Here is a 72,089-nt window from a genome sequence, read left to right as displayed (position 1 = left end):
AAAATAGAAAGAACCTATGTTGAAATATTGGGGTTGGGTTCCCCCAATACATGCTCAGCTAATTTTTTGTATTTTTGGTAGACACAGGGTTTCACCATGTTGGCCAGGCTGGTCTCGAATTCCTGACCTCAGGTGATCCACCCACCTCAGCCTCCCAAAATGCTGGGATTACAGGCATTAGCCACGGTGCCTGGCCATCTCAAGATGGTTTTAATGGTTAGAAGTATCAGCCAATTGAATTTTCAGAGACACATGCCACCTAATTTTGTATTCAATACTTAAGTCATTAAACTCCATTGGTCTGTATACCTGTTTGGCCTCTAAGACAGTTTGGCCTCTAAGTCTGATAGAACTTTCTGTGATGATAGAAATGTTCTACATTTATGCAATTTAATGTGGTGGCCACTATTCACATGTGGCTACTGAGCACTTGAAACATGGCTAGTGCACTAAGGAACTCAATTAGAAATTTAATTTTAATTTTAATTAATTTAAATGGCCACAGGTAGCCAGCTAGTGCTACCATATTAGACAGCACAGCTCTGAGGCATCTTGTTCTCTTAAGGACCCACATAATTCAATGAAGAGACCCAAGTTTAGTGCAGATGTGGGATATACAGTCTTCAGAATTCAAACATGCCAATTAGTTTCTGTTCCTCTTTTTCAAGTAGGGGGTTTCAAGCACAAAGGCTTTTGCCTGGTCTTGGGCAGAATTTTTCTCCCCAAAATTTTACTGAAATTTGTGCTCTTTTATAGTCTGTTCCTTTTAACTCATAAAATTAATAATGGAAGACAGAGGTTTTTGGATGCAGTTGCTTTAAAAAAAAAGTCAGGTTCAGGCCAGGCACAGTGGCTCACACTTGTAATCCCAGCACTTTGGGAGACTGAGGCGGGCGGATCTTCTGAGGTCACGAGTTCGAGACCAACCTGGCCAGCATGGTGAAACCCTGTCTCTACTAAAAATACAAAAATTAGCCGGGCATGGTGGTGCACACCTGTAATCCCAGCTACTAGGGACTGAGGCAGGAAAATCGCTTGAACCTGGGAGGTGGAGGTTGCGGTGAGCTAAGATTGAGCCACTGCACTCCAGCCTGGGTGACAGAGTAAGACTCCATCTCAAAAATAAATAAATAAATAAAATAACACAAAATCAGGTTTACTGAGATATAATTTAAATACGGTGAAACTGTAGCTGTACAGTTGTTTATGAGTTTTGAAAAAATATTCATTGTGTAACAACTATTACAATCAAGATAATATTTTTATTACCCCAAGAAGTTTCCTCATGGACACAGTTTTTTTTCAAGTCACTCCTGGTTAATGTGTCATTAGGGTAATAAAACAATGTTAATTCTTGAATTGGATTTAGGCTGTTTAAATTTTGCTCAATGGATTGTACCTCGGGGGTGGGAGAATTTACTGACAACTTAGTAAAGGTTGGTGCTGCCAAGTGAAAGCAGACTGTTGGTGAATATAATTTATTGGGGTTGAAAAGGATACATCAGCCAGATTGATGCATGAATGCTAACCAAGGGTTGGTTTAGCAAGATCTTCTACTAAGGAAATAATATGTACAGTGCTAATCACATTTTATTTTCCATAATTGAGTTAAATATTTAAAGTGATTAGAATAGTCACTGCCACTTAATACGGCTTCAGAATTAGCTGCTTTTCTTCATATTGGTATAATTCACAATTCACTTCCAAGCTCCACCTACCTTTTGGCTGGTCAGAATGAGTTGTTAAAGAGTCCTACTGGTGGGATTATGTCAGATTTCTCCAACAATGTTATCATGATTGTTATTTTACATATTCTCCTAGGGATTTGTCACTATTTCATATTATGCTGTTTTGTGGGGAAGTGGCATTCCAGAGGTTCTTAAGAGCTTTTCCAGCTCCCAGAGTTGGAATCATAAGTTCGGATAACATGCCCAGGGGCAGGAGAAATCACCATAGAAACTTTTTTGGTTCTCTGTATCTCCCATTAATGTTTCATAACCTTCCACCTTGATACTTTCCTCTCCACATACCCTGGTGTTCAAAATAGCCCTTCTTATTAGATTGGGTTTTCCTAATTAAAAGTTGCCACTGATGTTATATCCCAAAGTTTCTGGAATTCCTAAACATTGTCCTTTGTCTAAACTGTTTTAACTTGAGTGCAGAGTGCCTCCAGACACAGGTTGGAATAGATCTGGAGGGAAGAACATTGGGGCTGTTTGTCCTGTCGTATGAGAGGATCTGGTTTTAGAGCAAAGCTCTTTAAGCTTGGAGAATGAATCAAAGGTGTGGAAGTGCCCTGTTTCTGTATGTTCTAAGAGAAATGTGTTCTTAACGTTTATAAGCTTTTTGTCTTGGCATTCCCCTTTGGCTCTGTTCCTAGCACTGTTAAATTGCATGAGTTGAGGGTTTGCCAAAACTATTGCTAAATTTGTAGCTTCTGTATCTGCTAAAATTGGACTATTTTTGATGTTTCCTTTAACCTGTTTTGTAATCTTATTAATTTTCTAGTGAGCCCATTGTGCTGTTGGAATTCTGATATCCCCAAATCTAATGAGCCATGACCATACACTTTAGCTCCATTCCCACTGGCTTCTCAAATTCTTTTTCATTTTTCCAATTCTCTAGCACCTTCTCTTATAGGTGGTTCTGCCTCAATTTAAAATTAAATGAAAACTTCAGCCCCTTGGTCTCACCAGCTGCTAGCATTTTAAGTGCTCAAGAGCTACCTGTGGCTAGTGGGGCCTCGGTTGGACAGCTGGATATAGAACATTTCCCCAACAGCAGAACGTTGTATGGGACAGCACTGCTCAGTGTATTGCTCTCTGATGATCACACCCACTTTACAGATACTAGGATGGTCTAACTATGTACACTTTCTTCCAAATATGATGTCGAAGGCTTTCTCCCAGTTTGTATCTTTTAACAAATATTTTAGAGTCTTTATAGATCAATCTCTCATACATCTCTGCAACAAAAATATATGTATTCATGTAATTCTTTTTTTAATTGACAAAAATTGAATCTATGGTATACAATATGATGTTTTGATTTCTATATATATACGTACATTGTTTAACGGCTAAATGAAGCTAATTAATATATGCATTACCTTACATATTTTTTGTGTTTGGTGAGATCACTTAAAATTATTCACTTAGCAATATTCAAGTACACAGTACATTGTTATTAGCTAGAGTCACCATGCTGTCCAGTACATATCTTGAATTTATTCCTCCTGTCTAACTGAAATTTTGTATGCATTGATGTTTGTTTTTACATTCAACTCATTAAGAACATAATTATGTCACAGAGGTAGGAGGTTTTGAAAAAAACAAAAAACCAAACAAAAAAATATAATTAGGTTTGTTTGGCAATCTAGCAATGCTTAGTGTGCAATGTTTTTCACAGCTGCTGCTAAAAGCATAGCAAAACCACAGAAACCTATGTGCTGCCAAAACCTATGTATTTGGTCATATTTATTTTGATATGTGTTTTTTTGTGTGCCTAACCTTTTTCTCTAACTTTTTTTTGTAAAGAATGCTGGAGTATTCCCAAATTGTCGACAAATTCCCTTGTTTCCTGTTCTGTCTAGATTTCAGTGTTGGCCACTAGGTGGGGATAGGATCCTGTTTCTCTAGCCTTAACATGATTTTTGAATTTCGATGCTTTGCAATGGATAATCTGGCTTTTTCCTCAAAAGTTTTAAAACATTTCTTTTGTGAATTCAAAACAACAGTTTTAATTCTGTGTAGTTACCCAATAAAAAGGAATAAGAAACAAGTGCTAAATTACTTACTTACAGTGTTTCTGTATGGAAATCCTTACCCCCAAGAGGGCAGACTTCACAGCTTGACTCAGTGGTGAGAAATCTGAGTTGACTCACAGCTTTCTGACTGTAATCTGATGGTACCATGTTAGGATAAATTCTTGGCCAAACAGAAAATCAGGGGAGACTTCCTTCTCCTTGTCAAACTCTAAATTAATCCACTCACTCTTTTCATAAAGCAAAAGGTGAAATGTTGAGGACTCTGAGTCAGTTATCAATCGAAATGACTTTTAAATTAAGTCCCTTTTAATTATGACTCAAGACAATATTAAATTAATCACTGGGTATTATAAACACTGGTTTCTCAGTCCTCTGCAGATGAGGTTTGCTTGTTTGTGTATTTCTTTCTTAAAATCCCAAATAGTGAAGTCTCCCTTAAGCAATGGAGGCTCATTCACAGTCAAACTCCTTGCATGTAAAATTCTTTGGGTACAAAGTAGATTGCCTTCCTCTTGTTTTTCTTTTTCTGGAGACAGGGTCTCACTCTGTTGCCTAGGCTGGAGTGCAGTGGCATTATCATGGCTCACTGAAGCCTTTACCTCCCAGGCTCAAGTGATCCTCTTGCCTCAGCTTCCTGAGTACCTGCGATTATATTTATTTTTTATTTTTTTATTCTTTTGTAGAGACAGGGTTTTGCCATGTTACCCATGCTGGTCAAGCTATCTGCCTTCCTTGGCCTCCCAAAGTGCTGGGATTATAGGCATGAGCCACCAGGCCCAGCCTGCTTTCCTCTGTTTACCAAGATGTTTGACAGTGGATATGTAAAAGGACAACTTTCCTTTCTCCTGTGGGGCACTGAGAGAGGGGCAGCCTCTATTTCCTACAAGAAATATAGAATAGAAAATGTGTAATTTCTCATGGTGTTCTGCAAAAATTAAAAATTTCACAGAACACTCATCTGCATCCCCGGTTTGTAATTTTAGCTTTCCAAAACCTGCCTATATGCTAATATGATTCACAAAACATTTGTAATAATTTCAGAACGAGAATTTTAAAATGAATTTAGTCCTATATTTTCTATAATAACCAATATTTCCAGGAAAGTAGGATTTAAGAATATCTTCTGTAGCAATATATGCCTTTCTTTTTCTTTTCTTTTTTTTTTCGAGACAGAGTCTCACTCTGTTGCCCAGGCTGGAGTGCAGTGATGTGATTTTGACTCACTGCACCATTCAATCGGATGAAGGCCTAGCTGGAACCAAAAGGGAGAAAAAAGGCGAATTCACTCTCTCTCTGTTTTGGAATAGGGAGTCCTATATTCTCCTCCCCTTGGACATCAGATCTCCAGGTTCTCTGGCCTTCGCACTCAGGGACTTGCACCAGTAGCCCCCCAGGTTTTTGGTCTTGGACTCAGAGTTACTCCACCAGCTCCCCCGGTTCTCAGCCCTTCAGACTTGGACTGAGCCGTGCTACTGGCTCCCTTGTCTCAGCAGCTTGCAGATGGCCTAACGTGGGACTCCTCAGCCTCCACAGTTGAGGGAGTGAATCCCCAGCATAAATCCCCTCTCATCTGTCTACCTATATATATCCAATAAATTCTGTTTCTCTGAAGAAGTCTGACTAATAAAAGCCCCCAAAGACCCTAGTGCTGGTCTGTTACGAGCTTCCTGGTAGACAATATTTTACACATGGCATCCCAGCTCCTTGTGGGAAGAATTAAGTGTGTCCTGTGTGGCTCCAGGGGAAGAGGATCCTTGGAAGCCTGTGCCTGGTTTCTCCTGGGCTTTGCCCCACGTGCCTTTCCCTGTGCTGAGTTTGCTTTGCATCCTTTTACTATAGTAAATCAGAGCCCTGAGTAGGACTGCATGATGAGCCCTGTGAGTCCTCTGAGGGCATCATCTCACCTGGGGTGGCTTTGAAGGCCCCCAGCATAGCTCTTCCTTTAGCATTGGTATCTGATAATATGTAAAAATCCCCCAAAACCAACTTGTCATCATAATTTATGAACATATTTCATCAAAATTTCCTGTAGTCACATCCAAGAAGGTCAGTTAAGAAAGAAAAACTCTGTAAGTTTGGTTAAGGCTCTGCCATTTTTGAAAATTCATATTAATCTAATATTGTAGCAACTACAAGTTTTCCTGATTGCTATTTTTTTTTTGCTGGGAGGATGGAGTTTCGCTCTTGTTGCCCAGGCCAGAGTGCAATGGCACAGTTTCAGCTCGCTGCAATCTCCACCTCCTGGGTTCAAGCGATTCTCCTGCCTCAGCCTCCCAAGCAGCTGGGATTACAGGCACCCGCCACCACACCCAGTTAATTTTTGTATTTTTGGTAGAGACAGGATTTCACCATGTTGGTCAGGCTGGTCTTGAACTCCCTACCTCAGGTGATCTGCCCGCCTCAGCCTCCCAAAGTGCTGGGATTACAGGCATGAGTCACCGTGCCCGGCCTCCTGATTACCATTACATAAAATTTGGACTTACTGGCATATCATACCATGAAATGACTGGAGAAAACATGACTTCTCTCTTGGTATTAAACATCAATTAAGATGAGTTACAAAAGTCATAGTAAACTGTATTCTAAAAGCAAGCCTATGCCTGAAAAATCTGGTATACACATAGTTTTTGAAACTAAGGATGTATTTTCACTGTATAACCTGCAAGAGAAGGAGTTGGGGGGATCTGGTGAACACAGAGTTATGGAATAAGTGTGTATCTATAACTTAGTACAAATAATATACAAAGAGAACGATAATGTATTATGCAGCTGCGCACGGTGGCTCACTTCTGCAATCCCAGCATTTTGGGAGGCCGAGGTGGGTGGATTACTTGAGCTCAGGAGTCCAAGACCAGCCTGGCCAAGATGGTAAAACCTCATGTCTACCAAAAACACAAAAAAAATAGCTCTCAGCTACTCTAGAGACTGAGATGTGAGGATCGCTTGAATCCTGGAGGCAGAGGTTGCAGTGAGCTGAGATCATGCCACTGCATTTCAGCCTGGGTGATAGAGTGAGACTCCATCTCTAAATAAATAAAATAAAATAATATAATATATTATGCTATTATACCTGTTATTTAACATTGGGATCTTATGTTGATTTCTACATTTGGGAAGCATATTCCTAATAACTGACCTGCATTATCAGTCCTGTATTGTGTTCAGTGGCAAAGCCAGGCTTGGTGTCTGTTCCATCTGGGAACGCCAGGAGTAATGGTCCCACTCCTTGTTGCTGAAGGTACAGCATGAATTTGGGCAGCACCATGAAATAAAGCAAATGTGAGGAGATCCTCTATCAGTTGCACTCCTATTTAATAAGGAGACTCGATCATCATCAAGAAGTTAATTTCTCCATGCCTGGGTGAAACCATACTGACTCATCCTGGGGCTCTTCACTGGACCCAGTGATCACCAAATCCTTCAAGCATAAAATGGCCATGTGACTATCTCCTTCCTCTCAGGATGAAAGGGGCAGACAATAACATTGATTTATGTTCCTCAGGAAAGGACACGCTATAAACTAGAGAACATGGGAAAGAGGAAGTGCATGAGTTAAAATTCAGGCACACGGTGGCATGTGCCTGTGGTGCCAGCTACTGGGGAGGCTGAGTGGGAGCATTGTTTGAGCCCAGGAGGTGGAGGCTACAGTGAGCTGAGATGGTACCACTGCACTCCAGCCTGGTTAACAGAGTGAGACCCTGTCTCCCACCCCCACCTCTCTCTCTCTCTCTCACACACACACACACATACACACACAGAGAAAATAAAGGAGAAAAATAAATTTTTCTTAAACATAAAATTTAAAGTGGGGTTCTTTGTATCAATACATTCTTTTTTTTTTTTTTTTTTGAGACGGTGTTTCGCTCTTGTTGCCCAGGCTGGACTGCAATGGTGAGATCTTGGCTCACTGCAACCTCTGCCTCCCGGGTTCAAGTGATTCTCCTCCCTCAGCCCCCCGAGTATCTGGGATTACAGGCACGTGCCACCATGCCCAGCTAATTTTTGTATTTTTAGTAGAGACGGGGTTTCACCATGTTGGCTAGGCTGGTCTCGAACTCCTGACCTCAGGTGATCCACCCGCCTCAGCCTCTCAAAGTGCTGGGATTACAGGCATGAGCCACCGCGCCCAGCTGACTCTTAAATTTCATTCAGCTGTGCACCCAGCCTCACCACATTTTTATAAGAAGAAATAAAATAATAATTACTAATTAAATAATTAAATATTATTTCCTTCTCCTTATATGTTTGAAAACATCAAAGATTTTCTCCAAAATTATCAAAGCTATAAAAGGGTCAATATAATATCACCTGGTAACAAATGAATTCCTCTATGATGCAAAGAATCAATGTAAAATTATGAAGAAATATCATCCATTCACAAAAGTAACTACAAATAAAAAATCCCAACTTCCGTAAAGTATTTCCTCGTTAAGAGGAAGGTGATTATGACTTCCTAATTTTCATTTTCTTCACTTACCCCCACACTCTGCAGTAGGCAGGGGCTTTAGGGTCTTACTGGTGCCTGATAATTCTCCCACTTCTTCCCGGCAGTTCTAGCATCTTACTTCCCCAGCCACAGAGGCATCCCTTCTGATGTCTTCTGGTTGGTTGAGCCCCATCAGCCTGTTTCATCTCCAGCCTTTCTCCCTGGACAGGGGTAGGGAAAGGAGTGCTGGATTCAGAACTTCTCCCTCCCTGCACCGCCTCATTTTCTCCTCCGGGTCTGGTGCACAGTGGTCATTGCTGATGCACCCTGAAGACTGAAGGAGCCAGGACAGAGCCAGGATCCTGCGAGCCATGGCCCTGGCTGCCCTGCTGAGCCTCCTGGAACCCAGGTCATCAGGGGTGGGTGCTCAGGTGGGCGAGGGAGAGTGGGGGCTCTGGGCGCTTCTGGAGCCCACAGATGCTGTTTTCTTTCCTGTTTCTTTTCTCTCTTCTTTTTTTTTTTTTTTTTTTTGAGACGGAGTCTCGCTCTGTCGCCCGGGCTGGAGTACAGTGGCCGGATCTCAGCTCACTGCAAGCTCCGCCTCCCGGGTTTACGCCATTCTCCTGCCTCAGCCTCCGGAGTAGCTGGGACTACAGGCGCCCGCCACCTCGCCCGGCTAGTTTTTTGTATTTTTTAGTAGAGACGGGGTTTCACCGTGTTAGCCAGGATGGTCTCGATCTCCTGACCTCGTGATCCGCCCGTCTCGGCCTCCCAAAGTGCTGGGATTACAGGCTTGAGCCACCGCGCCCGGCCCTTTTCTCTCTTCTTTACTGTTTTGCGTGAGGCTCCCTTTTGCTTTCTCTCATTCTAACAACAGTATAACCACCGTTTACTGAACGCCTCCTGAGTGCCAAACCTCATGTCCTTCCTCACAACACCATTTTCAGAAAGGCTTTCATTAATGCAATTTTAGAAATGAAAAGACTGAGACTCAAAGAGAGTCATAAATGTCTCCTTTCCCCCATGTCCTTGTGCTGAAGAGAGAAGAGCCGAGGCTTGGCAACCTCCTCTGGAGATTCTCTTGTAAATTGTAGAGGTCAGCTTCCTCAAATAGGAGTCTGCGATGTGGGTTCTTTTTTTTTCTTCCTTCCTTCTTCTTCTCTTCTTCTTCTTCTTCCTTCTTCCCTCCTCCTCCTTCTTCTTCTCTTCTTCTTCTTCTCTTCTTCTTCTTCTTCCTTCTTCCCTCCTCCTCCTCCTCCTCCTCCTCTTCTTCTCCTTCTTCCCTCCTCCTCCTTCTCCTCCTCCTCCTTCTTCTTCTTCCTTCTTCTTCTTCTTCTTCTTCTTCTTCTTCTTCTTCTTCTTTCTCTCTCTCTCTCTCTCCTCTCTCTCTCTCTCTCTCTCTCTCTCTCTCTCGACAGGGTCCTGCTCTGTTGCCCAGGCTGGAATGCAATAACGTGATCACAGTTCACTGCAACCTTGAACTCCCAGGCTCAAGGGATCCTTGCACCTCAGCCTCCTGGGTAAATGGGTCTACAGGTGTCTGTCACCACACCTGGATAATTTACAAAAAAAAAAAAAAATACATATATATATATTTTCTTAGATATGGAGTCTTACTGTGTTTCCTAGGCTGGTCTCAAACTCTTGGCCTCAAGTGATCCTCCTGTCTCAGCCTCTCACAGCACTGAGGTTACAGGTGTGTGGCACCACACCCAGCCCGTTAGTGATTCTCTCCCATTTCATTCAGTCCTCAACCCACTGCATTCGCCCTTTTTCTTCCCCACATCTCTGATGCTGCTCTCAGGGTGACCTTTATACAACACAAACCAGTGGTCACTTCTCTGTCTCTATCTCTTGTGTGTCGTTAGTGTGTTTGTGATGCGTCCGCTCCTCTTTCCTGAACTTTTTCTCCTGTCTGTTGTCTTTTATGAACCCACTTCCTCTTTGTTTTCCTCCTACTTTCTAATCTTCTCCTTTTCAGCCTCTTTTTTCTTGTCTGTGTTTGTCTGGATGCAGGAGCATACACTCAGACCCTTGCTATTCTGACTTTGTGTACTTTTCTTGAGTGACACAATCCAAATGTAGAGCTTCACTTATAATGAGTCTCCTTCCAGTCTATGTCACTAAGCTAGTGTAGCCTGGGACCCAGCCATTTAGTTCACTATCCTCAGATTAACTCCATTTGTTCCCACAGAAATTCAAACCAAGCATGTTCCAAACAGAGCATCTAACCATCTCTCAGTTATTTCATTTTTCATCACCCCTGCAGTCACTGATGCCACAGTTCTCCACACTGTCTGGGTATTCTGGACTCCTTCATATCCCTACTTCTGGCACAAGATTTAGTGATTCCTGTGGCCTCTCATGTCATTACTGCCATTCAAACCCATCTGCTGTCTTCCTCACCCCGTGTTCCTGCCCCTGCCTACAATCTCATGACTTCCCACCTGATGGCTAAAGAGTTGTACTGGTCTTGCTTTCAAACGAGCCTCCTCCAACCCATCCTCCTTACCGCTGCCCCCTCCACACACAAATCTCATCATGCTACTGTCCTGCTTAAGATGCTTCACAACCTCCCATGTCCAGTGGGATAAAATGCAAACACCTGCCATCAGCACACAAGGCAGGTTACAGTGCAGCACGGCCTATATCCCACCTGGCTTCAGTCATGCTGAAGAACTGCAGGTCTCCTTGCAACTTCATGCCTCTCTGCTCCTGAGCCTGCTCTTCCTGCTGGAAAGCCATTTCCCCTTTCTCTGTTTTGCTAACCTCAGGTAAACTCCATCCCTAGGAACCTTTCCTAAATCTCATTTTTTCAAAGTGCCCTCTTTATGCTCCTGAGTGGCTCCAGTGTATATCTTCTGGTACTCAGTGGTGATCAAAACAACCTATGGAAATAAAAAATTTTAAAAACACGAAATAAAATACACATGTAGCAATCTTCTTTTCTTTGTCTCTTTGGATTTTGGATTTCAAGCAGCTTGAGGACAAGGCCCATGTCTTCTGAGTTACATCCTTAGTGCCTAGAGAGTGAAAATTCACAATGAGTGTTTATTTAATGGAATGAAAATTAACATTTAAAGGTGGAATTTGCTTTAAAATGCACAGACCTTTAGTTTTAGACTGTGTGAATATAATAAAAACAAAGTAACCTAAGGTAAACAAACTACACCTCTGTAGCACAGCTTGTATGTCACGTTTTTCATTTGGTTTTTCTTTGGACTTCGTTTCTGTGGGTGAATAATTCTCTAGCCCATAAACTCAGTGGAGGATCCTCAGCATCCGTGTGTGACACTGAACTTGCTGTCACTTGATGCATCCAAAGAGAGGAGTGGTTTTCCCCGTGTTGGGCTTGGAGGGCAAATCCTCGCTTAGGGAACAACAACCATGCAGTGTCATTTCTCTTTGCGTCCTCTTCCAGCTGAACCCCGTGCTCTCTCATCTTTATGCTTTTACTGTAATAGTAATAGACTTTTTTGTTGTCAACCTTTTGCTGCTTCTTATACATCAGGTAAAGCTAAGATACTATCCCACAGGTGTTTCAAATGCAACAACTTTTATTTCCAGGTAAAACTACACTTGAAAATATACATGCAACAAGAACATTTTGTGAATGTTATGTGAATGACAACACTTTTAAATTTACTATGCTTTAAAATGAAAGTGTTTTGATAAAATTATACCATTTTTATTCTAAAAGTAAGAACATAACTTGAAGTCTATAAATAGCACTAAGACTCTGGAGGTCTTTTCACGTCCTTCATTATTTTTTCCCCCGAAAGATTTTGATTTCATCTCCCCACTTCCCTGCCTTGCTCTGTGGCTATATCAGTATTCTTTATGTCTGGTCCTGTAGGGGTTCTGAGACCCTATGGGAATGGGGTAGGGGGACTATGCAATTTTGTTTTTACCAGGAATTGTGTGACTTGGGCAAGTTACTTTATTTCTGTGGTCAGTTTCCCAATATGTAAAATAATTTCTTCTGTTAAATCAAGTTTAGCCTAAAGCTGCCTCCTTACATATTTTAAGTTTGGCCTAAAGGTTTCTCTGTACATCATGAACTATAACAAGTGGAGGTGTAAACAGACCGTAGCCCACAGTTGTGTCAATCACCAAGTTTTGGCCAATCATATGTAGCCAACTATTTGAACCGTGTTCAAGTTAGGCAAACATTGAGCTGTAACCAATCTGGCCGTTTCTGTACCTCATTTCTGTTTTCTGTATGTTACTTTTCTTTTTCTGTCCATAAACTTTCTTCCACCACACGGCTGTGCTGGAGGCTTTGAGCATACTCTGGCTTGGGGGCTGCCCGATTTGTGAATTGTTTATTGCCCAATTAACCTCATTTAAAATTTATTCGGCTGAAGTTCTTCTTTTATTAGGTGGTGTCAGAAGTGGGGTTGGGAGTAGAGCTTCTAATGACCCCCAGGAGTGCTGAGTGACCTAGCGAGGTACACTCTGGGCTCATTGTGTCTCTTTCTCTCTCGGAGCAGCTGGGAATCGTGGTAAATTCTCTCTCAGATTCTGAAGCTCCACAGATTTGTGTGGACAAAAAAAAAAAAAAAAAAAAAGAAAATGAGGGCTCCCAAATTAGTGTCATGTACAGTCATGTACAGTCTCATGTAGCGATGCCTATTGATACGCAGAAACTTCTAAAAAATTTCAATATTTGCATTTAAAGACTTTACAAAAAATAAATAAAAATTTTAAGCAACTAATTGTTTTAAAAAATTAAATGTGCCTTGCACTTTTTGCTGATGGCTGTGGGTGACAGGATGAGGCATGTACGGGATCATGGGACATGGGGAACTTTTTTCTCCCCAAAGCGGAAACTTGAGAGCTGATGAGACGACTGGAAAATATCCCTTCATGACTGACAAGCAGCTCCCTGAAGTTTTTTTTTTTGAAACGGAGTCTCGCTCTGTCGCCCAGGCTGGTGTGCAGTGGCACAATCTCAGCTCACTGCAACTTCCGCCTCCCGGGTTCAAGCGATTCTTCTGCCTCAGCCTCTCGAGTAGCTGGGATTACAGGCGCCCACCACCATGCCCGGCTAATTTTTTGTATTTAGTAGAGACGGGGTTTCACCATGTTGGTCAGGCCGTTCTCAGACTGCTGACCTCAGGTGATCTGCCCACCTTGGCCTCCCAAAGTGCTGTGATTATAGGCATGAGCCACCGCGCCCGGCCCTGAACTTTTAATTTAGTGTCATTGCAATAGATGGGTCCTTCTCTGGCCTCCCTGAACTCTTTGCCTTCTCCACCCTGCTGCAATCAATGCTTTTCTTTTTCTCTTTCTCTTCTTTCCTTTTTCTATCTTTCTATTACATCTTGCCTAGAGACCACATGTTGAAACTCCTGGCTGGAGGTCATTCCACCCCACTTTGAATGGATTAAAGATTGCAGAGCCCAATCAGGGGCAAGTTTAAGCCTTACCAGTTCAATATTGGGCACGAAACAGAGTGGCTAATGTCTAAGTTTTGTCACATGTATTTTGCTGTAGCTGGACGGGAAAATATTAATTCAGCTCCCCTGTGCAATCTCTTGGGCAGCACCTTACAAAATTGAGAGGCTTTTGCCTATGGTTCCATGAAATCAAACAAGATGATTTTCCTTTGCATTGTGACTTGGCCCCCAGGCTATGGTGCCGCTAACAGGGTCGCTAGGGCCACTCAGAAAGAGGGAACGCAGAAGCCTGGCCTGCTAGCAAAAGGGTAAGAATTTCTTCGCAGTCGGACTTCTGGCCTCTCTCTGTGTGGAAATGGTTGTAGGTATGGTAAAAATCATGGTCTCCTCTGCAAAGTTTTAATTAATGATAAAAAGGATTTGTGAGCTAATCTTAAGCTGTAGCAAATCTGGTGTACTTTGTGCTATGAATTGGTCTTTCTGTGTCATTTGGTCATAAAAAGGGGTTAAATAGGATAAAATGTGTGCCTAGAACTCCCAGAAGCCTGCTGTTCAAGCCAGCCTGGCAAACTGGTCAGTTACAAACTGCAGGTCCCTGAAACCAAAAAACACTGGATAAGGATTCCCTCTCATCTTATTTTATGCCTTGGGAGCTTGACCTTATAACCACATGATGGTACTTGCTTTTGGTCTCCACCATCTGGAGGACAGGAATTTTGGAGTTCATGTCATAGTTAGCTCTAAAAATTGTTTTGAGCAGTTAAAAGCCTTTGCAAGCAGAAAATTGGCTGCTCTAGGCTCCTCCTTCTGGGAAGCGCAATGAAAACTACCAGTGGTGTAGCTTAGTGGTTAAGGCTTTGCCATCTTATGATGGTGGCCAGGGTTCAATCCCAGCTCAGGGAGTGAGACCTGTTTGGCTTGAGATCTTTGCTATTTGCTGATTCTCTTCCCCTCATGAACAACTTCTGACTCCTCGTCTTGAGTTTTCCTTTCTCTGAGCTATGTTTGGAAATTCTAGAGTTTGTAAAAATTGCTTGCTACCCTTTTGAAAATACCTCGTCCACTTGTGGTTAAGTCATAACCTTAGTTAAGGCTTATTGGTTTCACCTGGGAGATTACCTTTGGTAAAGTTCAAAAGCCAGACATATTGGCTGTTTAGCCTGGCTAAAGTCGAGTAATAAGATATTTAAAATGATTTTTTTAGGCTGGGCACGGTAGTTCGTGCCTGTAATCCCAGCGCTTTGGGAGGCCAAGGAGGGTGGATCACCTGAGGTCAGGAGTTTGAGACCAGCCTGACCAACATGGAGAAACCCTGTCTCTACTAAAAGTATAAAAATTAGCTGAATGTGGTGGCTTGCACTGGTAATCCCACCTATTCAGGATGCTGAGGCAGGATAATTGCTTTAACCTGGGAGGTGGAGGTTGCAGTGAGCTCACACCACTGCACTCCAGCCTAGGCAACAGAGCAAGATTCCATCTCAAAAACCAAACAAAAGGTTTTTTGTTTTTTTTTTTTTTTTTTTTTTTTTAGAAAGAGTGCTATAGTTAAAAGTCAGCTTAATTAAAAGTGGATATCCAAGCTGTAGGTATATTTAAAAGGCCTTTTGGTTTTTTCTCTTCTTGGATCTTGTTTTTTTCTTTTTTTTAAGTTTTTTTTTTTCTTTCTTTTTAGCCAACTGAATTGTTTTTCTCCGTTTTGTCTTCTTGTCACTTTTGTTGCACACATGAGAGGACTTAAGGTAACTTCTAACAGCCTGGGACTCCTTGGGAAAAACAGAGGAGGCACTACAGATCCTGTTTTGGGATAAACCTCTGTTTTCCTCATGAAACACCAGGAATCAAAAGCAGATAGATACCTCTGAAAATCTAAGGCTAAATATCCATTTATTTAGCCTTATGGGGATGGCCAACACAGCAAAACCCAGTCTCTACTAAAAATACAAAAATTAGCCTGGATAAGTGGTGCACACCTGTAGTTCCAGCTACTGGAAAGTCTGAGGCGTGAGAGTTGCTTGAGCCTGGAAGGCGGAGTTGCAGTGAGTCGAGATTGCACCACTGCATTCCAACATGGGCAACAGAGTGATACTCTGTCTCAAAATAAGGAAAGAAAGAAAGAAAGAAGGGAAGAAAGAAAGAAAGAGAGAGAAAGGAAGGAAGGAAGAAGGAAGGAAGGAAGGAAGGTCATTTCCACAGTTAACTGCTTAATGCTGAGGCAGTTTCTGAAAACTTCACATGTAGGCACAATTCTAGAATATGGTGTCTTTTAGGAGGTTCCTGAAAGGATGGAAAGGACCCCAAAAAGTACTCTTGATTACAGGTTTCTGATAACTTTAGAATCATATCATTTTTACTGGGTAAGAAAATTCCTGGAGCTTTTTTTTTTTTTTTGAGACGGAGTCTCACTCTGTCACCCAGGCTGGAGTGCAGTGGCGTGATCTCGGCTCACTGCTGGCTCCGCCTCCCGGGTTCACGCCATTCTCCTGCCTCAGCCTCCGGAATAGCTGGGACTACAGGCGCCCGCTGTAGTATAAATGCTGGGAGTACAGTGGCTGAACACTGTACCCGGCCAGGATTTCTTAGACTTGATTTATTTTATTTTATTTTTGAGACGGAGTCTCGCTCTGACGCCCAGGCTGGAGTGCAGTGGCGCGATCTTGGCTCACTGCAAGCTCCGCCTCCCGGGTTCCCGCCTCCGGAGTAGCTGGGACAACAGGCGCCCGCCACCACGACTGGCTAATTTTTTTGTGTTTTTAGTAGAGATGGGGTTTTACCATGTTAGCCAGGATGGTCTTGATCTCCTGACCTTGTGATCCACCTGCCTCGGCCTCCCAAAGTGCTGGGATTACAGGCATGAGCCACCGCGTCCGGCCCAATTTGACTCTTTTGAATTGAATTCAGCTGAAGTTTTTCTTGTTCTCTTTTCTTTTTTTTGGAGATGGAGTCTCACTCTGTCACCCAGTGTGGAGTGTAGTGGCACAATCTCAGCCCATTGCAACCTCCCCCTCCCGGTTCAAGCAATTCTCCTGACTCAGCCTCCCACGTAGCTGGGACTATAGACATCATGCCTGGCTAATTTTTGTATCTTTAGTAGAGACAAAGGGGTTTCACCATGTTGGCCAGGCTGATCTTGAATTCCTGACCTCAAGTGAACCACCCACCTTGGCCTCCCAAAGTGCTGGGATTACAGGCGTGAGCCACCGTGTCTGGCCAGATGTTTTTCTTTTAACACTTCGACATGGAAGTGTGAGGATTCAATGAGTAAGTTGAGCACATGGTACATGTTCAGTGAATATTTTCTGATTGTGTTCAGTGTTATCATTATTGGAATGGTATGAGGGATGTGTAAGTCCTCAGAGACCAGGGAAACAACTGAAATCTTCTATGAGTCATTTCTGTCATTGTTTATCCCCATTTCTTTTCTTTTCATTCATTTTGCATTTCTCATTTTCTGTGTTATTCCCTTGCATTCCTAAAAACCTTCCCGTTACCTGCTTGCTTCCTGTATTCTGTGTAGTTTCCTACACGTTCACCATTCTGCAGTCTTCTTCCCCTTCATGCAGCAGACCCTGTGTCAAAGTATGCAGAGTTTGTGCAGACACACAGACCCTCTGGGGAGTATATGTTTGAATTTGATGAAGACGAGCAGTTCTTTGTGCACCTGGACAAGAAGGAGATAGTCTGGCATCTGTCAGAGTTTATTCACGCTGTGAGAGGCAGAAAATGAAGGGACCAGGGATGGAAAGGGAGGGGGGACACAACACTAAGCTGGCAGTCCTAACCCCACTGTGTTTGCTCTACTCCAGGTGTCAAACTTTCTCAGTCAGAAGTTGACATAAGGAAGTGACCAGCTTCAGGTCTCCTTTGAAGCTCCCAGCCTAGCTTTCTTTTGAATCTCTGCTCTTCAACCACAATGACTTATGTACCCCAAGACCCCTCCACCTCCTGGCTGCCTGTGATCTTCCTGCACCTAGCACTCAGCAAAGGGTCTGATATTTAGATAGCACTCAATCAATATGAAGAATTTAAAGTATAGTGACAAGGTGGTGCCCACACTGGATGGTCTGTATGCTGTGGTCTCATCAGGGACCTTTCTCTGCACTGCATTTTTCCTGAGAAATCCCAGAGTTCAATAAATACCTGTGTATGTCAGAGCTAGACACATCTGATGCCTTTCTGTGACTGCTTATGTTCTCAGTTCCCTAGGGATGCAAATCCTGGACCTGTAATTGTAGGATACAGGTGCATTATGGGTGCAGATACCTCAGTTTTGCATCCTGCAAGAGTGAGTCTGGAGATTGTTCACTCCACTCTGGGTACCGCTGACACCTACAGCATGTTTCCAGGGGACAAAAATGGAAGGGGACGACTCTGATTGGATAGTGAGAGGAACACGGGTAGCTCTGGGAAACTGACCAGGGCTAGGTGCCCAGAGGCACACAAGACCCAGAAGCTGCTTGTGAGAAGTCAGGGAGAAGGAAGCCAACAACTGGATGTATCAGAGAGCCACTGAGTGCTCATTATGTGTATCAGCAGTTAAGAATCCATCCTCTACATGAAAAGAAAAGCTTAGACCAAACATGTCTTCTACCTTAATTTACAGTAACTTAATATGAAATGCAAAACACATAACAATTTTGGACTGTTAAAAAAAAGATCAGTGTTTGAAAGAGTGCTGCACATATTGCTTTGCACTTTCAACAACGGGGAGGCGTTTCTGTATGAATTATTAGCTCAGGAGGTCTAGGCTGGTGAATGAATGCAGACTTACAGGATAAATGTCTACTGGATGCATTCAAAAGGCCAAGCAACATTTGGTTAAGGAGTATTTGTGACGGCATTCAGAGAAAATGTTGAAAGTGTGTTAGATTGTATTTATCATTTTAAATTCTGATGCTCATTTAATTTCTTAACAGTAATGCTAATCCATGCTCTTAGTAAGTTATGTCGAATCAGTGCTATGTCAATATGGGTCCTACAACACAGATTTGCAGTCTGCTCACCACTGAATAGCTAAGAATAGTGACTTCAGACCTGAACGGATGAAGACACCAAACACGATGATGGGGCAGCTCACTGAAATACAGTAAATCCAGGAGAGGTCCATGTCCAACGGGCCACCTTATACAATAGCTTGGATATCCCCATTTTCATGGTTGTCTTCTTTCCTACATGTAAACCACAATGAACTTCTTTATTAACTCTCACTGTTTGCCAAAACTCTCAAGAAAAAAAGTGATGAGACATGACTTGGTATATATTCTTAACAGAAAACAATCATGTTGGGTTTTGATTATTGATGGCACTAAGGAGAAAGGAACTTGGCTGGAGGCCCCATGAGAGAAACCATGCATTGAATCCAGGAACAGAATGATAGATCAGGGCAACTGCTCAGCAGCAGCATCCTCTTGGGAGGCTGGGGGGTCTGTCCTTCAAGCAGATACTGGGACTAAAGAAACAGAACATGCTTGTTCCAAGGCACATTAGTCTTTTAGGCAAGGTCAGGAACCCAGTGAAGGTAAAAAACAAAGTTATCCCAGGTTGCTGGCCCCCTTCCTTTAAGTCCCAGGAGACAAAAATAATGGTGAGAGACTGAATCTCATGCTGATAAAGAATAGAATTGATCTGAGCTTCCTTTAGCAATGGAGCCAGGCAATGCTCTTTCCCCACTCATCCCAGGGCTGAGGTTGAAACAGGGGTTCAGGCCTCAGACTCTTTTCCTAGAGAAGCCTCAGTGTCACAATGCACAGAAAGGACTTATGTCCTCCTGTAACTCCCCCAATAAGGAAATCAAAGCAGGAATATTGCCTGTTTATGCAGATCCTTGTTGAACTGAAATGACAGGAGGAAAGAGAACGTATTCAGCTATTGAAACCACCTCAGACAATTAGAGAAACGTTTCCGTCACACTTCCATTGCCCATCGCTCAATGGACGCCCTGCAGGAGCCTGAGTAACTGGGACTTCATGCATCTGGCTGCATCAAGATGCCAGGCTGGGATTCCTCTCTCCTTAGAAGCTGTCCTTGTTCCCTGACTATGTGATTTCAGTAAGCTCTCTGGCAGTGCTTTTTTGTCTCAGCCCCTCATCATGGAAGAAGGGTGAGCAAGTCAGGAGGAAGGCAGGTATCGGTCACCTCACAGGATTTCTCACCTTTCTTGCTCCTTCTGTGTATGAAGATGCCCACTCCACAGATGATGAGCCCCAGCACGAAGCCCGCGGCTCCTGTCAGCATCTTGGTCTGGGTAGAATCAGACTGTGTCTCTGTGAAGAACAGGCTCATGTTGAGTGTCACCTCCAGCAGCTGCACCCCTGCTCACGTCCTGTCTGAGATCCTGGAGCCTGATGCAGAATATCGGCATGAGGACAGTGAGGGGGATACACCTCGCATAATAGGAAATTGAGAAACAGTCACTCTTTCAATTCTGGAACAGAGGGTGTGACCTCAACAACAGACAAATGCAGATTCAATTAGTTGCCTTTCAAAATAACTAGAATAAGCTAAAAGGCTGAAGGAAGACAATAGTTCCCATGTGTAAGGTCAGTTCAGGAAGGTGTCTGCGTCCCTAGATTCTTGGACAAGGAGAGGAACTATGAATCCTTAGGACCTCCTAGGCTGGGACAGGCAAGTCTCCATTGCCCCCAGATTAAAACTACACTCAGGGTCTTGTATGGAAGAAAAATGGGGTCGGACATGGCCCCAGGGTATAGACGCAGAAGACAAGACGAGTGAACCCCAGAGCCAGAGAGTGCCCTGCTCTTCAGAGGTGGAGTCTAGAGGGTCATTAGACCCTCACTCCACTCCACGGTGACAGGACTGTCCAGGCTAGGGTGCTCCACTTGGCAGGTGTAGACGTCTCCCTGCTGGGGGGTCATTTCCAGCAACACCAGGATCTGGAAGGTCCAGTCTCCATTACGGATGAGGCTGGTGGACACGACCCCAGTTGTTTCCTCCTGTCCATTCAGGAACCATCGGACTTGAATGCTGCCTGGGTGGAAATCTGTCACATGGCAGACGAGCAGGTTGTGGTGCTGCAGGGGCCCCTTTTTGGAGGGGGTGACGTTCAGCCTCGGCTGGACTAGGAGTGGGGAAGTGGAAAAGTGGAATAGCATTTGAGATTATTATTTTTTAGACATGCTCATTATGGAACTGATTTCTAGATGTTGAAAATAGGAATGATGGTCGGGCACAGTGGCTCATGCCTGTAATCCCAGCACTTTGGGAGGCTGAGGCAAGTGGATCACCTGAGGCTGGGAGTTCGAGACCAGCCTGACCAACATGGAGAAACCCTGTCTCTACTAAAAATACAAAGTTAGCTGGGTGTGGTGGTGCATGCCTGTAATCCCAGCTACTCAGGAGGCTGAGGCAGGACAATTGCTTGAACCCGGGAGGCGGAGGTTACGGTGAGCTGAGATCATACCATTGCACTCCAGCCTGGACAACAAGAGTGAAACTGTGTCTCAAAAAAAAAAAAAAAGAAAGGAATGATGTGATTAGGCCAGTGGATATGGGGAGTACTGAGAAATAGAAATAGTATTGAGAAGAATAGGAGGCACATAAACTTACCAGTTTGTAGCACATTTAAAAGAAATCTTGTCTATCAGCCACTGATTAACAGCCTTTGGACAAAGAATATTTAATCAGCAGTGACACTACCTTATCTTTTGAGTGCTCTATCCTGATGTAAAAGATGAAAAATTTGCTCAGATAATTTCTTGAAATTAATATATATATATATAAACAACATTCCCATGGTCTATTAATCCAATAACTATATTTCATAAATATACCAAGAAAATAAAGTGAGCTTGACATGACTTATTCTGCAAGTAAGCTATGGATTTTCGGGCCTTGCCTACACTCAAAATCCTCCTATTTACATAATATCCTGAGCCCCTACATGCTTAAATGGTAGAAATCCCATCCTTTTCCCTAAGTTCCTCCTCTAAACTGTGTTGTCACGTCCATTGAGGTTCTCACAGATAACCACGTGCTGGCTGTGCCTTGGCACCTCTCTATTTTTGCCCCCTCTTTTTCTGCTGCTTACAGATCAATTTCCATACTACCACCTGCAGCTTTTCCTTTGGACCTCAGCTGCCAGTACCCTTTTCCTCCACAGAAGGCAGAAAAGGGCCAGCTGCCCCTAGAGAACAGCCCAATTACAGGAATGTTCCAAATCAGAGCTTCTAGGTCCTTATTTACTCTGTTCTTGAGAACACAAATACCCTGACGTGGGCCTGTGCCAGGTAAATCAACAGTCTTGAACTAACCCATAACACTTACTTCCTGTGGTATTTTTGCCTTATGTCCAGGATTATCCACATTCACAGCCTCTTCCCTCAATGTGATTTTATTTCAGAAGCACTTGGCTCTCGCTCTACTTCAACCACCTCCATAAACTCAACATCCATCAGACTGGTCAACCCATGTCTGAATCCCAACTGTGGATTAAGTGGAACTTCTTCCCCATAGGTATCCTGGGAAGCATGAAAATCATATGGGTGTCTGTTTTAAGGTCCCAGAACATTCCATGAGAAGCACTTTGCTCCATCTTCTTTGTCAGGAGCTGGTCAGCCCGGAGCACATCAGAGACCTCCAGGGGGCGCTAGAGCTAAGGCTTGATACCCATTGGCCTCATTTCTGACCCAGTTCAAATATATTTCACCAAGGCAAGGATTCCTGTTTGTTCTAGTTGCCTTTGCTCAATTACTTCTAGATTTGGGTGGGCATCCACACGGGAATGGCCAGGACTTCTATCCTCCTCCTTCCTCCGTCTCCCCTACCCCTTTGTTTTTCTTTATTCTAATTCATGCCCTTATTATGATTTTCCTGGACAATAGTAGTAGTTTCTTACCTCATCTCTCTGCCTCTGGTTCCTGCTCTCTCCAACTGACTTCACAGTCTTCCGAAAACAGATTTCCAGCCTTGTCATTTTCATTTGAAGGTTTCTGAAGATTTAAAAAAATATTCAGTGTTCTGACACTTATCTGGCTACTGGGAATCACTTGGGAGCTGATTAAAAACATAGATCTCCAGACCTCCCCACCCGGGGAATCTGAATCTCTAGGCAGTGAGTCGGGGGGAATCTTTGCTTCACAGAGGATCTCAAGGAGAGTCTTCTGAGCAGCGAGGTTGGGGAACTGCTGGCCTAGAGTGTAGCAGGATGAGCCGCAGACAAAACCTTTCAGACACCGAGTTGTAGAAGGAAGGGCTTTATTCAGCTGGGAGCATCGGCAAGCTACTGCCTTAAAATCCGAGCTCCCAGAGTGCACAGTTTCTGTCCTTTTTAAGGGCTCACAACACTAAAGATTTCACATGAAAGCATCATGATTGATTTGAGCAAGCAAGGGGTACGTGACGGGGTTGCATGCACTGGTGGTCAGAGAGAAACAAAACAGGGCCGGGAGGGAGTTTCACTACGTTCTTTTATACAATGCCTGGAATCTATGAATACTATCGGTTTCTAAGTTATGAATTGATTTTTAACTACTGGGTTTAGGCCAGGCAGGCCCAGGCCTTGTTTTGGACCTGGCACCGGGCTGCCTGTCTTTGGTTTTACTTCCTTGTTTTTTTTCTTAAAACAGGTACTGAGTATAAAACAATATGAGAGGGTCTCTCTCTCTCTCCTCAGTATGAGAGGGTCTCTCTCCTCAAGAGGAGAAACCCACACTCCTTAGACTGGCATCAGGGGGTCTCTGCAATCTGGCAGCTGATTACCATGAAAGAAAATGCTGCCACGTTGCTGATTTGGGCCTCTATGAAGTCTTAGTGACAGTTTTTGCAAATTGTATTACTTTTATTTGGACACCTCTCTCAACCAATTACCTCAGCAACTTTCCTAAACCCATGTCACTCCTCATCCTTACTCAATGTGTCCATCTTCTCCCTCTTATTGGATGATATTCCTTCCACTTTCCCAGGAACAGAGGGATCAATGGTGTGACCTCCTGAGCCTCCTCCTCCTCCCCCTTCATTCTTTCCTCTCTCTCTAGGACAAAGGTCCTTGTTTAGTGCAAGTCTCACTAGTGCTTTTTGGTTTCCTTCACAGGATTTCTCTCTTGGCCAAATTAATAAAGGGGTGGGTTATTAAAAGATTATTTTTAGGCAGCTAGAAAGGGTAAAATTAAATTGGTGGAATTTGCCTTTAATAAAAAGCAGCCCCAAACCATTTTTTTCTCTAACAGAAAGCAGCCTGAAAACTCAGGCATAGATATGCAAACTAGGAGCTTTTATATGTAAATGCAAGCAGCTGTAACTGGAAGCCAGGTAATTCAATATGGCATTCTCACCCTCTTTTCCTTCTATGTTTACAGGTGTCATGGCAGCCTCCAAGTTAAAGCACGTGTGCAGGTATCATGGCCGCCACCAGGTGGAGGCTGTATTTGTATAATAAAAGACTAGGGTGGGAGGGCCAGTCTTTTTGCAGGTTATATAAATGGCACACCTGGTCAAACAAATCCCCTGAGCCCTATGTAAATCAATCACTGCCTCCTCAAGCCTTGTACAAAACCAATTGTGTTCCACTACAAACAGGAGACCCTCTCTTGGGCGACCTACTTTCTCAGCATTAGGAGGCTTTTTCTCTCACTCTTCTTTTCTATTAAACTTTCCGCTCCTAAACCCACGCCTTGTGTGTGTCCGTGTTGTGAATTCTTTTTTCGGCTATGGCAAAGAACCAGGGTATATACCCAGACAATGGAGCTGTTTCATTTTGGGAGCTCATCCGGGATGATCCGAATCAGAATGGAAGATAGAAATATCAGAGCGGTGAGCATAGAGCAAACCTCAAATCTGTTCTTTAATTTCAAGGCTCTCTTCATACCAGTTTTCTTTCATGGATAACTTCACCATCACATGAGGCTGGGAAAAGTCTTGGGGCAACTGAAAATTTCTGGCCAGGGTACACCCTGGTGTTACTCAAAGGCTTCTGGACTGAACCCAGCCTCCGACAGCCTGTCCAGGCATTGGTAATGGATCTCCAGCTGTTGCAAAATTTTCCTTTCTTTTCTATCTGTGGTCACTATGTCTCCTGTCCTCTCTGTGTGTGCAATTTGCGGAAAGTTTTACAGTTCAGGGAAACAGTCATGTTAGGGAAGACCGGCAAATGCCACAGGCAGTAACTCTTACTCTATCCTGTCTCTGGTGAGCACATGGTATTTCTAAGCCAACACCACCACCTAGAGGAAATAGAAATCCTCTTCATCAGGCACCCTGTCGGTGTTTTATCGTTAACACTGCAGCTTCCAAATTCTTTCTTTCCATACCACTAGAAAAGCCTCTAATGTGAACGGGAAAGCTCTGTCTTCAACAATTAGGAGTACAATGTCCTCTACAGTGAAATTCTAGTTCTGATACTGTCCCATCGGCAGGAAAAACTGCCATTAGGTTCCCATGTTCATTTCTGTCTCCAGTTAGGACAGTACTTAATTAGCAAGGGGATTTTAGGTTCAGAAGTTAACCAGAGCCATTTTGCTAAGGGTAAATGTTTTAGCATGGTCCATAATGGTAGGCAATCTAGCACATTGCTTCCATTAAAGGAGCCTACCCAAAGATGACACAGTCTCTCTGGAGATTTTTCGGGGAGCCAGGCAGATCACACAAATTTAAGATGTCAGAGGGGATCACATAAGGTGGTTAAGCTAACGTTGTGTGGGTAAAGCATGATTAATCCCATCCCTTAGCTTATCCAGTTCCATGGCTTGGAGGACCATGCATACAACCATGGGTGGCACATTTAATGCGTTGCCAGGACCCAGGAACCAAGGAGAGAATACAGTAGGGAGGACACTTCCACTGTCTTCCCCTCCACCCTGGGTCACAATGAAAGAATGGGGACTGAAATGACACTTTTATCCTCACTTCTTTTTCTAGATGGGTGACAGACTAGCTTCAGCTTGCACCCCTCTGGAGTGCACTCTGAAACACTGGAACTCCTTTAACCTCAGGACTTTGAATAGAAAAGTGATTCATTTTCTTTTGCATAAGGGCATGGCATTTTTACGAAACCTTTGCAAGTGTTGTGAGATCAGCCTAACTTTTTAAATAGGCATATCAGATAGGCCTATAGAAAAGAATCCCCCAGAATTAGGCAGTTTCCAAGGGAACTATCTGAGAATTCCCCTTATTTGGGGTCACCAATGTGGGGGAAATAAAGATAAATCAGACTGTTGCTGTGTCTATGTAGAAAAAGGAAGACATAAGAAACTCCATTTTGATCTGTAGTAAAAAAATTCTTCTGCCTTGAGATGCTGTTAATCTGTAACTCTAGCCCCAACCCTGTGCTCGCAGAAACATGTGCTGTATTGACTCAAGGTTTAATGGATTTAGGGCTGTGCAGGATGTGCTTTGTTAAAAATGTGTTTGCAGGCAGTATGCTTGGTAAAAGTCATCTCCATTCTCCAGTCTTGAGTACCCAGGGACACAATGCACTGTGGAAGGCCGCAGGGACTTCTGCCCAAGAAAGCCTGGGTATTGTCCAAGGGTTCCCCCCACTGAGACAGCCTGAGATATGGCCACATGGGAAGGGAAAGACCTGACCGTCCCCCAGCCCAGCACCCGTAAAGGGTCTGTGCTGAGGAAGATTAGTGAAAGAGGAAGGCCCTCTTTGCAGTTGAGATAAGAGGAAGGCATCTGTCTCCTCCTCAATCCCTGGGAATGCAATGTCTCAGTGTAAAACCCCATCGTACATTCTACTTACTGACATAGGAGAAAACTGCCTTATGGCTGGAGGTGAGACATGCTGGTGGCAATACTGCTCTTTACAGCACTGAGATGTTTGTGTAAAGTCAAACATCTGGCCTACATGCACATCCAGGCACAGCACCTTTCCTTAAACTTATTTATGACACAGAGTCCTTTGCTTACATGTTTTCCTGCTGACCCTCTCCCCACCATTACCCTATAGTTCTGCCACATCCCCTTCCTGAGATGGTAGAGATAGTGATCAATAAATACTGAGGGAACTCAGACAATTGCTGGCGTGGGTCTTCCGTATGCTGAGTGCTGGTCCCCTGGGCCCACTATTCTTTCTCTATACTTTGTCTCTGTGTCTTATTTCTTTTCTCAGTCTCTTGTCCCACCTGACCAGAAATACCCACAGGTGTGGAGGGGCTGGTCCCCTTCAACCTCAAGCTCCCTTTTCATTACAGGACCTTAGGCAAACAAAGGAAGACTTATGCCAATTTTCCGACAACCCCAATAGGTATATGGAAGCTTTCCAGAATTTAACTAAGGTGTTTCACCTCACATGGAAGGATGTTATGCTGCTCCTAAACCAAACTCTAACCACAGCTGAAAAGCAGGCAGATTTGCAGGCAGCAGATACTTTTGGCGATGAGCAACATGTCTCCTATAATATACCAAAAGGGAAGAAAAGAGATAGGGAAAGTGAAAAAATAGCAGAAACACCATTCCCAATAGGAAGGGAAGCAATTCCTCTCGACAACCCCAATTGGGACCCCAATAGCTCTGCAAATGAATAGAAATGGAAGCACTTTTAAATATGAATGTTAGAGGGCCTATGAAGAACTAAGGCCTGACCTCATAATTCCTCTCAACTGTCTATGATAGACCAAAAGCCAGGTGGGAATCCTGCAGCTTTTATGGAAAGGCTGAGAGAGGCACTAATAGAGCACACTTCCTTAGCTCCTGATTCAATCAAGGGACAGCTCATTCTAAAGGACAAGTTTATTACATAGGCAGCTCTTGATATTAGAAGGAAACTGCAGAAGCAAGCTATAGGACCAGATAACACCTTGGAAAACCTCCTGAGGGTGGTCACTTATTTTTTTTTTTTTTTTGAGACGGAGTCTCGCTCTGTCGCCCAGGCTGGAGTGCAGTGGCCGGATCTCAGCTCACTGCAAGCTCCGCCTCCCGGGTTCCCGCCATTCTCCTGCCTCAGCCTCCTGAGTAGCTGGGACTACAGGCGCCCGCCACCTCGCCCGGCTAATTTTTTTTATTTTTTAGTAGAGACGGGGTTTCACCGTGTTAGCCAGGATGGTCTCGATCTCCTGACCTCGTGATCCGCCCGTCTCGACCTCCCAAAGTGCTGGGATTACAGGCTTGAGCCACCGCGCCCGGCCAGGTGGTCACTTATAATAGGGACCAGGAGGAGGCCCCAAAAAAGAGAAAGCTCAGGAGAAAGACAGAGGCTGTAGTAGCAGCTTTGCAGGCTTGCAAAGTCCAGGATCCCTGAGGTGCATCCGCTAGTTGCTATCAGTGTGGGAAGCCAGGGCATTTTAAAAAGGAGTGCCCAAACAGCAAGAGGAAGCCACCTCAACCTTGCCCAGTCTGTGGTGGAGACCACGGGAGATCAAACTGCCCCCGGAGACGGCGGTCACTGGGGTCAGAACCCATCTCACAGATGGCCCAGCAGGACTGATGGGTCCTGGGGCTCAAACCCCAGCTCCAGTGGCTCAAACTGCCATTGCAGCACAGGAGCCGCCAGGTGATTCTGGAAATTGAAGGAAGGAAAGTAGACCTCCTTCTAAACAGTACAGCCAGCCTCTCTCTCTTTTCTCCTCTTTAATCCAGGCCGCTCTTCTTCCCATAGCATGATTGTAAGGGGTCTCAGGAAAAACTCTATTTCAATATTTTTCTCAGCCTTCTAATTGCATTTAGGAGGACCTATTGTTCACACATGCTTCCAAGCCATTTTCACTATGGCTCTACCAGTCAAAGAAACCTCCAAATTAACCTTAGGAAATAATTTAGCTGTTTACACCCCACATAATGTAGCAGGATTACTGTCCTCTAGGGGAGCCTTTAGCTAACAAACAGCAGGTAAAGCAAGAATACATAAGGCCGGATAAGCAGTAGTCACTCTAAATAATGTCTCTCCCAGACACAAGCACTCAATTAACTGAACTAACAGCTCTTGCAGGAGCACTTAAATTAAGCAAGGGAAAGATAGCTACTTAGTTCTCCGTGTTCATGCTGCTATTTAAAAGGAAAGGCCGGGCACGGTGGCTCAAGCCTGTAATCCCAGCACTTTGGGAGGCCGAGACGGGCGGATCACGAGGTCAGGAGATCGAGACCATCCTGGCTAACATGGTGAAACCCCGTCTCTACTTAAAAAAAAAAAATACAAAAAACTAGCCGGGCGATGAGGCGGGCGCCTGTAGTCCCAGCTACTCGGGAGGCTGAGGCAGGAGAATGGCGTAAACCCGGGAGGCGGAGCTTGTAGTGAGCTGAGATCCGGCCACTGCACTCCAGCCTGGGTGGCAGAGCAAGACTCCGTCTCAAAAAAAAAAAAAAATAAAATAAAATAAAAAAATAAAAAAATAAAAGGAAAGACATTCTCTTACCACTAAAGGATCTCCTATGAAATATCACCAGGAAATTGACAGGTTATTATCCTCAGTTTTCCTTTCATGAAAAATAGCAGTAACGCATTATAGGGAACATCAAAAGGGAACCGATGAAGCAGCCAAAGGAAATAGGTTCGCTGACCAGGGAGCTAAACCGGGGCAAGGAAACCTCAAGGCATTAATACACTTCAAGCCCTTTTAATCTCAGAAGCCTCCATACGAGAATTGAAACCTCAGTTTATTCCCCTGCAGAAATAAAATAAGCCATTTCTCAAGGGTATCCCAGCCCTGAGGATGACAAACGCCGTTTACCAGCCTCCAGTCAATGGGAAGTCCTTAAAATCTTTCACCAAGCTTTTCATGTAAGAAAGGATAAAACGTATCAATGAGCTCAGAGATTGTTTTCAGGCAGAAAACCTCTAAGTTTAAAAATGTAACCTCTCTAGCTCACTTCCAACAGGAATTGGCACAACCAGCAAAAGGCCAGCCCCAGGAAACTGGACCACCTTTACTTAGCCAGAAAATTTGGTATTAGTGAAAACTCATCTCTCTCTCTCCCCTTCCCTAAGCCAAGCGGGAAGGGCCCTACACAGGTCTTCTTTCAACCCCCTCAGCAGTAAAAGTTACAGGTATCAACTTCTGAATTTATCACACTCAAGTCAAAGCCTGAAAAGCTGAGGGAGCAACCTTTGACAGCCCAGAGGAACATCCTGAATATCAATGTGGAGAAATAGAAGATCTTAAGCTGAAAATCATGAAAGATAAGTAAATGAGTGAGGGCTACTCATCTTAGTGCCATTCATACCTCACCAGGTACTGTTTATCATTTCTACCTTTCCTCTCAAAATTCACTGTCCAGTATTAGAACTTATTTTTAATGCATATTTGCAGGGAGATTTTAATTATACATGGGACTGCATTTGTTACTTTGTAAATCCCCAAAGGGAAACATTAGATCTTGGCAAGTAAACTTTTAAACGGAAATTATTTACTACACCACTTTTGTGGGAATTATTACAGTCATGCTATTATTTGCAATAGAATTATATACTGTAGCACCCACAATGTGGAATTCTGGTTGTAAAATTCTAATTGCTGTAATATTTTGCCTAATTATCATCTTTATGACAGAATTAATAATTGCAGGAAGGATTTGGTCAAGTTTGTTTTGCTTACAGCAGGAGTAATAGTTACAGACAAGAAGTAAGCATGGAAGTTTTACTATCACTAAGTTTAATAGGACTTTTTATTGAAGATTGGTAATATGGTGCACTCTAAGCTATGGAAAGAAGGTTAGAAAGAAAGAGATTTTATATAAGAAAAGATCTTGTATAGTAAATTCTTGTCCTAAAAGGAAATGACTGGTTGTTTAAAGGAACTGGTTGTTTAAAGGAAGGATGTTTAGGATAAGTCAGAAAGTTGAGTATGCTGTAAGTGGGTCTGTGAAAGTCATGAAAGAATTTAATAATTAAGGAATTTAATAAAGGAAAGGAATTGCCAACATTGGCACCAAAGTTATTTTAGCCACCCAATAACATATTTCTCCCAATCATATCATAAGTTATAAAGAATGGCCTAAACTTAAAATTATGCCCTAGTAGCAAGTCAAGGGGGAAATATATGTTTTTTGCAAAAGAAATGTTACTTTTATATTAACCTTTCTGGTGATGTACAGCGACATCTAGTGGAGATAAGCCAGTATTACAATCTATTGGTGTAACTTAACAGGTATCAAAACTCTACTGTCATAGTTATGGTCTGTAGGACCCCTACTAATAGTGGTAATCTTAATACTCATATGGTAACCCTATATTTTAAACCTTCTTGTAAAATTTATCTCTTTTTGCCTAGAAGCAATCAAACTTCAAATGGTGCTGCAAACAAAGCTACACACGGACATGTCATTCTTCCAAGAAGCCTTAGATCAACCTCAGGAGAAGCCCCAACTGCAGCGCCCCAACACGACGCCCCTTTTCAGCAGGAAGTAGCCAGAAAGAATCGTCATCCAATACCCCTAACAGCAGTTATGGTTACGTCTCCTGAGGGAGGAAATAATACGGGAGTTATTAAGAAATTATTTTTAGGCAGCTAGAAAGAGTAAAAGGTCTCAATGGAATTTTCCCTTAATAAAAAGCAGCCCCAAACCATTTCTTCTCTAACAGAAAGCAGCCTGAAAACTCAGGCATAGATATGCAAACTTGAAGCTTTTACATGTAAATACTGGCAGCTGTACCTGGAAGTCAGGTACATCCAATATAGCGGTTCCCACTCGCTTTTCCTTGTTACCGCGTTTACGGGTGTCATGGCAGCCTCCAGGTAAAACCACATGTACAGGTATCATGTCCACCACCAGTTGGAGGCCGCATTTGAATAATAAAAGACTAGGGTGGGAGAGTCAGTCTTTTCGTGGGCTGTGTAAGTGACACAACTGGTCAAACCAATCCCCTGAGCCCTTTGTAAATCAATCACCGCTTCCTCAAGCCTCTGTACAAAACTGATTGCATTCTACCACAAACCGCAGACCCTCTTTTGGGCAACCCGCTTTCTCAGCATGAGGAAGGATTTTCTCTCTTCTTTTCTATTAAACTTTACACTCCCAAACCCACTCCTCATGTGTGTCTGTGTCGTGAATTTTCTCGGCCATGACAAAAAACCCGGGTATATACCCAGACAATGGAGCCGTTTCAAAATCACAATGTCCAGTTCCCAGGATCCAGTCTTATGCTCCTCCCGCTGGGTCCCCTCTCTCTGGGTGGTCTCATGTAGCCCAGGCCCCTCCCAGGCCGCAAACTCTTCTCTCTACCTGCGCATCAGACCATCCATCTGCCCCTCAAGCATCTCAAACCCAGGGGTCTCCCTGCAGGTTTCTTCTCTGTGTAGCCTGCTGTGTCATCTCCACCTCCATCTCCACACCACACCCCTGCACGCTGTCCTGTGACCTTTCCCCTCACCCCACATGCAGTCAGCTGCTAGGCCTGATGAAGTCCCAGGAGTCTCTCTCCCTCCATCCTCCTCACTCCATGCTCAGCCCAGTCTCTGGGCTCACCCTCCTGACAAACTCCGGTTGGGCTCCTCCCAGCAATTCCCAGCCCAAAGTCCCCTTCCCTCCTGGCACTAAGGTCCCTTAGGCCGGCCCAGCTGCCCCTACTCCCTGGGCCCGGCCCCAACGGCTGTCCCAGGAGCCCTGGTCCACAGCCCTCACCTCGGCGCTGCCGGATGAGTGGCTCCATCAGCTCGTACTTGTGTCTGCACACCTTGTCCACCTCGGCTCGCTTCCGTTCCGTAAAGTCCTTCTGGCTGTTCAAGTACTCGCCCGTGGGCCGCCCAGCTCCATCACTGCTAGGAACTCCCCCACTGCGCTGTCAAAATTCCTCCCGGTTGTAGATGAGCCCTTCCACAAAGCGCTGAGTCCTACTGAATGGGTAGCATTCCTGCCGTTCCTGGTACACGGAATTCTCTGTGAAGAGGGTGGAAAGATGGGGGTGGTGCCACCCCCAACAACACCCCCTCCTCAATATTAGCTATTTCCTCAAACCTTCCCACTCAGGGCTGGATTTAAAAATATGGTTTTTCCTACTACCGAGTTCTGTGGTCCCAGGCAGGTCACAGACCCTCTCCAGGCCTCAGTTTTCTCACCATGCAGCGAGAGGATTTGCTGAAAAGAATGAGACTCACTGCCCAGGGTGGCTGAGTGATCAATAGGGAAGGGTGCGCGCTGAAGGGAAAGCACCCCCTTTTGCTGGCGGCTGGGGGAGGAGGGGGAAATATTTCATGTGAAGTCTCAGGGAGGAGCAGAATCTCATCAAGGGGAGGGTCCCTCAGGCAGAGAAACAGAAGGCTTGGAAGAAGCCGGGGACCTGGAGGCAGAAGCTGCTCCCCCTACCCAACTTCCTGCCTGACATTTCCATCCTGAGGTCAGTCCCTGCTCAAATGCCACCTCCTCCAGGAAGCCCTCCCTTCCTTCTTTCCCTTTCTACAGCTAGGTGCTCTCTTTTCTCTCTGCCAGTTTCTTGAGAATACCTCAACTTGCTCTTGCTGTTCTGCATGCTGGAAATGTAGAAATGCATTTCAATGCATTTTCTTTCCTTTTCTTCCTTCCTTCCTTCCTTCCTCTCTCTATCTTTCTCCTCTCATTCTCTCTTTCTCTCTTTCTTTCTTTCTTCTTTCTTCGGAGCATCTCTCCCTTCCTTCTTTCCTTCCTTCCTTCCTTCCTTCCTTCCTTCCTCTCTCTATCTTTCTCCTCTCATTCTCTCTTTCTCTTTCTTTCTTTCTTCTTTCTTCGGAGCATCTCTCCCTTCCTTCTTTCCTTCCTTCTTCCTTCCTTCCTCCTTCCTTCCTTCCTTCCTCCCTCCCTCCCTCCCTTCCTTCCTTCCTTCCTTCCTTCCTCCCTCCCTCTCTCTCTCTCTTTCCTTCCTTCTCTTTTCTCTCTTTCTTTCTCTCTCTCTCTCTTTCTTTCGATGGAGTTTCACTCTGTTGCCCAGGCTGGAGCCCAGTGACGCAATCTCGGCTCACTGCAACCTCTGCCTCCCGGGTTCAAGCAGTTTTCCTGCTTCAGCCTCCTGAGTAGCTGGGATTACAGGCGTGACCCACCACGCCCAGATAATTTTTGTATCTTTAGTAGAGACGGGGTTTCACCATGTTGGCCAGGCTGGTCTCGAACTCCTGACCTCGAGATCTGCTCACCTCGGCCGCCCAAAGTGCTGAGATTATAGGCGTGAGCCACCGCGCCCGGCCAGAAATGCATTTCTTAAAACTTCTTCAAGTTTGCCATAAGGCAATGTAGCCTGAAAGTTAATTTTCACTTTTCAAACATGGCTGTAGAAAGACTTGATCTCAAAATACCTGGAAAATATCTTAATCGATGAAAATCACCAGAACAACCAGAATACTAAGTGGCTGGACTCCTTTAAGTTTAGAAGCATTGATGGTGTCATTTTTACATAAAGAAGTGTGGCAGCCTTTTCCACCTGTGGTTCTTCCTAGGGAGCACCATGGGCAGTGTCTGGCAGGTGCATGTGTATACAGAAGTAGCAATGACCCAGCACATGTCTGCTTGCTTCTGTCTGAGCCTCTTCAGACCTGATCTGTTCCTGGTCACAGTGGAGAAATTAAGGTACCGTGATTTGCACATAGCAAATTAAGATTTGTTTTGGACACCTGTTTCTTGTTCTACAAATTTACAACTCACGTTTGTTAACTCACCCCTCACAGAAGATGCACAGCTGGTGGCAGAGGACAGTGGAGAAGGGGTGGGGCTGGTCTCAGGGGCAACATACACTCGGCCTGTAGTTTCCAGTGTCATCTCTAAGGCAAGACCCCAGGACTTCAGATATCCTAACCTGCTTCTTCTCCCGATGCCTTGGCCTCCAGCCTCCGAAACACCCAGGCCCGTCGCCCCTAGCCCCTTTAGTCCACCCCTGCCTGTTCAACTGCCCCACTCTGAGTGTGTATCCTCTCATTTTAATTTGTTAGTCTTTGTTTCTCTTCCTCATTCACCAATAAGAGGACATGTCTCGCTCTCTCGCCCGGGCTGGAGTGCAGTGGCCGGATCTCAACTCACTGCAAGCTCCGCCTCCCTGGTTTACGCCATTCTCCTGCCTCAGCCTCCGGAGTAGCTGGGACTACAGGCGCCCGCCACCTCGCCCGGCTCGTTTTTTGTATGTTTTTAGTAGAGACGGGGTTTCACCGTGTTAGCCAGGATGGTCTCGATCTCCTGACCTCGTGATCCGCCCGTCTCGGCCTCCCAAAGTGCTGGGATTACAGGCTTGAGCCACCGCGCCCGGCGAAGAGTAAGAATTTCAAAACTTTCCTTTGCAACATTTAACTTTTTAAATAGAATTTTACCTGCAAAGCAGACATAAGTGATGAGTGTATGGTGGAATTTGAAACCTTCATTTTTTTTTTTTTTTTTTTTATATATGGGAAACTTTATCCTGTTTGTGGAACCCTTGACAACTGAGTTACCCAGAGCACAATTTGAAAACCAATGATCTGAGTGAATTCATCTCTCACTCAGAATAGGGTATATTAAAATATAATTGCCGAAAGATATAATGGAGGCCACAAGGGTAAGAAAAGGAACATGTCCCAGGTAGGGGTTCCAGTTCTCGCACTACGACTGATTACTAAGTTATCTTGGGCAAGAAATGTAGGGGTGGCCTGCCCCTCCACACTTGTGGGTGTTTCTCGTTAGGTGGAAACGAAAGACTTGAGAAAAGGAATAAAACACAGAGACAAAGTGTAGAGAAAGAAAAGCGGGGCCCAGGGGACCGGCGCTCAGCTTACAGAGGACCCACGCCGGCACCGGCCTCTGAGTTCCCTCAGTATTTATTGACAATTATCTTTACCATCAAAAAGATAAGGGAGTGACTGGACAATAGGACTATGGTAGGGAGGAAATCAGCAGTAAGACATATGAACAAAAATCCCTGTGACATGAATAAGTTTAAAGGAAAATGCTGTGCCTTGAGATGCATATGCGAACATCTCCATAAACCTTTTAGCAGTATTGCTCCAGCAAGCCACACCTTATTCCTAAAGGTGGTTTTCTCCTTGCTCAGTAAACAGAACGCACAATGGGTGTTACCCGGAGATGTTCCACTGCCCAGGGAGGGGCAGGAGACAAATGTTTTTCTCTTTCTTGAGATTTAAGAGAATGTTGATGACTTTAACCATAAGCAGCCTTTAGGCACTTGTTTAACAAAGCACATTCTGCACCGCCCAAAATCCTTTTAACCTAAGTCACCTTAGCACATGTCTCTTGCAAGGACAAAGTTGAAGGTAAGGTCACAGATTAACAGCATCTCAAATACAGAACTAAATGGAGTTTTTTATGTCTACTTCCTTCTATATAGACATGGTAACAAACTGATCTCTCGTTCTTTTCCCCACAAGAAACAACCTTCTAACAACTCTCAAATTCTTGAAAGGCAAAATAGTAATAACTCTATTTACCTAGTAAAATTGCTGTGAGAACCAAATGAGCTCACATATGCAAAATACATAGTATTGTATCTGTCACTGCTCAATCCATGTTAGTTAGTTCCCTTCCTCTTTTCACTGTGTGACCTGTTTGAATAGGAGCAAAATGCTAAATAAATGCGTATGAAAAAGGAACTGGATCAGCTTATGAGCTACTGGAAAACCCCAGGAAGACTTTCCATGGGCACCAGACCTTAATGGTTGAAAAGTGTTGACTGTTTGCTGACTGGATCTTCCCACCTCTCTTCTGTGCTAGTGATTTTATTTGAGGACTTAGATTAACAGAAGAGTAAGTATCCAAAGACTCAAATGCACAATGAGCTTCTGCAAGTGCCAGCTGGTATGACAGGAGGACTCGGGAGTGTGGCCCTAATGCCTGGGGTAGTGGGTGGGGTGAGGTAAGAAACTCAGCTGTAAAAAGCCCATTTTAAAGCCTGTCAGAGATAAAAGAGTGTTGCCTCCAGGAGTCTGGTTTTTCCACCTGCTGTGTCATCTCCTGCTCCCTAGGTGGTGTCTCAGCCAAACTTTTCTTCACCCTCCCCTCCCTCACTTTAAGCCACAGCCTGGCTCCTTGTGCCTTTCCTCTTGTGCTCTGTTTGAGGATGGAGATGTGTGTGGAGTTGGAATAGCATGCGGGGAATTGTGGAAATGGCCCTGTCCACTCTACCCACTCCCCTATGGCTCCAGCTCTCCCTCCAGCAGGTTTTGATTGAACATTCATTCTACGCAGGGAGCTCTGGTAACCCACCCTCAGTCCCCGTCACATGGCTCCACTGCCTCATCTCATTCATCCACCAAACTCAACCTAGCCTTGGCCCCTCTCCCCGTTCACTGCGCAGCATCACATGCCCCCTTCTGCTCTCTGCTCCCCCGTCTCTGGGTTTCCTTGGTGGCTCACAACACTGCCCCTCATCCCACACAACAGCTCTGTCTATGGAATTGTGGTGCCGCATCCCTCACCTCCTGCTGGACACTGTTCAGTGTCACCAGTGCTGCTCCAGCCTCCTCTTTCCCCAGCCTCACCCCTCTCCAGTTCCCAGGGCTGAATCATCCTGCTGGTTAGTTCTCAGCACCCCTCTGTGACTACAAGTGCGGGTTCTCCTCCCCTTCCCAGACAATGAACCTGAGGTAATAGGTGAGGGGCTTTGGGGTTTGAGGGGCTGTCCTCAGGAGATTCAAATACTGTTAATCTGGAAAATTAGGAGGTGACAAGAGGACAATACTTTCTAGGTGTCCTAGGTGGGTGTGGAGGAGTCTAAAAGGAAGGATCTATGCAGGTAACGTGGAAGTCAGGGGAAAAGTAAGGCACAGCCTTTCCTCTTATGGTATTGGTGTAAATTTGCTCTAGAAAGTTAAGAGCATTCTAGGGGATTGTGGCAAGACGGCTGAATAGGAACAGCTCTGGTCTGCAGCTCCCAGCGAGATCAATGCAGAAGGCGGGTGATTTCTGCATTTCCAACTGAGGTACTCTGCTAATCTCACTGAGACTGGTTAGACAGTGGGTGCAGTGCAAAGAGGGCAGGACAAAGCAGGGTGGGGCATTGCCTAATCCAGGGAAGTGTAAGGGGTTGGGGAACTCCCTCCCCTAGCCAAGGGAAGCCCTGAGGGACGGTGCGGTGAGGAATGGTGCACCAGCTCATATACCACACTTTTCCCATGGTACTCACAACCCGCAGACCAGAAGATTCCCTCGGGTGCCTATGCCACCAGGGGCCTGGGTTTCAAGCACAATACTGGGTGGCTGTTTGGGCATACACTGAGCTAGCTGCAGGAATTTTTTTCATGCTCCAGTGGCACTTGGAATGCCAGCGAGACAGAACTATTCACTCCCTTGGAAAGGTGGCTGAAGCCAGGAAGCCAAGTGGTCTAGCTCAGCGGTTCACATGCCCACAGAGCCCAGCAAGTTAAGATCCACTGGCTTGAAATTCTTGCTGCCAGCATAGCAATCTGAAGTCAACCTGGATGTTTGAGCTTGGTTGAGGGAGGGGTGTCCGCCATTACTGAGACTTGAGTAGGCAGTTTTCCCCTCACAGTGCCGCTGAGAAGTTCAAACTGGGAGGAGCCCACCGCAGCTCAGCAAAGGCCCTGTAGCCAGACTGTCTCTCTAGATTCCTCCTGTCTGGACAGGGCATCTCTAAAAGAAAGGCAGCAGACCCAGTCAGGGGCTTATAGATCAAACTCCCATCTCCTTGGGACAGAGCAACTGGGGGAAGGGGCTGCTCTGGGTGCAGCTTCAGCTGACTTAAATGTTCCTGCCTGCCAGCTCTGAAGAAAGCAGCAGATCTCCCAACACAGCGCTCGAGCTCTGCTAAGGGACAGACTGCCTCCTGAAGCAGGTCCCTGACCCCTGTGCCTCCTGACTGGGAGACACCTCCCAGCAGAGGTCGACAGACACCTCATACAGGAGAGCTCCAGATGGCATCTGGCGGGTGCACCTCTGGGACGAAGCTTCCAGAGGAAGGAACAGGCAGCACTCTTTGCTGTTCTGCAGCCTCTGCTTGTGATACTGCAAACAGGGTCTGGAATGGACCTCCAGCAAACTCCAGCAGACCTGCAGCAGAGGGACCTGTTGGAAGGAAAACTAACAAACAGAAAGGGATAGTATCAACATCAACCAAAAAGATGTCCACACAGAAACTCCATCCAAAGCTCACCACCATCAAAGAACAAAGGTAGATAAATCCATGAAGATGAGGAAAAACCAGGGCAAAAAGCCTGAAAATTCCAAAAACCAGAATGCCTCTTCTCCTCCAAAGGAACACAATTCCTCACCAGTAAGGGAACAAAACTGGATGGAGAATGAGTTTGACATATTGACAGAAGCAGACTTCAGAAGGTGGGTAATAACAAACTCCTCCAAGCTAAAGGAGCATGTTCTAACCCAATGCAAGGAAGCTAAGAACCTTGAAAAAAGGTTACGGGAATTGCTAACTAGAATAACCAGTTTAGAGAAGAACGTAAATGACCTTATGGTGCTGAAAAACCCAGCACAAGAACTTTGTGAAGCATACACAATTATCAATAGCCGAATTGATCAAGCAGAAGTAAGGATATCAGTAATTGAAGATCAACTTAATGAAATAAAGCCTGAAGACAAGATTAGAGAAAAAACAATGAAAAGAAATAAACAAAGCCTCAAAGAGCAAGTTCTCAGAGACCTACAAAGATACTAGACTCTCACGCAGTGATAGTGGGAGACCTTAACACCCCACTGTCAATATTAGATCAATGAGACAGAAAATTATCAAGGATATTCAGGACTTGAATTCAGCTCTTTACCAAGCGGACCTGATAAACATCTACCGAACTCTGCACCCCAAATCAACAGAATATACATTCTTCTCAGCACCACATCACACTTATTCTAAAATTGACCACATAATTGGAAGTAAAACACTCCTCAGAAAATGCAAAAGAACAGAAGTCAAAACAGTCTCTCAGACCACAGTGCAATCAAATTAGAACTTGGGATTAAGAAACTCACTCAAAACTGCACAACTACATAGAAACTGAACAACCTGCTCCTGAATGATTCCTGGGTGAATAACAAAATTAAGGCAGAAATAAAGAAGTTCTTTGAAACCAGTGAGAACATAGACACAACATACCAGAATCTCTGGGACACAGTCACAGCAGTGTTTAGAGAGAAATATACAGCACTAAATACCCACAAGAGAAAGCAGGAAAGATATGAAATTGACACCTTAATACCATAATTAAAAGAGCTAGAGAAGCAAGAGCAAACAAATTCAAAAGCTAGCAGAAGACAAGAAATAACTAAGATCAGAGCAGAACTGAAAGATACAGAGACATGAAAGATCCTTGAAAAAAAAATCAGTGAATCCAGGAGCTGTCTTTTTGAAAAGATACACCAAATATATAGACCGCTAGCCAGATTAATAAAGAAAAAAGAGAGAAGAATCAAATAGACACAATAAAAAAATGATAAAGAGGATATCACCACTGATCCCACAGAAATACAAATTACCGTTGGAAAATACTATAAACACCTCTACTCAAATAAACTAGAAAATCTAGAAGAAATGGATAAATTCCTGGACATCTACACTCTCTCAAGACTAAATCAGGAAGAAGTCAAGTCCCTGAATAGACCAATAACAAGTTCTGAAATTGAGGCAGTAATTAATAGCCTACCAACGAAAAAAAAAAATCCCAGGACCAGACAGATTCACAGCCAAATTCTACCAGAGGTAAAAAGAGGAACTGGTACCATTCCTTCTGAAACTATTCCAATAGAATAGCAGTGACAATTCTAAACAATAGAAAAATAGGGACTCCTCCCTCACTCATTTTACGAGGCCAGCGTCGTCTTGATACCAATACCTGGCAGAGACACAACAAAAAAAGAAAATTTCAGGCCACTATCCCTGATAAACCTCCATGCAAAAATCCTCAGTAAAATACTGGCAAATCGAATCCAGCAGCACATCAAAAAGCTTATCCACCACGATCAAGTCAGCTTCATCCCTAGGATGTAAGGTTGGTTCAACCTATGCAAATCAATAAGCATAATCCATCACATAAACAGAGTCAATGACAAAAACCACATTATATATCAATAGATGAAGAAAAGGCTTTTTGATAACATTCAACACCCCTTCATGCTAAAAACTCTCAATAAACTAGGTATTGATGGAAAGTATCTCAAAATAATAAGAGCTATTTATGACAAACCCACAGTTAACATCATTCTGAATGGGCAAAAGCTGGAAGCATTCCCTTTGAAAATCAGCGCAAGACAAGGATGTCCCCTCTCACCACTCCTATTCAACATAGTATTGGAAGTTCTGACCAGGGCAATCAGGCAAGAGAAGGAAATAAAGGGTATTCAAATAGGAAGAGAGGAAGTCAAACTGTCTCCATTTACAGATGACCTGATTGTATATTTAGAAAACCCCATCATCTCAGCCCAAAATCTCCTTAAGCTGATAAGCAACTTCAGCAAAGTCTCAGGATACAAAATCAATGTGCAGAAATCACCAGCATTCCTATACACCAATAATAGACAAACAGAGAGCCAAATCATGAGTGAACTCCCATTCACAATTGCTGCAAAGAGAATACAATACCTAGGAATACAACTTCCAAGAGATGTGAAGGACCTCTTCAAGGAGAACGACAAACAACTGCTCAAGGAAATAAGAGAGGACACAAACAAGTGGAAAAACATTCCATGCTCATGGATAGAAAGAATCAATATCGTGAAAATGGCCATACACCAAAAGTAATTTATAGATTCAGTGCTATCCCCATCAAGCTACCATTGACTTTCTTCACAGAATTAGAAACAACTAGTTTAAATTTCATATGGAGCTAAAAAAGAGCCCGTATAGCCAAGACAATCCTAAGCAAAAAGAACAAACCTGGAGGCATCATGCTGCCTGACTTCAAACTGTACTACAAGGCTACAGTAACCAAAACAGCATGGTACTGGTACCAAAACAGATATATCGACTAATGCAACAGAACAGAGGCCTCAGAAATAACACCACACATCTACGACCATCTGATCTTTGACAAACCTGACAAAAAACAAGCAATGGGGAAAAGATTTCCTATTTAATAAGTGGTGCTGGGAAAACTGGCTAGCCATATGCAGAAAACTGAAACTGGACCCCTTCCTTACACTTTATACAAACATTAACTCAAGATAGATTAAAGACTTAAACATAAGACGTAAAACCATAGAAACCCTAGAAGAAAACTTAGGCAATAACATTCAGGACATAGGCATGGGCAAAAAAGACTTCATGACTAAAACACCAAAAGCAATGGCAACAAAAGTCAAAATTGACAAATGTGACCTAATTAAACTAAAGAGCTCCTGCACAGCAAAAGAAACTATTATCAGCATGAACAGGCAACCTACAGAATGGGAGAAAATTTTTGCAATTTACCTATCTGACAAAGGGCGAATATCCAGAATCTACAAAGAACTTAAACAAATTTATGAGAAAAAAACAAACAACTCCATCAAAAAGTGGGTGAAGGATATGAGCAGACACTTCTCAAAAGAAGACATTTATGTGGCCAACAAACATGAAAAAAAGCTCATCATCACTGGTCATTAGTAAAATGCAAATTAAAACCACAATGAGATACCATCTCATGCCAGTTAGAATGGCAATCATTAAAAAGTCAGGAAGCAACAGATGCTGGAGAGGATGTGGAGAAATAGGAACACTTTTACACTGTTGGTGGGAGTGTAAACTAGTTTAACCATTGTGGAAGACAGTGTGGTGATTCCTCAAGGATCTGGAACCAGAAATACCATTTAACCCAGCAATCCCATTACTTGGCATATACCCAAAGGATTATAAATTACTCTACTATAAAGACACATGCACATGTGTGTTTATTGCAGCACTGTTCACAATAGCAAAGACTTGGAACCAAGCCAAATGCCCATCAATGATAGACTAGATAAAGAAAATGTGGCACATATATACCATGGAATACTATGCAGTCATAAAAAAGGATGAGTTTATGTCCTTTGCAGGTACTTGGATGAAGCTGGAAACCATCATTCTCAGCAAATTAGCAAAATAACAGAAAACCAAACACTGCATGTTCTCACTCATAAGCGGGAGCTGAACAATGAGAACACATGGACACAGGAAGGGGACCATTACACACCAGGGCCTGTCGGGGTGTTGGGGGCTAGGGGAGGGATAGCATTAGGAGAAATACCTAATGTAGATGACAGGTTGATGGGTGCAGCAAACCACCATAGCACGAGTATACCTATGTAACAACCCTGAATGTTCTGCACATGTATCCCAGAACTTAAAGTATAATAATAATAATTAATGAATAAAAAAGAAGTTTAAGAGCATTCTAGTGAATCACAGAAGCCATGATATTATACTAGCTACAGGGAGGCAGCATGAGGCAGAGGTTTTTCCCTTTGTTACTGCTTCCTTGGCTGTCATTGAATCCCTATCACATACCCACACATCCTCATCTCATTCTCCCTACCAGTCTCAACTCACCCTAATACTTAACCAAGTTCTGGGGAAGCCGGGAGAAGTACCTTTAACGAGAATGCCTTCAGGGGCTACAACCTGTCTCCCTCTCATCTTGCCTTCATTGTTCAAGGGGCGTGGGCTCCTGCTCCACCCTGGGGAATGAGAGGCATTCTCTGTGAGCACTGCATCGTCAGTTATCCTTGGAGGTTGGACACCCCAGCTAAGGGCTCTGCCTGAGTCTCCTCAAGGTTGGATGCAGATGTGAGAACATCCAGGAGCCTACACTTGCCCACTTCTCTCTCTGCAAACCTTGTCTGCCCAAAGTTATCCTGGACCTCTTGACCCAATTTCCCTGTAGACAAACATCCTGACTCCTGGGCACCTCTCTCTATTCACTGTGCCCATGTCCATGGAGAGAATAAAGCTGCCAGATAGCAACCTATCCTATATGGGGCGAGTTTGATTCTCTAGCTGTGAAGGAAGGACACTGGGCTGTGGCAGGAGCCCCCACAACCTGTCTCAGATTCTGGATCATAAACAGGAAGTCCCCTAGGAATTGTTCCCTGAGCCAGACCTTCCGGGAATGGCAGCTCTGCTCTTACCTGGAGTGGCCCTGCCCTGGACCACAGGTTTGAGCAGTACCATCAGCAACGCCATCAGACCCACTGTCCAGGGGGCATCTGGGACCTGCAGGACCATCAAGGAGTTGGAAAAGGATGGCAGAATGAAGAGAGTTGCAGTCAGGAAAAGAAGGACTCACTAAAGATAGTTCTCTTGTGAATTATCAGACCATGAACCAAAGTAGTCTCCTGTGACTCTGGGATTGGAAAGACTCTGAGTAAAGAACCAATGGGCACTGAGCTTTGTATGAGTCATCACTCACTGGGCAGAAGATTAGTGTGAAAAGTCTCACAATATAAAGCAGGTGATGCACTTAAGATGACGGATGGAGAACAATGATACCCATTTTTTTTTTTTTTTTTTTTTGAGACGGAGTCTTGCTCTGTCACCTGGGGCTGGAGTGCAGTGGCTGGATCTCAGCTCACTGCAAGCTCCGCCTCCTGGGTTCACGCCATTCTCCTGCCTCAGCCTCCGGAGTAGCTGGGACTACAGGCGCCCGCCACCTCGCCCGGCTAGTTTTTTGTATTTTTAGTAGAGACGGGGTTTCACCGGGTTAGCCAGGATGGTCTCGATCTCCTGACCTCGTGATCCGCCCGTCTCGGCCTCCCAAAGTGCTGGGATTACAGGCTTGAGCCACCGCGCCCGGCCATGATACCCATTTTAACCATTTGGATACGTCATGAGGTTTCAAGAGATTATGTGCTTTCTTTGGTCTGAAGGTGATCTCAAATACTCTGCTGACCCATCTAGGGGGATTTTCATTCCCCCAATCCTGCCACACCTCACACACTCACAGGACACGGTCTGGGGTGGAAGAAGTGCTACCTCAGTGTGTAAAAGGTGATTCAATGGCATGATATACAGAGATTGGAGTACCCATCTCAGAACTCAAAATGAGGCCTGGAGTCTGTCCGTGTTGTCTTTGCTCAAGGGCATGTTTAAGATTAGCACCCATTTATATTTTCTTTCTCCCAGAGGACTGTTAGCCCTGAGATGTGCAGGAATACCAGGTCCTTCCATAGGACTGTCATGGTGAGCAGGGCTCAGTCTAGGGACTTTACACCTTGGGACATGGACACACCAGCGACACTACCAAGTAAAGATTCAACTTGAAGGGCATTGTTTCTATTGGACGTCAGTTCTTTGTCCTCAATATGGGAATGTTATAATCTGGTTTTACAGCAATGGTCTTCAGGTCAAATAAGATCAATAGATCTGAAATTTCTTCTGAAAAATAAAGTTCATAGAGAATAAAAATTGATCAGCAAAATGAGGAAGAAAGTGAAAAAAATTATTAAAGATCATTTCCTTTAGAGCTCTGATTCTGTTGTGTTTATAGTGAATATTTTTTAAAAATTTCAAAGAACAGGGATCCTTACTTTACAGACTTAAAAATGTGACCGGAGGGACCCCTGAATCTAATAAAAAATGTCAACTTGGCATCATTTCTTTAAGCAGTTATTAAAATAAAAATAGAAGGCTAGCATGTAAAATGCAAGAGAAGGAAATAATTGTGTAGTAGAAGGTGTCCAAAAGCATTAAGGCAGAGGATTGTGGGGAAAAGTCAGGTTCCTCAGTAACCGCCTGGGTTGGACTCTTCTCTTTGTCACTTACCTGCCATAGACAATGAGACACACACTTAACTCTTCAATGTCTTAGGTAATTTATTTTTAGAGTGGACATAATAATAACTTCCTCAGGTTTGTTGTGAGAATTAAATGAGGTCATGTTCATGAAGCATTAAAAGCAGCATCTCTCATGTAGGAATTTTTTTTTTTTTTTTTTTTTTTGAGACAGATTCTGGCTCTGTCACCCAGGCTGGAATGCAAAGGTTCGATCTCAGCTCACTGCAACCTCTGTCTCTGAGGCTCAAGTGATATTCCCATCTCAGCTTCCTGAGTAGCTGGGACCACAGGTGCATACTACCATGTCCAGCTAGTTTTTGTATTTTTTTGTAGATGGGTTTTCGCCATGTAGGCCAGACTGGTCTTGAACTCCTGGACTCAAGTAATCTGGCTGCCTAGGCTTCCCTAAGTGCTTGGATTACAGATGTGAGCCATGGAGGCTGGCTTACTAATCTCTTAATACTTAATTATTATTTATGCAAGTAAGGCTACCACAAAACAAGAGAAAATATTAACATATGTCCTTCATCATTACATTAAATACTTTGTGATCTTATCCATGAGTATCAAGGAAATACTTCAAAATCGAAATCTTTAAAATAAGACTAGAAACATAATCCCTTAACTATGGCTTATATTCTAAAGAGAATATAAAATAGAAAACGAACACTACTTGTAACAGAAAAGCATTAGAGAAACCCTTCTTAAAAGCAAGATCAAAATAAGGGTGCCCATTAATCCCATAGGTAATGCTGTCCTGGGTATTCTTATATGAAAGTGAAATAAAATGAGTAGTAATTTAAAGAGTAAAACCTCATTATAGGCAGCTTGTGTACCGGGAAAACTCAAATATTAAGAAATCTGAATAATAAGAATTTTCTAGAAATTTCACTAACAAAGTTAACCAGGAGTAGATAAATACTTAAAGATCAACTTCATTCAAATTAGTTAAAACCTCTAAATAGAAATGATAAGACTTCTACATAAAAGATTAAATAAAAAGTGGATATCACAGGCAGGTGGACCTGAAATAAAGATGAAATATATATCAATTAGATAGTGCATTTATTCTTAAATGTCAGCAGAATAGTTTTGTAATCTGTATGACCTAACATAAAAAATTATTTAAACTATAGTGACCAAAAACTTCGAAGATTATCTGACTAACTGGGATGGGGGTGCTTGTGGGGTGAGGGAACATAACGGAAAACATTTGCCATCAGAGGAAAGTATGACTTATGTTTTCAAATCTCTTTCTCTAACTCTGAAAATGAACTGTGAATTGGAGTTCCCCTGGCCATGCTGGTCGCTGAAAATTCTTCCATCAAGTCCCCAGCCCCTTCCAGTGTCCCCTTTACCCAGCAACAGAGAATGTCAGCTCTATTATTTCTCTGATCAGTGAAGCCCAGCCATGTGGACTCCTCTCCACCCATGTTGGTGGACTCCTCTCCACCCATTTCAAGGTGCTTGAAGCCCACAGTTTCAGAGTTTTGTCTGCCTCCACCCAGCCTCAATTCCTCATCACTGTTCCTGGGCTCACAGTCATCAACTGTAGACCTCAAAACATGTTCCCTGAAGAGAGAGTGTTCCAGACCAGAGCTGTGATCCTGAGAACCTTCTCCTTTCCTGCTGAGTCTCCCAGGAACTGGGGCCACCGAGGGGGAGTGCTCAGGAGGACAGGAGAGCATCGTGGTTAGAGGTGGGCAGGTTCACATGAATTGTTGCTTCAGGAATCAGAGATGTTAGGGGCTCTGATCAATCTTCCTGTATGTCCTTGTTCTCTCTTCTTTCCCTTGTGTGAGGTTTACCCATATTGCCTCTCACTCTAATGATAATAATGACAATAGTAGCCAGAACTTACTACACAGCTGCATAGTTTGTTTCCCCGTTTACATCTCACAGGAACCTTCTGTGAAGATATTATTCCCTTCATTTTAGAGATGAAGAACTGAAGTTCAAAAAGATGAATACATTTTCCAAGGTTACACGCCAGGTCAAAGAGCCAAGGTGAAGTCCAGACCCAAATCTGAGGGTCATACTCCACCTTCCCCAGATTCCTGCACACGGTCACTTTCTACCAGGGCCCTGCAGGGCCTCCACACTCCTCCTATCTCTCCAGGATCCCCAGCCTTTGCTCTGTGTGGCTGCTTCTGAGGGACTCCGAGCTATGGGCTCTGTGTTAGGAGAGGAAGTGCTAAGAGTGTTTCTGTATCCTCCCTCTCTTTCAAGACCCTAGAGCCCTTCCTGGGTCTTTGTGGGTGGTCACAGGCTATCTTCTCTCAAGACAGCAGTATTGCCTGGTCTTGTTAGCCTTGTCATTTGGGTCCTGAGAGATCCAGGGCTGCAGGGGAGGCCTAGAATTTGGATAACTCCAAGGACTCAGCTGGAGATGGATCGTGGTGAATGCACTTTCTTTCTGCTGCTGACATCAGGGAGCATCAATCTTGTGCATGATTTTGTCATCTCAAAATCTGATGCTGTGAAGGGTTAGACTCCGTAACATACAACATGCACCCTGGACCCAGGCAGTTTAAATAAAACTGGGTCCAGGGGTGTGTAGAAAAAAGAGGAGGTGAGGCCAGGGAGAACGAGAGGTACCTATTGCCCTGTTGATGGTCCCCAGTGTTATTTCTAGTGTTATGTTATAATAAACACCACAATGGACAAATCTTCCTATAGACATGAATAGTTTTTAGGATTCTTAACAGATATTCCTAAGTAACTCAACTGTCTCTGCAGTGCTTCTTTCCCCCACTGGTTCCTTGTCTGTCAGCATTTAAACATGTTCTTTACCTTAAACACAAAAACACGAACCAACTGATAAAAAATAATTTTGTCAGTCGCGCGCCATGGCGCATGCCTGTAATCCCAGCACTTTGGGAGGACGAGGCGGGCAGATCACGAGGTCAAGAGATTGAGACCATCCTGGCCAACATGGTGAAATCCTGTCTCTACTAAATATACAAAAATTAGCTGATTGTGGTAGCACGCGCCTGTAGTCCCAGCTACTGGGGAGGCTGAGGCAGGGGAATCGCTTGAACCTGGGAGGCGGAGGTTGCAGTGAGCCGAGATCACGCCACTGCACTCCAGCCTGGCTACGGAGTGAGACTCCATCTCAAAAAATAAAATAAAATAAAATAAAATAAAGAAAATAATTTTAAAAAACCCTTGTCTTCAGTCTGCATCCTACCTTGGAGACACTCTCTCTGTGTCCTCACACTTGGAGCTAAGCTTATGACTTGTGCCCAGTACGTCCCTGAGGATCCTCTCATCCTGGACATCAGGAACCTCTGTAGATGGTCAAATCCAATGGGTTCTTCTCAGTGCCCTTGACTTGAGTTACTGACAACATTTGCATTGTCATCCACTTGTTTCTAATGAGCTATCCTGTCCTTAGTTGCTCCTTTTTCTCTGGATCCTCCTTATTGTCCTTTCAAATCACCTCTAGCTTCCCCCCATTTCCTGACTGCCAAAATTCAAGCCTTCTGTTCTTAGGAGCCTTCTTTGAGGCTTTACTTGTTAGCATCTTGTGCGTACCAATAATTTGCCTACTGTTGTCTCATCACTCCTGTGCATTGTAAGTGTCTGGAGGATAGGAGCTAGATCTTATTTTTAGTTGAGTATTTAGTGTCTAAGTGTATGATATATAGTAGGCTTTTAATACTTTTTTTTTTTAAGAAGCTGGAGCGATATAAGGGGTGTGGGGTCTCTGCAAGGCTCTGTAACGTCATTGTGTGTAGAAATCTGGTGAATGTGGAGCATGATCATATAAGACACTTGTCTGGGCCGGGCGCGGTGGCTCAAGCCTGTAATCCCAGCACTTTGGGAGGCCGAGACGGGCGGATCACGAGGTCAGGAGATCGAGACCATCCTGGCTAACACGGTGAAACCCCGTCTCTACTAAAAAAAATACAAAAAATTAGCCGGGCGAGATGGCGGGCGCCTGTAGTCCCAGCTACTCGGGAGGCTGAGGCAGGAATATCGCTTGAACCTGGGAGGCTGAGATTGCAGTGAGCCGAGATCACGCCACTGCACTCCAGCCTGGCTACAGAGCGAGACTCCATCTCAAAAAATAAAATAAAATAAAATATAATATAATAAAGAAAATAATTTTAAAAAAAACCCTTGTCTTCAGTCTGCATCCTACCCTGGAGACACTCTCTCTGTGTCCTCACACTTGGAGCTAAGCTTATGACTTGTGTCCAGTACGTCCCTGGGGATCCTCTCATCCTGGACATCAGGAACCTCTGTAGATGGTCAAATCCAATGGGTTCTTCTCAGTGCCTTTGACTTGAGTTACTGACAACATTTGCATTGTCATCCACTTGTTTCTAATGAGCTATCCTGTCCTTAGTTGCTCCTTTTTCTCTGGATCCTCCTTATTGTCCTTTCAAATCATCTCTAGCTTCCCCCCATTTCCTGACTGCCAAAATTCAAGCCTTCTGTTCTTAGGAGCCTTCTTTGAGGCTTTACTTGTTAGCATCTTGTGCGTACCAATAATTTGCCTGTTGTTGTCTCATCACTCCTGTGCATTGTAAGTGTCTGGAGGATAGGAGCTAGATCTTATTTTTAGTTGAGTATTTAGTATCTAAGTGTATGATATATAGTAGGCATTTAATACTTTTTTTTTAGAAGCTGGAGTGATATAAGGGGTGTGGGGTCTCTGCAAGGCTCTGTAACGTCATTGTGTGTAGAAATCTGGTGAATGTGGAGCATGATCGTATAAGACACTTGTCTGAGTGAAAATATTATTGAAGGTAAATCATCAGTCACATATTTAGTTGATTTTTAGACCCTAGATTTTGCAAAAGCATTTTTAAAAAAGGATAAAAATGTACAAACATTCATGTACTAAAAACATAGGTTCTCAATAACTCAATAACTGTTAGAGGATCCACTCTCTTTTTTTTTTTTTTTTTTTGAGACGGAGTCTCACTCTGTCACCCAGGCTAGAGGGCAGTGGCGCGATCTCGGTTCACTGCAAGCTCCGCCTCCTGGGTTCACGCTATTCTCCTGCCTCAGCCTCCCGAGTAGCTGGGACTACAGGCGCCCGCCACCATGCCTGGCTAATTTTTTGTATTTTTAGTAGAGATGGGGTTTCACCGTGTTAGTCAGAATGGTCTCGATCTCCTGACCTCGTGATCTGCCCACCTCGGCCTCCCAAAAGTGCTGGGATTACAGGCATGAGCCACCGTGCCCGGCCATCTCTTCTTATTTTACCCTCTTTTCTGATGATGATTCCTTTAAACTGAGGAGGAAGCTGAGTATCCTCATGAAAAATCATTCTCCCTGTCAGTGTGATCAAGCACAGACTGGGTCCTCACATGTCAGGGCTGCAAACTCACAGGGAAATCCGTGAGTTGGGAGGTGAGAGCAGATGAGCCACGTGGTGCCTTCTCACTCTCATGCATTTATCCTTCTAAACCCAGAAACTCTCGTGTACACATTCACTGCTTCCTTTAATGATGAGAGTTGCTGGTATCCTCTGATCTTTGCTACTTATTGCCAACTAATAAAGCCTAAGAAACCAAATAAGTTAAATCCCACAGGTATTTCAAACTCAGGGTCACTGGGGATGCAGCTCCTTAGTTTGACTAAGTGCTGCCTATCTGCTATCCAGAATGGTTGTGTTCGTCTCTATTTTCTTTGGCAGTGCCTGAAATGTTCTGGAACTCCTGAATGCACATCAACACTGGACATTCTCCATGTTTCTATTTTGCCAATGTCATGTACATTAAGGAATATGTTGCTTTATTTTGCATTTTTAAATTGCTTAAATTTAGGACTATCTTGTATGCTGGTTTGCCACTTTGGAGTTCCTTTTCAGTTAATTGCTGGTTATGTATTTTACCCATTTTTGCACTGTGGGCTTCTAGTTTTTTCTTATTGATTTGTGGGAGATCCTTGTATAATCTGGCTAGCAGTCTCTTGACAGTTTTAGGTACTGGAAATGATTTCTCCTAATCTCACTTCTGGCAACTTTCTCCTTGGTTGCCTTTATTGAAGAGAAATCCTTAATATTTTGTAATCAAGTTCTATGAATATTTTTGTGTGTGATTTTTTAAAAAAAGATATCTTCCCCATTCTGTGGTATCAAAAATACTTGTAAAATATCTCCTATAGTTTTAAATTTCACATTTCCCTCTTTAGTTCATCTGGGATTCACCTTTGTGTTTGATGGGGGTCATGTTTTATTTTTCCCCATTTAGAGGGCCTGTGTTCCCACAACTAACGTGGTGGTTCCCACAACCTCCCTTTCACCATGAGTTGGTGGTGTCCCCTTTGCTATACTGAAAGCTCCGGTTAAAGATGGGTCTGTGTCTGAGCTCTGTCTTGTTCCATTTCTGTTTGTCTCTTTTTGTGCCAGTGTCCTAGCATTTTGATTACTGTGACACCGTAGTGTGTGTTAATATCCAAGAAGACATAGGACATATTCTCTCTCCCTTTTAATTTTTCTTTGTTGGTATACTTTTATCATTATATCTATAAGAATTAATAATGAATTTTAAAAGATATTAAGAGGAAGTACTGAAAGCATGGCTGGGACTAGGGTGATGTGAGGGACACAGTTATCTTAGGTGCAAAATTGAGGGGGATACCAAAAGAACTCAGTAATAAAAGTAAATTATATTTTAATGAAATACATTGAAAAATCAAAATTAATGCAAAAATATATGATTAGTAAAACATCAAAAGAGGAGTATTTGACAAAAATGAAGAAGAAGCAAAGATGCAGGAGAATTAGGTGAATATGTTGTACATAAGCCAAGGAAAGGAATCTTTCCAGGAAGGAGGAAGTACTGAGTAGTGTCAGATGTTCAACAGAAGTCATTTTAGAAAATTTACCTTGGTTTTATTTTACTTTAGTTTGTTTTGAGATGGAGTCTCGCTCTGTTGCCCAGACTGGAGGGCAGTGGCTCGATCTCAGCTCACTGCAACCCCTGCCTCCCGGGTTCAGATGATTCTCCTGCCTCAGCCTCCTGAGTAGCTGGGATTACAGGCATATGCCACCCTGCCCGGCTAATTTTTGTATTTTTAGTAGAGATGGGGTTTCATCATGTTGGCCAGGCTGGTCTTGAACTCCTGACCTTCAGTGACCCGCCCACCTCAGTCTCCCAAAGGACTGAGATTATAGGTGTCAGCCATTGCATCCAGCCTACCTTGGTTTTAAAATCCTTTAAGAGAACAGTTTTATACAATGTGTTCAATTATCTTGCCATCGTTGCCATCATTCCACAGTTGAGCTTCTTCTCTGGCCTCAGGATTTGTATCCTTCCCCTTATCGAGATATGTTGGAGATATGATGCATGTGGGATGCCCCCAAAGTCAGCTGAGGTTTGGGAGTGAGATTTAGTGACTTCAGGGAACTCCCTGACTCCTAACTACTGTTCATGTGGAGGACCAGGGCAGGCACAGAGATGACCGCCTACCCTCTGCCTGTGACCTGAACAGGACAGAGAAATGGGAGGATTAGGCATAAAGAGGGTAGGGAAGAGGGATCTGGGCTTACAGTACTGACCCCAGGGATGAGAGTAACTGTGTATGTCTCGCTGTAGGCGTCAAAATATGTGAAAGGAAGAAGACTTAGGAGAGATCTGAATTCCAGCTGTCCTGCAGGCTCCATATCAGCTTCCCGTCTCAATTCATGGGCTCTCTACTGCCATGGCTGATGGAATTGCTGACCCTTCAAGTTCTCTTCTTATCTACACACTTCTCTCCTCCTGCACACTGTTTAGCATCGTCACACACTTCTCCAGTCTCCTCTCTTCCCAGTCTCACTCCTTCCCAGTTCCCAGAGCTGAGCTGTCCTGCTGTGGAGTTCTTAGCAGCCCTGTATGACAAGTACAAGTTATGCTCCCTAGTGATAAAATACCCCCTACTTATTCTCTCCTGAAGGCATGTCCTTTCCCCTGACCCTAATGGGCTCTCCCAGGTGCACCCCTGGTGGATGTGCTCCTGGGCCTGAGGTACCCCCTTCTTCCTGATTGTGTCTGGAGGGCAGGAGGTATCTGTCCATGTACCGAGCATCTCAACCTGCCCAGCTCAGCACGCCCAACCTCTAGCTTTTCCCAGGCATGGTGACGTTGTTGGGGAGGTCAAAGGGTGGGATCTGGGATCAGACACTAGGAAGGAAGGATTTGTGACTCCATTTGTCTCTCACTCTGTATGTATCTCCCTTGGGTATCAGGAGGCTTTCCCAAAGATTTCTCTCTGCTTACTGTTGTCCAGACCTCCCCTGGTCTCTAAGCTCCCCTCCTGACTCTCAACAGTGCCCGGGGCATCTGACAGCCATGCTGGAGCTGGACTGACCAATCTGCTTCTTGTCTGAGGACCAGACTGGATGATCTCAACCTCCTGCTCAGCCAGTCCTCCGAAGCCTCAGCTTAGCAGTTGGCAAGTACATCTATTTGCTCCTCTGCTCCGCCTGGTCCACACTTTTGGGAGAAAGTACCCCACAACCTCTACTCCCTAAACTGCAAAACCCTGTCTCTTTTTTTTTTTTGCCACGCTGCACCTACCCACTGCCCAAACCTGTCACTTCTACTCCATTGTATGGGCTTTAGTGTCCATACCTCTCTGCATGTGGTGCTAGCCTGTACTTTGAGCAAGCTGCTTAACATTTTTGACTCTCAGTTTCTGCATCTCTCAGCAAAAGGGACAGGAAATAGAATCAGCACAATCAAGTGAGAAAGTGATGGCATGGTGCCTGGTGCACTGTAAGCACTCAATAAATGGCAGCCATTGTGATTACTGCCTTCATCATCATTGTCTTCCACTCTCATCAACTGCTCTCCAATCCTGTTGACTCCCCTGCTTTAGTCAGTCACTTGAACCTCTCACCCCATGAGCAGGTGGCACCATGTGGCTATGGCTGCGAAGTGCGAGTCTGTCATTCTCATTGTTAACTCCAAGAAGTGAGTCACCTGGCCTCTCCCGCAAAGTGCTCAAGGAGTGTTGGACACCCGTGAAAAGATAAACTTTGGTGCCTATATCCTGGAAGAAGAAGTCTTTGAGGTAACCACAGCAATCATAGACAGGAGTGATTTCTGGTCCCCTATCTTGTGCCCACTTGCCTTCTTGCACCAGCACTCCATTTTCCTATTCCCTAAGCTTTTAGTTTTTTTCTGGTGAATTTTTATTTCCATTTCCTCTCTTTAGGGCTAATGTCCTCTGCAGGAGAACTAGATGCCCACTTATGTGGCCGGACAGTCCACTGCCACGTATTCGGTCCTCCTGTCTTCCTTAGTTCCCTCATCCATCCATCCTTTCAATCCATCTCTCTCCTCACCCAACCATTCATTCACTCTCTCACCAGCCCAACTATGCACACATCCACCACCCACTCCCCCATCCATTCACTCATCTATACATCACACACCCACATACTCGTGCATGAAGGCTTATATCCACCTGCCCATCCTTCCCCTGCTTAACCACTCTCTCCTTCATTAAACCCATCTATCTATTTATGCTTTCATCCACCTATCCTCTTCATCTTGTCTTCCATCTGTTCACTCATCTGTGCATTCACCCACCCCATCTACCCACGCATGTGAGAATGCATGTATCCATCAGCCACCCATGTATCCATTATCCTTCCAATAACTAAACCACTCTCTCCTTCAGTGCACTCACCCACCCATCTACTCACCCACTCACTTCCCATCCCACCATTCATTCACCCAGATATTCAATTCCACCTATCTAATTATTCATTCATCCGCTTCCATATACTCTGTACCTCCCATTTATCTACCTGCCAATCCTTGCATGCATAATTCCCTTTGCAGAATTCCTGTTTTACTTGTTTTGTGCCTTTCTTTTCACTCTGGGTCACGGTAACCATGTTGTTGTTGAAGGTTCATGGTCTGGATCCTCTTTACTTGGCTGCTTCCTGTCTGTACAGCCACTTCTTGTTTGTCCAGTTTGTTTTGTTACCATCTTGGCCATGTTTAATTTTCCTTGGCTCTGTCATCATTTTTGCTTCTAAGTGTTTGTCATTTTGTTCTGTGTCTTTTAGTTGTTCTTATATCTTCCAGTGTTCCCTGTCAGTGAGACTGCTTCCTGTCCACTCCAATCCATCTTCTGCCTGCCTTGCAGTTATGGCTGCCTCCTCTACCCTGCTGCCTCATCCCACACCTCCCCTCTCTTGTCTCCCCTGATCCTTTGCTGCCTTTCCCTTATGTTACGGTCTGGGTATTTGTGGTTGATAAGGAATTTGGGAGAGTTTTGAAATGGATCATTGCTGTTTTGTCAGGATGAAGGTGGAGAGGGGCATTCTGAAGATCTTTGTTTGAGGGAGTTGGGGTGGTGGTGAATATCTCCCATTCTGCCTGGGCTAATCTTGGCTCTGGCCTTAGATTTTGGAAGAGGTATCTGAGTGTAGGTGTGCAAAGGAAGGAACTGGTGGGCTTGGAGTGTACATGAGGGCCAGAGGAAGGCAAAACATCCTTGCTGGGAGACGAACTGTGGGAGATACTACAGGGGGCTGCTTCGAAGTTTATAAAAATAAGCCCAAGAGCCATGTTTTTCCAAAGTCCAGTGCTGAGGCCTGAGTTTGGGATTTCAGTGGGGACTGCCCTCCAAATTTAGTCAGAGTGTGGATGCTTAACCTCTGGGCAGTTTTTAAACTTGTGATCCCTTTGAAATTCCAAATAAAATTCTGTGCATAATGGCATATACTTTTTCTTTCCTGGAGAAAGACTCACAGCTTTGATCAGATCCTCCTATGGGTTCATGTCCTTATTCTCCCCCAAATAAAAATGTAGCCACAATCTTAGAGAAATTCTTATTTGATGGGTTGGGTTAAGGGTACATAGTTTCTTAAGGTTCTAGGGATTCCTGGAGTCAGAACGGGATGGAGTCCTCTAGAAGCGGGTTTGGGAAGGGTAGGGGTTTGAAATCCCTGAAAGCGTCTGGAGACCTTCCTGAAAGAGGCTCTCAGGGAGATGGAGAGGATGTGTTGGCTTAAGGTGCTAGGGAGTGGGGTCAGGGAACCCAGAGGTCTTCTTGGCAGGCCTGGGAGCTGTGTGAACAGAGGGTTTTAGGGGAGGGCAGTAGGGCTTGCGGGTAGGGCTGAAGTGGTCTCGAGAGTCCCTAAGAATAAAGGTTGGAGTAAGGCTGAGGGCAGGACTGGTGTCCTCGCTCCTTACAGATCCCACAGGGTGTTACATGTGTCTCCCTCAGGCTGCCTATGAACCCTGGGAACTGAAGGGAGAGAATGGAGAGCCTGTGGTGCTGGAAGCTGTAAGTCATGCTGGTCACAGAGATGAGGTGGTGGAAGAAAGAGAAGCAAGTGGGGTTGAGTGTGCTGGCCCTGTCACCTCTGACCTTTGACTCCACAAGATAGGCTCATGGAGGTGCATCCTGGCCAGAAGGCCCTGTGGTGAGTCTAGCAGTGACCTGGTGGCCATTGTATTGTCAGAGACCCTTTCTACATGTTATCTGAGCCTTCATCACATATGCCCAGGCCTCTCCTCAGAACTCTGGAGCATCCTTCCAATCAACGCTTCCCAGATTCCCATCTTTCATACAGACCACCCCTCAGTCACAGACCCACAGACCTCTCTTCTGTCTGAACGCCCACACCTGACCTTATACTCATCAATCCCTTGTTTCTCAGGGATTGATTGGTTCCCTTGACATCCAGGGTAACCCATGCCCAATTGGAGACCCTGGAGAGAGGGTAAGAGGGTGTCCTGTGTGTCAGTTGGGGAGGGAATGCAGAGGAGCCACTGGTACCCAACTGGGCTGCCATGCCCAGTAATTCCTTGTTAGCTGACTGGCTGATAAAAGAGAGGATGGTTGTGCTTCCCAGCACCCAGAAAAGAAGGCAGACTCTGGTTTGGGAGGGGAGTAATCTGTTTCTCTCCCTCAATTTTCCCCATGGGGATGCAAAGCTCAGGAAAGATCTAGAGGAGTCTACACTTATTCTGTTGAAGAGGATATTGAAAAATCTTGCTACGATCTTGACATCCCCCTATCTGTCACCACATCTTTTGCATTCTTTCCCCACTCCAGCGCCCCCATGGCCGAGCAGGACTCCCTGAATTCGCTGGGGCTCCTGGCCCTTATGGCACATTCCCCATGCTCCCAGAGAATTTTCTTCTGGGTTTTGGAATGGGCTGATGGTGAGGACAGGGAATTGTGTTGTGTCACCACGAAGAAGAAGATCAGGAAAGCTATGGAGGAGTCTCTAAAGATCATCAACCAAAAGTTAGTCTTTGGGGTCGGGGAGATGAGGCCTCTTTAGATGACCTAGAACCAAACATGGATCTTTCAGAACCAAATGGATCATGTAGAACCAGGCAGAACATCCTATATTTCAGGGATTCTTAGAACCAAAGGAGAGTCTTTTTGGAGGCAGAGGCTAGAAAGCAGGGAGGAAGGTAGAAGTTGAGTTTCTGGAATCCTCTAAGTGGTTACCTGGAAGCCATGGGAAATGCTGGATGGGACAGAAGGTGGGGGAAGGAGCAGAAATGCTGGAGGAAGCCTCTGGCTTGGAGGCTCTCATGGCTTTCCTGGAAGAGAACCTGGACCTTCTCTCCTTTCCCTCATTTCTGGCTTGGCAGTGGTGGGGGTGACAAGGGCCCTGTGGTGGCGGCACAGGAGGCTCAGGCCCAGGCAATCCTGCAGCAGGTGAGGGTGAGTGGGATTGTGAATCTTTGTGTGGGAGGGCTATGCTGGGAAAGGGAAGGCTCTGGGGGCACTGCAAGGGTTGGTTGGAGGGTGAGGCAGGGGAAACCTGGATTGGTTTGGAGTTTATAGGGAGGTTGGGGAGAATCCAGGGCAGTGGACTAGTATCAGCAGAGGGAGGGTGAATTTGGAGGGTGCTGTGGCTGAAAGTTCCCACTGCTTCTCCCTCAGTTCTGCTGTCCCCCTGCTGCCCTAGCTCCCCCTGCTGCCCTGGCTGGCACTCGGTGGACCCTCTGGCCCCTTGGGATACACAGGGTGCCTTGGACCCTTGGGGAGTGAACGGGGTGCTCAAGTGGAGGATGCTTTATTTGTGTGTGGGGCGTGGATAGTTCTGGAAACGGGCTTCTTTTGGGGAACACCCTGAGGTCACTGTTGGGTGTGTCCTTCATCATGGCTATCTTCTCTTTTGTCTCCCAAGGAGAGACCTTGGAGCCCTGGCCTCAAAGAGTCTGGGGACCTAGGACCTCAAGTGACCACCCTCCTCCACTGTGCCCCTATATCTGCTCCCCAGCTCAGTCTCCCCCTCTCCCCTACCTACGCCTCCTAACTCCACCCCATGTCTCCTCTCACCAGGGACCCAGAGGACCTCAGGGCCTAATAGGCCCTGCTGGCAAAGGCTGGTTGAAGGGTAAGTACTCCAGAGGTGGATGGGTGTTGTTGGGAGACGGGACCTGCAGTGTGGAGGACTGTGCCCCTGCTTGCTCTGACACTTCCCTTGCACTCCTAGGGCCAGGCAGGCGCTAATGGAGCTTGAGAAATGCCTGGACAACCTGGAGTGAAGGTAACAGGCTTGGGCCCCTCCCTGAGGTCTGTAGCCTACCGCTCACCCTGGGACTCATTTGTTGCCTGGAGATGACCTAGTTCCCCATGCTCTCTCAGGATCAGCCCCGCCCCACGCAGGGTGCAATAGTGGGGGGTGGGCTTGGATAGGGCTGTGTCCTCACTCTTGCTGCCCCTCCTCCTTCTAGGGTGATCGAGGTGTTGATGGACGCCCAGGGCTTCCTGGAGAGAAGGGATATATGGTGAGTACAGTAGGGGATGGGTATTGTGATTGGGGTGGATCTTCTGTGGGAGAGAGGGGAGTTGTGGAAGGGAGGCTGGAGGCTTGGCAGGAGCTCAGTGAATGTAATGGGTCGGCTAAGTGCAGACGGTCAGTGTCTGCCTGTGTTGGGGGCTCTGAAGCTCCTCTTATCAGTTTAATCATTTTGCAGGGTGATACTGGTGCCCAGGGTCTTCTTGGGCAGCCTGGTGAGGATGGAGAGAGGGTAAGTGTAGTGGCAAATGTAGGGGCTGGGTGCAGGAGAGGTCTAGAAGGCACGGTAGCTTCACCATGTCCTCTTCCTCCAGGGAGATGATGGGAGATTGGGCCTTGAGGGCTGCCTGGAGAGTTGGTGAATGTCCAGGAGGTGATACTGGGGGAGGGAGCTCTGGGGAAACCAGGAGAGGGACATGGACACTAAAGGAACACATTTTTATCCATTCATTCTGTGTTCTCTCCTCATGCTGAATGCAGAAAACTCGAGGTCTCGTTGGCCCCAAAGGCCCACCTGGCATTCCTAGACCCATGGAGGCCACTCCCTGGCTTTTGACCCTGACATGACCCTTTGACCTGTCCAACTCTCCCCCTTTCTAGCTGGCTTCCTCCTTTCTCTTCCCTCTCCTCACCTTTCTCCTCCCCATGAACTCCCACTCTCTGGCCCCATCCTGCCCTGCTTCAACCTTCATCCTCACATTCCCTGGGAGGGCCATGTGGTGCAGTGCCCCAAGGGATCTGAGTGTAGGGGAAAAATACTCAAGGAAAACAAAATGAAACCCCAGGAACCCCCATGTAGAAATGAGTTAACATATCTGTCCTAACATGACTGCTATGCTTTGAAAGACCTGCTTACAATAATCTCCCTGGCTGGCATCTGGGAACTTGGATTTCAGGAGGGTTTCCACCATTCCCAGAACTGATAAGAATGCTTCATTTATTTTAATGTTAATGCTGTCAGTTGTGCCTGGGTTTCAAGAGGGAGAAGGTATAGAAATGGGTGTCTGCTCCCCAGCTTCTCATCATTGCCTGAACTAGTTTTTCAGGTGGTTTTTTTGTTTGTTTTAATTCCCTTTGGCCAAGATGGGGATCCATTTGGCTGGGGTGGGGGGCTTAGAATTTTATTTATTTATTTATTTAAGCTTAGAGTCCCCCTTTTTCTCAAGGTATGCCAGTGGCAGTATTGATTGTCAAGCTTTTAATTTGTCCCATATCGATGCCAGGGTGGTGTGTTACCTGTCCCAGGTCTGTAATGTCCCTTGTTGAAACTCCTATGGCCAAGGGACTTTAAGTTAAAAGACTTATAGGAAATTAAACATTGTGGGTTGGAGAGGGAATGGAGGTGGGTAGGCACTCATTAATCTTAAAATCCCTTTTAAGAAACATGAGAGCCAAAAAACAAAGCTAAAAGGCAAGGTTACAATATTGATTTATTTATAAATTCTATGCATTGAGCTACTGTAATCTTGGCTTGTGGCAATTAGTTACATAAAATACAAGCATTTTGTTCAGCTGTTGAGGCATCTATGTGCCTATCCTTGATTTGGAGGGTTGGAATTAATCTTAGCCCTCAAGACAAAGCTTTACAATCTAACTTGATACCCTGTGGGTTTGGAGGGATTGAATAATTTCAGATTTTGGAGGTGAACATAAGGAATTAACAATGTCTTAAACAAAAAGGTCATGAGCCTTACCTAGTTCTAAGAATGAGGGAAAAGGAAGCCTATAGGTAGCCAAACATTTAAATTAATCTTAATGTTTACGAATACAGGCCTGTCCTTGTGTCTCATGAAAGGAGTTTACTTTGATTGTCACCTTTGCCCAGGTCTAAAGATGAGGCTTTGGCTAATGGGTTTGGTATCAGATACTGGCAGGATTCAGTGCCTTCTTGAGATGAGATATGTGTCCCCAAGTGTCAAAGCCCTGTACCTTAATAGCACAAGGGTTAGTTAATAGCACTTGATAAGAACCTATTTCAAGGGGCTGGAGGTGGTGATACTGGAGTCCACGGTCTGACTGGAAGCTGTAAAAGGATTCTAAAACCTTAGAGTGATTACTTTTATAACTTTCATAAGCCCAACAGTAAGACTAAGCCAGAGACTTAATTTAGGATGTAATTCAGAGGTCAACTGTGAAAGATGTTAAAGACTCTCTTTCTCTCTCTCTCTCTCTCTTTCTCAATCTATCTATCTATATACATATACATGTATATATTCATTTATTCATTTTTTGAGATGGAGTTTCACTCTTGTTGCCCAGACTGAAGTGCAGTGAACAGATATTGGCTCACTGCAGCCTCTGTCTCCCAGGTTCAAATGATTATCCTGCCTCAACCTCCTGAGTAACTGGGATTTCAGGTGCCCATCACCATGCCTGGCTACTTTTTGTATTTGTAGTACAGTTGGGGTTTTACCATGTTGGCCCAGTTAGTCTTCAGCCCCTGACTTCAGGAGACCCACCTGTCTGTCCTCTCAAAGTGTGAGATTACAGGTGTGAGCCACAGCGCCTGGCCTAAGACTCAAAATATTTGATCAAAACAGAAGCACAGGTCATTGTAAAATAATAGTTATTCATTTAACCAAGAGGGATCATGAAAAAGAGTTTAAAGGCAATACAGATGGTTACATGGATGTAGAAACCTTAACTCATAAATTTTATTTTTCTCATAACCAAAAACTTAATAAAAATGACATAAATTTGTCATAAAAATGACAAATTTTTATTTGCCATCCCTGTTCTGCTCAACCATGTCTGACTCCACTTCTGGTTGGGCTGGTGGGTTTCCCTAACCTGCTTTTTCACCCAAGACTCATTTCTGTTGTTCCTGAAGAGTGGTTTGAATTTTTTCTTTTGAAAACAACTGGCTTTCCTCCAGTTGGCTCATTGACAAAGCAAGTATATTTTACACAGGGATGCCTCAAACTGGGTTTTCTATGAGTATGTGGAAATACTACACACTGTACAAATGTCTGAACATCCTAGGATAGAGCTTGAAAGCCTCTGATGTGAAATAAATCATCCACTTTTTAGAACAGATTGTATTATGAATACGTAAGTACTACAAGATAGAAGGAAGGCTGTGTGGGCAGCACAGGAAGGATATCCTCTGACCAGCTTTGTAGCCTTGGACAAGTTTAGCAACCTCTCCTTTGTTTAGTAACCTCTCGTTGTTCAACTATGAAAAGGAAAGTTATTATAATCACTGTTTTTCCTTGAAGGACTGCTAAGGAAATGAGTAAGATGTGAATGAATCCATGAGCACAGTGTCCTTCCTCACAACAGTTTTCAGGAAGGCATTTATTGAGTCCATTTTAGAAATGAAAAGACTGAGGCTCAAAGACATTCATAAATATGTCATTTCCCCCATGTCCTAGTGTGGAAGAATGAAGAGCCAGGACTCAGCATCCTCTGAGATTCTCTTTCTCTCTTAAAGTGTAGTGGTCAATGTCTTCAAATAGTAGTCTGCAATGTAGGGTTTTTGTTTTCTTTCTCTATCTTTCTCTCTTTCTTTTTTCATTCTTTCTTTCAACAGGGTCTTGCTCTGTCACCCAGGCTGGAGTGCAATGGCTTGATCACAGCTCACTGCAACCTTGAACTCCCAGACTCAATCCATCCTCCTGCCTCATCCTCCTGGATAGCTGGGACTACAGGTGTCTGCTGCCACACTTAACTAATTACAAAAGAGTATTCTCTTAGAGATGGAGTCTCCCTATGTTTCCTAGGCCAGTCTCAAACTCCTGGCCTCAAGCAATCCTCCTGTCTTGGCCTCTCAAAGCATTGACATTACAGGGATGGACTAACATCCCCAACCCATTAGTAACTTTCTCCCATTTCATTCAGTCCTCAACCCACTGCATTCTCCCTTTTCCTTCCCCGCATCTCTGGTGCTGCTCTCAGGGTGGCAACTGATGACCTTTATACAACCCAAAGCAGCAGTCCCTGCTCTGTCTCTATCTCATGTGTCATTTGTATATTTGAGATGTGTTCTCTCCTCTTTCCTGGAACTTTTCTCCTGTCTATTGTCTTTTATGAACCCACTTCCTCTTTATTTTCCTCCTTTCTAGTCCTTTTCAGCCTCTCATGTCTGTCTTTGCCAGGATGTGGGACCACACACTCAAACCCTTGCTATTCTGACTTTATGTACTTTTCTTGGGTGACCTCATTCACATTTAGAATTTCACCTACCAGAAGCCTCCTTCTAGTCTATGTCACTAACCTAGTGTAGCCTGGAATCCATCCACTTATTTCACTGCCCTCAAATCAACTCCGTTTGGCCACACAGAAGTTCCAATTCAGCATGTCCCAAACAGAACATTTTATCTTTTCTTGATCACTTCATCCTTCATCACCTTTGCAGTCACTGATGCCACAGTTCTCCATGTTGCCTGGTTATTCTAGACTCCGTCATATCCCTACTTCTGGCACATGATTTAGTGATTCCTGTGGCTTCTCGTTTCATTACTGCCGTTCAAACTGATCTGCTGTACTCCTTATCCCATGTTCCTGCCCCTGGCTACAACCTCATGACTTCCCACCTGATGGCTGAAGAGTCCTATTGGTCTTGCTTTCAAACCAGCCTCCTCCAACCCATCCTTCTTGCTGCCCTCTCCAAACACAAATCTCATCATGTTACTGTCCTGCTTGAGATGCTTCACAACTTCCCATGTCCTGCGGGATAAAAGGCAAACACCTGCTGTCAGCACACAAGAGAGGTTACAGTGCAGTTCTCCTTGCAACTTCATGTCTCTCTGCTCCTGAACCTGCTTCTCCTGCTGGAAATGCCATTTCCCCTTTCTCTGCTTTGCTAACCTCAGGTGAACACTGTCCCTAGGAACCTTCCCTAAATCTCATTTTGATTTTAATGCCCTCTTCATGCTCCTGAGTAGCACCTGTGTATACATGTGATACTCATTGGTGATCAAACCACACAAGTAGCAATTCTTTTCTCTTTGTCTCTTTGGTTTGGGATTTCAAACAGCTTCAGGGCAAGGTCCATGTCTTCTGAATTACATCCTTAGGGCCTGGAGAGTAAAAGTTCACAATACCATTTATTTGACTGAATGAAAATCAACATTCGAAGAGGATAGTTTTCTTCAAAATGCACAGACCTTTAGTATTCAGATTTTGTGAGTATAATAAAAATAAAATAACCTAAGTCTAGTGTTTAAGCCATGTTTTTATTTTTCTTTTTTTCTTGGACTTTTTTTCAGTGGCTGAGTAATTCTCTAGACCCTAAACTCAGTGGGAGACTCTCATCGTCCATGTGTGACACTGAACCTGCTGTCACTGGATGCATCCAAGGAGAGGCCTGGCCCTCCCCATGCTGAGCTGGGAGGGGCAATCCTCGCTTAGGGACCATCAACAATTCTGTGTCATTTCACTTCACTTCCTCTTCTATTCTCATGCCCAAATTCTCTCATTTTTTTCTTTTTTTACTGTAATAAGAATACACTTTGGGCCTGGCACGGTGGCTCACGCCTGTAATTCCAGCCCTTTGGGAGGCCGAGGCAGGTGGATCATGAGGTCAGGAGATTGAGACCATACTGACTAACACAGTGAAACCCCTCCTCTACTAAAAATACAAAAAAAATTAGCCGGATGTGGTGGTGGGCGCCTGTAGTCCCAGCTACTCGGGAGGCTGAGGCAGGAGAATGGCGTGAACCCAGGAGGTGGAGCTTGCAGTGAGCCCAGATGGCACCACTGCACCCAACCCTGGGCAACAGGGCAAGATTCCATCTCAAAAAAAAAAAAAAAAGAATACACTTTGTTTTCAACCTTTTGCTGCTTCTTATACATCAGGTAAAACTAAGATACTATCCCGTAGGTATTTCAAATACAACAACTTTTATTTTTAGGTGAAACTACACTTGAAAACATATATTAAACAAGAAAATTTGGTGAATGTTATGTGAACGATAATACTTTTTACATTTATTATGCTTAAAATGAAAGTGTTGTGGACAAAATTACACAAGGCACTGCTTCTATTCTAAAAGTAAGAAGATAACTAGAAGTCGATAAATAGCACTAAGACTGTGGAGGTGTTTTCATGTCCTTCACTACTTTTTCTTACTCTGAAAAAATTTTCTTCCATCCTCCCACTTCCCTGCCTTGCTCTGTGGCTATATCAGTAATTTTTCATGGCTGGTAGTGTAGGAGTTCTGAGATCCCATGGGAGTGGGGTAGGAGGACAAGTCAGTATTGTTTCTACCAGGAGTTGGTGACTTGAGCAAGTTTCTTTACCTCTGTGGTCAGTTCCCTAATATGTAAAATAATTTCTTCTACATAAGGGTTTGAGGAGTCAATGAGTAAGATGAACACATGGTAGATGTTCAACTAATATTTTCTGATTGTGTTCAATATTATCATTATTACATGGGTGTGACAGATGTGTAAGTCTTCGGGGACAAGGGAAACCACCTAAATCATCCATGGGTCATTTCTGTCTCTATTTCTTCCCAGTGCTTTTCTTCTCATTCATTTTGCATTTCTCATTTTCTGTGTTATTCCTTCATGTTTCTAATAACATTCCTGTTCCTTGCTTGCTTCCTGCATTCTGTGTAGCTTCCTACATATTCACCCATTCTCCATCGTCTTCCCCTTCATGCAGCAGACCAGGTGTATGTAGTTTGTAGTTTGTGTAGAAACAAAGACCTTCTGGGGAGTATATGTATGAATTGGATAAGGATGATGAGTTCTATGTGGACCTGGATAAGGAGATGGTCTGGCATCTGCCAGAGTTTATTTGACTGTGATGCTCAGAGGGGTGTTGATGACATTGTCATGGCAAGGAAGAACTTGAACACGCAGATCCAAGGATCCAAACAAGCACGGGTAACAAATGGCACTGCCTATAGCTGCCTATTGCTCTATAGCCCAACTGGAGGGATGGGAGGGCCACTCTGCCACACAGAGAACAAGAGACCCATACGCCCACTCATGAAGGAGCCCACCCCACGAGTAAGTTAGTGTTGGATACACACAGCTGGGTGCTTAGGGCAGCAGAGGAGGAGGCGTTTTCTTCTTACTCAAGAGAAAGGCTGGGCTGAGGGGTCCAGGTCAGGAGCATGAGAAGCTGTAACCCTGTAAGGAGTCCTGGGGGAGCAGGAGGATGGGCCTGGGAAAGGTGGCCCCTAATCTAGTGTATAGGGCTTGGGGTGGTGGAACCTTTGAGACTCAGCCAATGGCAGTAGGCTCCTTGGGTCCTATCCCCTTTCAGAGCCTGCTGAGGTGACCGTGTTTCCCAAGGAGCCTGTGGGGCTGGGTCAGTCCAACACCCTCATTTGCCACGTTGACAGGTTCTTTCCGCCGGCGCTGAACATCACGTGGCTGCGCAACGGGGAGCTGCTCATTGAGGATATTGCTGAGACCATCTTCCTGTCCAGCAAGGAACTCAGATTCCACAGGTTCCTCTACCTGACCCTCCTTCCCACGGCGAGGACATCTGTAGCCGCCAGGGGGAGCACTGAGGCCTGCACCAGCCGCTTCTCAGGCACTGGGGTATGGAGCGCCCTCCCTCTGCCATCACGGCCTTAGCACCACCTTTATTTCCTGGACCCATCACCCCTCAGCACCTGCTTTCCTCAATCCTATGTTTTATGGTCACCTATCCGAACTTTACCATCTCATGGTTTCGAATATCCAGCACCTTCAACACCCGAGGTCAGTCCCTGCTCTCTGCACCTTGTAATTCTGTCTTCCCTTGGTGCACCAGAGGCCCAGGGACTGATCCAGGTGCCTGAGACTGTGGAGACGCTGATCTGTGCCCTGGGCCTGGTGGTGGGCCTGGCGGAGGTCCTCAATGGCACCATTGTCTCAAAGACCAAGCGATCTGACAGCATCCCTGAGTCCAGGGGCTCCTCTGAGTCATCCCAGAGGTGTATTGGGGACGCAGTGGAAAAGACGAGGTAACAAGTTGGGGTGAAGAATGGGAAAGAGAAACACTTCAGCAGAGGTTCTTTGAGCACTGATGTTTTAGAGTCACTAGGCTGGATAAAAACGTTAATAAAAGTAATGAAAAATAACAAATGTAATGAGAAATGACGTTCGTTGAGCTGCTTACTGTGTTCCAGGCACTATTCTAAGTGTTTCTCATGTGTTCACTTATTTACATGTGGATGTTGGTTCTTGTTTATTTTATGTTACAGAGGGGGAATAAGACACCAGGAGAGGTGAAGGTCACACAGTTTTAAAGTGCAGAGCTTGGATCTGAACCCAGGCTTTGGGCCTGCAGTGGCTGCAGTCTTGTCCAGTATTTAGAGTGTATCATCTGCAGCCACTATCTGTCTTCCTACATTTATCACAGCCTTGATTTTCTTCTGTGTGCACAGTGATGTTCAGAACCTCCAATTCTATATTAAATATTTCCAACAACAAAGGACATCTTATCTTTTGCACAATATCAAAGGGAATGCACCTAATTTCTTCATAAATATATATGCTATAGATTTTTGGTTCAGTATCTTTACCATGTCATGGAATTGATTAAATTCTGTCTATGTCCTGAGCTAAATTCAGTTTAAATTAATATGAATTTTGTGGAGTCCACTAATGTGTTAACAACATTATATATTTTCTGACACTGAAGAATCATTGCATTCCTAAAATGAATCTAAATTGGTCAAAATTGATTGTTTTTATAATGTATTGTTGAATTCGGTGACGTGAGTAAAATTAGTCCGTAATTCCCTTCTCTTGGACTATTCTTAGCTGGCTCTGTATCTATGAATCAACCGACCTCATAAAATGATTTCAAAAATAGAATTCCATTCTATGTTCTAAAAGCAGACATGTAAGAGCCATGATCTGCTCTTGGAAATGTGGGGGGACACCCCCAACTGCAATATTATCAGGACAGGGCCCTTTGGAAGCTATTCTTTGCTTGCCATGACTATTTATTTGATATTCCCTACTCTAGTTTAGTTTTCTATTTCTTCCTGTAGTTTTGACCTTTATATCTTTATAGAAAAGTATCCATCTTATCTAAGTTTTCAAATTTATAGGTATAGAGTTGGTCGTAAGATTTTGCATTTTAAAATGGGTGTACGTATAGTCATTTCCCCTTTTCATTCTGAATCTCCTGTATTTTTCTTAGGAATCTTGCCAGAGGTCTCATTAAGTTTTCGTTGCCTCAAAATTTGATTTTGTTTGTCTTCCCTATTTTTATATTTCATTGAATTCAGCCCTTGTTCTATATTGTTTACATATATTTTCTTTCTGCTGTTTTTCTACTTTTCCATCCTCGTAATTTAATTAGTTCATTTGTTTTTAGTCAGTTTTCCCTAAAATGTTTGTTTAACAGTCTGACATTCTATGCAACATTTTGAACGAACTTATTTCATCTTTCTATAAAGACTAAACATCTATTATGTTTTCAGTTATTTCCTCTCCCTCTACTATTTTCTGGACTTTTTAATTTTATTTTGAGACAGAGTCTCGCTGTATTGCCCAGGCTGGAGTGCAGTGGTGCGATCTCGGCTCACTGCAAGCTCTGCCTCCTGGGTTCACGTCATTCTCCTGCCCCAGCCTCCCGAGTATCTGGGACTACAGGCGCCCGCCACCACGCCCGGCTAAGTTTTTGTATTTTTAGTAGAGATGGGGTTTCACCATGTTAGCCAGGATGGTCTCAATCTCCTGATCTCATGATCCGCCCACCTCGGCCTCCCACAGTGCTGGGATTACAGGCATAAGCCCCTGCACCCAGCCTATTTCCCTGACTTTCTAGATGTCTAGTTATCAAGATGTCAGATGTCTGTTTCTATCCTTCATTTCTCTTCACTTTTCTTTTACATTTTCTATTGTTTACTCTATCATACTGTCCTTGGAGCAGTTTCTCAGTCTAGCTTTTTGTTTATTAATTACACTTCAGTTGCAAAAGTCCTATTTCTTATCTCAACTATAGTTTCTTACTCCAACTGTTATCAAAGCTCAGTATTCGTGCTTGAATCATTAGCTTCTTGATTTTGCTTAAAATTCCCAAATCCTCCTTTACTTCCCTTTTTAAGCCCTTTTTATTGTGAACTAGGGGACATTTGGAAGAAACACACAAACCAATGGAGTGTACATTGAATGACTGTCACTGCAACCACCCATGTAACTAGTACCTGGGTGAAGAAATAGACTGTTGCCAGCATCCCCGTGCCTCTCTTTAGGCCAGCAGGTAGTTTGTAAACTTTTCAGTAGCCAAAGGCTGCTTATACCCATAATGCCTAGCATTGCTTCTGGTACACAGTAGGTCCTCCATAAGTATCTCTTGTAGAAGTATTTTATTATTTATTTAATACGTACTTCTTAAATGTTTTTCACCTTCAAGGATTCCCACTCATTTGAAGTTAGTTGCAGCCATGTGATTTACATTGGAAAATGAGATGCGAGAAGTGTGTTCTTTCTAGGAGGGATCATTAAGAGCCAGTGAATGATTTATTAGGTTCCCTTCATTCTGCTGGGGAGATTCTCCAAGCAGATGTGCAGGAGAAAACCTGTCAGCCTGGCTTCCTGAGTAAGATGATGAGCAGAGCTTCCCGGACGACTTACTTTGGACGTGTAGCATGAGCCAAACCTGGATATCTGGGTATTTGTTACTTTAGCACAGCTGATCCTATTCTTACTGTGTAAAAGGAATTGAAGGGAAGGTGCTCAATGAGACTTCAAAGAAGCTGAGGGACAAGAGGACTAGGAGGATGTTTCATCCAATAAGTCAAGTGCGCAGGACTTTCAGGGACAGTTTACAATGTGATGTGCTCAAAAGGCATCAACTGTTGTAAGTGTTCACTGGCCTAGTAGCAAGTGGTTATTAAAACCCCTTTAAAGAGCGTCTTCACAGCCAATGCCTAACTCCCACCTCCTGCCTCTTTCACCATCCCCTGGCTTGGCCTCACTGCTACTTGACAAATGGGCACAAAGGGAGGATGAAATGACTTCTCCTTAGGGTCCCCCTTGATCACCATCTGGGGGTGCATCATCTGTTGGGTGGACCACCTTCTCCTTAGGGGACTGTGAGGGGTAGAAAATGAAGGGACCAGGTGGAAATGGGTGGGAGATACAACACTCAGCTGGGAGTAAGCCCACGGGGTGTGTTCTACTGCATTCAATCTTTCTGAGTCAGAGGCTGACACAGGGGAGTCATCAGTTTCAGCTCTCCTTTGAAGCTCCAGTTCCAGCTTTCCTTTGAATCTCTGCTCTTCAGCCCCAATGACTGATGTACCCCAAGACTCCTCTACCTCCTGGCTGCCTTTGATCCTGCTGCACATAGCACTCAGCAAAGGGCCTGACTCTTAGAAAACACTATAAATATTGAAAATTTGAAGTCTAGTGACAAGGTGGTCCCCAATTTGGATGGTCTCTCAGCTCTTGTCTCCTCCGGGACCGCTCTCTGCACTGTATTCTTCCTTAGAAATCCCAGTTTCATAAACACCTGCATATGTCACAGTGAGACATGTCTGATGCCTTCCTTGTGTGACGGCAGGGTCTTTCCTCATCTCCTTATACCGTCAGCTCCCTAGGAGCACATATCCTGTTCCTGCAATGTGGGTGCAGATCCCTCAGTTTCGGATCCTGCCGGGTGTTAGTCCAGAGATTGTTCACTCCACTCTGGGTACTCCCTAACCTGTAACGTGGGTACAGGTGACAAGCATGGAACAGAATGACTCTGATGGGATATGGTTTGGAATGTTGACTGCTCCGTGGCTCTGAGGATAGGATTTATGTGCTCTGGGTCTGAGGATTTCACAGTCATCTTGATTTGAAGACTTTCTGCTATTCTCATGACCTCCTTCCATCATTGAATCCCTGGATTAAAATCATATTAATTTTCTGCTGCAAAGGTTTCTCACAAGTTTCCTGTGAAGCCAAAGTGAAAATAAGACAGATAAAGGGTCCTCATTTATTTACTATATACTGGCCTCATTACCCCATTATGTGACAGCTGAAATTACTACACAAAAACAAGTCAATAGCATTTTCCTTTATAGTTTTTGAGGAAACAAGGCTGAGCAGGGATAAGGATGTTTTAAAAAGAAAAAATGATTGTGTCCTATTCCCTAGGCTAAGAGGACTATGAGACATAATTTGTTATCCTTATGGGTGGCTTCTCTTTCCTGACTCCCTCACTTAGTCCATCCTCTCTGTAGACTCCAGCTATATTTACTTATATCTGTGCCAGTGAAGCCCAGTCTATACCTTCAGCCCCACCTCTCTTGGAATTGGAGGCAGCCAGTCCTAGATGGTGGATATTATTTGCAAGGGGAGGTCCTGGGCAAGAGGAGCACAGTAGTTTGTGGGAATTGACCAGGGACAGGCGCCCAGGGACACACAAGGCCCAGAAGATGCTTGTAAGAAGCCAGGAAGACTGAAGGCGTCAACTGGATGTATCAGAGAGCTGCTGTGCACTGCTTATGTGTATCAGGAGTAAAGAATCCATTCTCTACACAAAAAAGAAAGCTTACAACAAACATGTCCTCTACCTTGACTGAAAGGTATCAATATGAGATGCAAAACACATAACAATGTTGGATTGTTAAAAAAAAAAAAAAAAAAAAAGGCCAGTGTTTGAAGAAGAGTGCTACATGTATTTCTTTGCTCTTTCCCTAGTGCGGAGACATTTCTGTCTGTATGAAAATGAAGACAGGAGGTCTAGGCTGGCAGATGAATGCAAACTTAGATGACAAATGACGTCTACCGGATGCATTCGAAAGGCCAAGTCATATTTGGTTAAGTAGTATTTGTGATGGCATGCAAAGAAAATGGGTAAAGTGTATTAGATTTATAAAATTTATAATTTTAAATTCTGATATTAATTTAACTTCTTAATGCTAATGATAAAACGTGCTCTCAGTAAGTTAAATGTTGGATCAGAGCTGTGTGAATATGGGTCCTATCAGGCAGATTTGCAGTCCGCTCACCATGAAATAGCTAAGAATAGTGGTCTGAGAGCTAAATGGATGAAGGCACTAAACTTGATTTGGGGGCAGCTCACTGAAATACAGTCAATTCAGAAGAGTGCCACGTCTAACAGGCCTCATTATACAATCGTTAACATATCCCCATTTTCATGGTTCTCTTCTTTCCTACATGTAAACCGAAATGAACTTCTTTATTAACTTCTACTGTTTACTAAAACCCTCAGAGAAAAAAAAAAGTGACGAGAGATGATTTGGTGCATATTTTTAAAGGAAAACAAACACTCATGTTGGATTTTGATTATTTGTGGTGCTAAGAAGAAGGGAACATGGTTGGAGGCCCAGTGAG

At 44.3% G+C, this 72,089-nt stretch overlaps 1 protein-coding gene, 1 long non-coding RNA gene and 1 pseudogene across 3 annotated transcripts in view; 1 reads left to right on the top strand and 2 right to left on the bottom strand.

The window, feature by feature from the left end:
* Nucleotides 1–18,830: 18,830 nt before the first annotated feature.
* On the bottom strand, nt 18,831–43,645 carry LOC117087027 (annotated as a pseudogene). The gene is made up of 6 exons (XR_004438647.1): nt 43,472–43,645; nt 32,102–32,356; nt 20,388–20,669; nt 19,744–19,854; nt 19,397–19,423; nt 18,831–19,099 (listed from the first exon to the last, which is right to left on the bottom strand). The product of XR_004438647.1 is annotated as an HLA class II histocompatibility antigen, DP beta 1 chain-like (transcript).
* Nucleotides 43,646–58,244: 14,599 nt separating this feature from the next.
* Nucleotides 58,245–58,834, top strand: LOC117087029. The gene is made up of 3 exons (XR_004438649.1): nt 58,245–58,439; nt 58,539–58,592; nt 58,780–58,834. It is a non-coding gene; the product is annotated as an uncharacterized LOC117087029 (long non-coding RNA).
* Nucleotides 58,835–71,589: 12,755 nt separating this feature from the next.
* Nucleotides 71,590–72,089, bottom strand: part of LOC117087026 (HLA class II histocompatibility antigen, DP beta 1 chain) — an 11,181-nt gene continuing 10,681 nt past the window's right edge. The window contains exon 6 of the mRNA XM_033216755.1: nt 71,590–72,089. This exon is cut by the window's right edge and continues 169 nt beyond it. The gene's annotated coding sequence lies outside the window, so the exon portion shown is untranslated.

The sequence above is a fragment of the Trachypithecus francoisi genome, unplaced genomic scaffold (assembly GCF_009764315.1).
Source record: "Trachypithecus francoisi isolate TF-2019V2 unplaced genomic scaffold, Tfra_2.0 Lachesis_group10, whole genome shotgun sequence".
NCBI lineage: Eukaryota > Metazoa > Chordata > Mammalia > Primates > Cercopithecidae > Trachypithecus > Trachypithecus francoisi.
The sequence above is the reverse complement of the archived record's forward strand: the minus strand, read 5'-3'. Positions and strand labels throughout refer to the sequence as shown.